The sequence below is a fragment of the Sebastes fasciatus genome, chromosome 23, assembly GCF_043250625.1.
Source record: "Sebastes fasciatus isolate fSebFas1 chromosome 23, fSebFas1.pri, whole genome shotgun sequence".
In the NCBI taxonomy this organism is placed as follows: domain Eukaryota; kingdom Metazoa; phylum Chordata; class Actinopteri; order Perciformes; family Sebastidae; genus Sebastes; species Sebastes fasciatus.
The window spans coordinates 23781312-23853400 of record NC_133817.1 but is presented as its reverse complement, the minus strand read 5'-3'; the positions used below and the strand labels follow the sequence as shown (position 1 = coordinate 23853400).

The window sequence follows — 72089 nt, the reverse complement described above, 5'->3', positions numbered from 1 at the left end:
ACAACATGCGCGTCCAACAACCAACAGTGTCAGCCATCCTTACAGCAGTCCAATACAAAGAAGCAACAAGCTGGATACTCGGTACCCACGGGTGCAGGCAGAGCCCTGAAGACTTCAACATCCATGGCAGATTTCATCTCAGCAGTTGTCACAAAGATGTAACGATAACTCCATATGGCGTTACCATGACAGCGTACTGCAAGGTATTGGAAGCATAATTGTTCTACACCATATCAAGCGTAGCGTTAGTTCAGGCAGGCCATGATGTCAAGCTCTGCTCATACGACGGCTATCAGCTGAAACAGCTGATCTTAAGCCAGCCCAATCAGCTGATGCATCAGCTGATGCATCAGCTGATTCCTCTCAATGCATTCATTGGTAAATTTCATACAGGGCGCCTTATTTAAGCTGCTTCAGCCGGCCTACCGTTGCTACAACCAGATTTTCCACGTACAAGCTTCAACTTACCCTGCTGCTCATCATGTCGATTTCCGTCCATGATGACTGGGCTATGGAGTCACAACAACAGCATCCGAGGCAGAGGAAGCCATCGGCAAAGAGAGCCCGTTCCCTATCCGCCGGAGCTCGCATCTGATAAGTAGACATTCAAGTTCTGCTCCCAGCATTTCCTAATGGCCAGTGTCCAGGCTCCTACAAGTCCTGGTTGAAAACCACATCACGGCTCCAGTCGGGTCTTCTCATGAAGAGCTTTTTGAAATGTTTTTGGAAAGCGTCCATGGCAAAACTCCACCAGCAGATCTCTCAAATCCTGCGCTCCCAGGAAAGCCGCTGAGAAAAGGAAAGAAAGTGCCCGAAACTCCGCTGCAGTCCCAGCTACGGCCGCTGAGCCGCCTTCCAAAAGAGCACGAGATCCAGCGGTCCAAGCCCCGGTCCGAGCCCCAGTCCGAGGCCCGGTCCAAGCCCCGGTCCAAGCCCAGCAGTCCGAGCTCCAGCGGCCCGAGCTACAGCCCCGGCAGCCGGCTCCCTGGAGCAGGAGGACAACCCTGTCATGACAGCTCTATCCAGCATCCAGTCGTCACTCGCCAATATGACTCCAGATCCAAGCCCTGGACTCTGTGTCGGCATCTCCAGCAAGCCGGCTTCTTTCAAAACACGGAAGGGCCGTCACCTCTACGCGCGCCGCAGATCGATGACGTCATTCCATCGAGCTTTGATGACGTCACAGTCCCGCGGAGATTTCTGGGAATTGCAGTCCAAATCTCCACCAGGGTCCATTATTTCCACCTGCTGCTGCAATTTCGCACAATCTGAGAAGCCAAATCCTTGCAGCCATCCTTCATAAAGGGTGCTTTGGTGCTTACACAGTGCTTTGGTGCTTACACTGCTACACGCACCAAATTTTCGATCCTTCGCATGATCTCACTATAGCTGATTAACACTCAGTATTTCACCATATTTTTAAAAAACACTCAAGACTGATGGAGATAGGAAGGAACATCTGTTTTAATCTCTGAGTCTAATCCCGTCTTCAATGATCCACTATCTGAGATGCCGACCTCAAGCCAGCCAATGAGAGTCATTCTTTGTCACAGAGGAGGGGAGGCCTATGTCCCAAGCTTGGTTTGCCTCACACCTTCGCCTCCTCTGCTAATCATGCGGACTGCCACCAGAACGCTGCACTGCACATTCTCTCCGCATAGGAGCAGAAACAACAGCAGCATTAACAGCTCTTGTCTCCACACTCGAGGCTTGGGGCCGATGGTCATCAACCGCTTATGAGCGTTATCTCCGGCTGGAGGCTCAAGACATCCTCGAAGCTCAAAAGCTATGAGTGCTCAGTAACTTGCTGGCTATATATAGTAAATGTTACTTTCTAGCCATATGCCTCAGCCTGCAACCTGTGAAGAATCAAAAGGCTTCACCGTATATGTTTTAGTCTAATTAGCTTTCCATTAAGTCGTACTGCTGGCCCCTCCTGCTGGCTCTTCCATGTAGGCGCATGGAAGGCCAGGGAGGTTTTCTTGGAGTGGTCATTTTTTGGGGCTCCCTGCGCTCCCTGCTTTTAGCTTTCCATGTATGCACATGGAAGGGCAAGGAGGTGTGCTCTCCTTGCCTTATGCTTTCCACGTATGCGCGTGGAACCACGTATGCACGTGGAAGGGTGCATCCTGTGTAGATGCAGGCGAGCTGAAGCTTCATGAAGCATCAAAGCTTTCCAGCATATTGGTTCGGAAAAGGGTTAATATCTGGATGCATCATGTGCACGAAACCACCTGGTGGTCAAAGATTGTAAAACAGGCAGATATGATCTTAACCATGTGATCTGTGATATACTGTATTTTGCGCCAGTAAAGGCTGTTCAGAATGACTATATATTACAAGGTAATCCATTTATATCCATATAATATAATGTCCATTTTCTAGTAAGTATATTTTGAGTTTATAACATACATGTATATTAAACTGTAATTGTTTTATGCATCTTATGTGTGTAAACCAATTCTTGGTCAATAATTGTATTGTATTGTAGTGTAGTATAATATAATATAATATAATAATGGCAGGAGGGGTAATATTAGTGTTCTGTGTCACTTCTGGAAAGTGGCATTGGTTTAACCAGTGTACGGGTTTTCACTGGGTGCTCAGCTAGCTCCTCCTGTGGCTCTTCCATGTAAGCGCATGGAAGGTCAGGGAGGTTTTCCTGGTGTGGTAATTTTTGGGGTCTCACTGCTGCGCTCCTGCCTTTAGCTTTCCATGTATGCACATGGAAGGGCAAGGAGGAGTGCTCTCCTTGCCTCATGCTACCACGTAGGCTCGTGGATCCACGTATGCGCGTGGATGGGCGCAACCTGTGTAGATGCAGATGGCATCACTGTATGTCGTTTGAATCTGCACGGGTTTCACTGGGTGCTCAGCTAGCTCCTCCTGTGGCTCTTCCATGTAAGCGCATGGAAGGCCAGGGAGGTTTTCCTGGTGTGGTCATTTTGGGGTTTTGCTGCTGCGCTCCTGCCTTTAGCTTTCCATGTATGCACATGAAAGGGCAAAGAGGAGTGCTCTCCTTGCCTTATGCTTTCCACGTATGCACGTGGAGGGGCGCAACCTGTGTAGATGCGGAAGGCATCACTGTATGTCGTTTGAATCTGCATGGGTTTTACTGGGTGCTCAGCTAGCTCCTCCTGTGGCTCTTCCATGAACAAAACCAGAGGAATTTCGTTGTTCCCTCTCTTTCTACTCTTCCTGCTCATCTCCTCAACCCAGGCTGACCTGCTTGTGGTGAGCGGCTCTCCAGTCCAGAACTTGCAAAGCAGTTCTGCTTCTGATCTATGGTCTGTTAGGAAACAGACCTAGCAACAAAAGGAACCAAAATGCAGAAGACGCGAGTGCCTGCCTTCTCACAGTTAGCACCAAGCTAACCAATCTGCACAGCAAAGACGACATCTTTGATTTGGAACCACAACTTCAACACATGGAATCACAAACCCTGTTCTTCCATGGTAACGTACTGGGCTTACCGTAGCATTAGCAATCGCACATGGCTGAGCAAGACTGTCCAACTTTGATTTCTAGAAAGTACTTGTATTGATTTGGTTTAATGTTATTCATTGAGTTTGACTGTGGTGATTCATCTGTATTTGATATTCGGGTAGGTGGCTTTGCCACATTTGATGTGTTTAGTTTATGCTTCACATAGACAAGGTCTTGCATGCAAACTAACGATATTTTCTAACCCACTGCATATCTAACACACATTAAGATCACATACATAAACTGTGAATTAGTTAAACATAAACATACAGCTTCAGGTAATCTTAACCCCCACATCATCATCAATTAGAATATTTTATCTTTGGAGATTCTTTAATTAGTTGGATAAAAGTAATGTATAGTAATCCAAAGTGTAAAATAATAAACAATGGTTTTTTTTCTGAAACAATTAAGCAATATAGAGAATTGAGACAAAGATGTCCGCTGTCTTTGTATCTATTAATTATAGCTATAGAAATATTAGCCCAAAAAGTAAGAATGAATAACAAAATAGAAGGTTTGAGAATAAATGGTTTGGAATTAAAAATCTCAATGTATGTGGACGATGTAAACTTTCAAATTCAACCAGATGTTGCATCCTTTACTGTATTAGTTGAAGAGCTGAATAACTTTTCAGTTATTTCCGGACTAAAACCTAACTATGATAAATGTGCTGTGCTGCGAATTGGATCTCTGAAAGGTAAAAATTTTAACATCTATAGTAATCTGCCACTAAAATGGTCAGATGGCCCAATAGATGTCCTTGGTATACATATCCCTAAAGACATGGAGCTTATCACGAAGGAAAACATATGTATATGAATATGAACTTACAGTATCTCTTGACACTGCACTATTACAACGGGTAGTACTTTTATTAATTATTTTTCTATTTCTTATGTTTCTTTTATTGTTTTATAAATGCTGTTGCTGCTGTCTGTATGTCCCTTTTACAATAATGTGTATGTATTCCTTTAACCTTAAATAAAAAAATAAAAATAAAAAAAAGAACTCCCAGCAAGCATGCTGATGCTGTGGGAACCAACGCACGGGCATCGATCACAGGGACGTCCCACACCAACATACATGGACGTACTGAGGAGAGATGCTGGACAGTGCTGGTGAGCTAGCCAGATGTATGGAGGACTGAGATAGCTGGAAGCTCCGCTTGAAAGCCATCCACTACTATTGGTTTTGTATTAGTTATTACAGCTGCTGTTCTATTATTGTGGTTGCTGTGCTCTCTCTCTCTCTCTCTCTCTCTCTCTCCCTCCCCCCCCCAGCCGGTCTCGGCAGATGGCCGCCCGCCCTGAGCCCGGTTCTGCTCCAGGTTTTTTCCCACTAATCGGGGAGTTTTTCCTGGCCACAGCGCGCTTGGTGGATCTTGTTGGGTCTCTTAACTATGGTGTACGGTCTAAGACCTGCTCTATATATAAAGCGTCTTGAGATTGTGATTTGACGCTATATAAAAATAAATTGAATTGTATTGAAAAAGTTAAGTAATACAATAATAACCATTAAGTAACTTTTTACAAATGTCATTTATTAAGGGTTTACATGTTAATGAAGGTACACGATTGAAGCACAGGTGGTTATACCTGCTGGGCATTTCTGCCTGTCGCACCTCCGACGGTGCCATTGGGCCGGCTGCAGGGTCGTCAGCTGGGAGACCCCCTTTGCTGATGTTTCGCTCCATTAATCCCGGAACATCTCGAGGTGGTGGAGCAGTGGCAGGAACGTCTCCCTGCTGCCCCCTGCAGCCAGCCTTAGGACCCTCCTTTTCCCCACGCCTTGTCCTTTCTACAAAGCCAGAGCCAGAAGCTCCCTTGCTCAGCCTCCTCCGCAAGTTCTTTGAGCGTCTTTCTCAGCTTGGAGCCTATGATCCCCAGTGACCTCAGAAGCCGCTGGGTGGATGTTCCAACATAGCCTCTGCACCCGACTTCCACTGGACAGGTGACCCCCCTCCATCCTGCTTGAGTGCACTCAGCTGCCAGCTCTGAGTACTTTTCCTTTTTTCTCTCGAAGGCAGCCTCTATCCCCTCTTCCCATGATGACCGTCCTTGTAGAGGTGGAGCAGAGCACAACATCTGGCCGAAGGGATGTTGGTGTTATTTCATGCGGGAACTTTAACTGCCGGTCAAGGTCAGCTCTCATATTCCACTCGCCTCCAAGAGACAGGAGAGACCGCCCCCTCGCGCTGCTGCTCTGGCCTTCGCTCCCTTGCCGAACAAACTGGATCAGCCGCTGTGAAGTTGCTGGGCTGGCCTTGTTTGCCTCCAGCCTGCGTGCCTCCAGGATTTCGACTAGCTTACGCAGCACCCGGTTGTGGCGCCATCTGTACCGACCCTGCGTTTAGCGCTGCCTTGCATCTAGAGAGGATGTGCCGCAAGCTGGGGTCTTTGGAGTTGCAGAGTTGGCAGGTCTCCTCTGTGCCGTACCAGAGGTGAATATTCCGGGGACTGGGAAGGGTGTCATACGTGGCCCTGATCATGAAACTCAGTCTTGCTTGGGGCATCTTCCACTTGTCTGCCCACGTGACGGTTCAGTTTATCACCGCCTCCCAGGTTGTCCATCTGCCTTGCTGTTGTTGGCTCACTGCTCTGATTTTGTAACCCTCTTCATCCATCTTTGTGACTTCGGAGATCACGTTAGTAAATGGTTGATAAATATGTTAATTAAAATGTATATCATGAAGTTCAAAGCTGAGCCATTTCATTGAGAGAAAACTGTAACTGTTTATAAATGCTTATTTACAACAACGGTACATTCATTAACATTACTTAATTCATTAATAAGCCTTAATTAACAGTTAATTAACAGTAACTAAAGTGTCTAATAAGCATTTAGTAACCAAGGTATTAATCTATACATTATTTACTGTTTGAAAGGACATTATCAGCTTTAGTTAATACACTAGTAAGCATTAACTAACAGTTAAGTAATACAATAATAACCATTAAGTAACTGTTAACAAAGGTCATGTATTAAGGGTTTACATGCTAATGAATGTACTAAGTAACATTAGTAAATGGTTGATAAAGATGATAATTAACAGGTATGTCATGAAGTTCCCAGCTAAGCCATGAAACTGTTTGTTTTTGAAATTGTTTAAGGGTTATGATTGTCCACTTATTGTCGGCTCCCACAAGCGGTGCAGGCGGCGCAGGGAGAGGAAACAAAAGCGCGGATGTCGAGCCGGCCTGCCAACCAGGCTAAAGAAGCAGCCACACAGACCCCCGCTCCCGAGTCTCTTTCTGGCCAACGTCCGATCCATTAGCTCTCTTGGTCTACCTACCAAGAGAGCTAACGCCAGTAACTGTCACGGCTGTCTACATCCCCCCAGATGCTAACGTTAGCTTAGCCCTCAGCCACCTCCACGGTGCCATATCCTGACGGGGTACATATAATAGCTGAGGATTTCAGTCAGGCAAGCTTAAAGTCTGTTCTTCCTAAATTCACTCAATATGTGAAATAACATACTAGACCATGTTTACTGCAACATAAAGCATGCATACAGAGCAGTGCCTCAACCACACATAGGCCAGTCAGACCACCTCTCACTGCACCTCATCCCAGCCTACACCCCCCTCAGGAGGCAATCCAAGCCCATCACAAAGTACATCAACACTTGGCCTGAGGATGCCCTCTCTCAGCTACAGGACTGCTTCATGAGCACTGAGTGGAGTATATTTGAAAACCAGGACTTGGAAGAATACACACAGTCTGTACTCTCCTACATCACGTACTGTGATGGAAATGTCACTGTTAAAAAACGCACCCGGGTTTTTCCAAACCAGAAACCCTGGATGACGAGTGATTTACGGCTCCTCATCAGAGACCGCAACACCGCCTTCAGGTCAGGAGACAGCGCACAGTACAATATGGCCAGAGCAAACCTGAAGAGGGGCATCAAAGCTGCCAAGGGGACGTACAAGAGGACGATAGAGGGACATCTAGCTGACAACAATCCACGGCAGGTGTGGCAGGGAATCCAGGACATCACCAACTACAGGGGCAGCAACACCACAACTGTCAACGCTGATGCGTCGCTAGCAGAGGAACTGAACAGTTTCTTTGCCCGTTTTGAGGCGAGCAGACCAACGGCGCCCCCTCCAGCCTACACCAGTACCTCACTAACTATACAGCAACATCAAGTGGGAGGTGCACTTAGGTCAGTGAACCCGAGGAAGGCGGCTGGACCCGACGGAGTACCAGGGAAAGTACTCAGGGCGTGTGCGGACCAGCTCTCAGAGATCCTCACCAAGATCTTCAACCTCTCCCTGACCAAAGCCACCATCCCAGCCTGCCTGAAATCAGCCAACATCATCCTGGTCCCAAAAACACCAGCCAACAGCAGCCTGAATAACTTCAGGCCCATTGCTCTCAGGTCGGTGGTGATGAAGTGCTTCGAGAGGCTGGTTTCTCAGCACAACAAGGCCTGCCTCCCCCCATTATTCGACTCCCACCAGTTTGCCTACAGACCACTGAGGACGCCATCGCCATCACCCTCCACTCCACGCTGAGCCACCTGGAACACCCTGGACACTATGTAAGACTGCTCTTCATGGACTACAGCTCAGCTTTTAATACTATCATCCCTGACATCCTGATCAATAAACTCCTGGTCTTACACCGCTCGGCGATCGAAAGCGTACTCACATACTGCATCACGGCGTGGTACACCGGGAGCTCGGCTGCAGACAGGAGGGCTCTGCAGAGGGTCATAGACATAGCCCAGAGGATTATTGGCTGCCCTCTGCCCTCCCTGGAGGAGATCTCCAGCTCCCGCTGCCTCAGTAGGTCCACAACCATTCTCAGGGACTCCTCCCACCCAGCTCATCACCTGTTTGACCTGCTGCCCTCTGGCAGGGGCTACAGGTCAATGAAAGCCCTTTCTCTTTCCCTGGGCCATAAGGACACTGAACAAACAATAAACCTGTGCAATATTAATACACTGAATGTGAAATACATACATACAGTATATCCTTTCATGCAATATACACCTCAAGTGCAACTACCTTCATTTACATTTCATTTATTACATCTACCCTATCTATTTTACAAGTGCAAGTACCTCTGTTTACATTACATTTTTTTATTTTTTACCTAATTTATTCCTCTAGTGTAATACCTCTGTTTATATTTATTTATTACATCTACTTTTCCTGTTTTCTTTGCTTTATAACTGTGTTTTACCTGTTATATGTTTTATCTGCCTCCTTTAGTCTTGTCAAGTATTTGTTTTAAAGCACTGACCAGAAGCGGCAACTGTGAATCTCGTTGTATTTAATATGATGACAATAAAGCTTTCTATTATATTCTATTCTATTTTATTCTATTCTATGCTCCAATTTATGACAAATGTTTAGCACAGGTTGAGATCAGTGGACACACTCCATGGTCTTCATGTAGAGGTTTGCTTGTTCCTTTCTCTTCATGTAGACGTTCCTTAACATAAAGTCTAACCTTTAAATTATTGTGCATGTTATATAAGCATTACTTAACCATATATGTGAAAACATGGGTCCCTTATCATAACAGGGTGCAGTCCAATGATCCCCATTTTGCCCTTAAAGTTTGGATCATTTATAAAATCATTAAAGCTGCACACCACTCCAAAAGCACCTCCACTAGAGAGGCACCTCATACCATCAATAAAATGATGGTGGACCTATCCTCCTTCATTAAACCTGCCAACCCGTCCTCCACCACGCAGCTCTTAATTGAGGGAAATTCAAAGAATTGGGCTTATATCATGCTCCTGATATTAAAGCTGAAGTCGGCGAGATTGGAGCAAATATTAAAAAAGTTATTTTTTATATAACGGTCGCTATATCCTGACAGTAGTGCATGAGACAGGTAACCTGGAAAAAAAAGAATGTGTCTCTGTGTCCTCCGGTGCTCCTAACGGCACCTGCAAGATTTCACAGACCGCAGGAAAACAAGCAGTAAGAGCTGATCTGAGGTCTGCTGTCCATCTGCCGTCTATGAGAGCCGGCTGTCAATCACTCACCAGCTCCGACCAAACGGTCAAACTAGGCAGCGCTGATCAAATATGAATCAATATTCTGTTATGTTAATGTCGATTTCTCTCCTCACATGCTCTCAGAATCATCTTGTAGTGCACGGTTTAGCTGTAAAATGAGAAAGTTTGTGACCCGGCAGCCATGTTGAGATCTGTTGAAGGAATGCCAAGTTCTGGTCACATGACCGGAGCACAGCCAATAGGAACGCTCTCTCAATGAAATGACCTGTGATTGGTCAAAGTCTCCCGTCACAGGCTAGATGTTTTAAAGCCTGAAAACAGAGCCATGAGGAGGAACAGAAGTCTAGTTTTCTCTCAGAACACTTGAATTATAATATGCTGAAAGGTCATTATGGGATTTTTGCCCAATGAAGCCACAAATATACTGCCTCCTGCAGGTTTAAGAGAACATTATCAGAAGGGACCATTTGAGGGGGCATCAATCTGGGCCAAAAGGAACCTGGGACGCAGACTGCTCTCAGACACAGTGGAGCACGCTGAGGCCTTGATTGTGGCAAAAGTCTCTGACCTGAGACCACAGCCATCAGCCACAGACACCAGTACCACTGGCACAGCAACCACAGGGGGGCCACCTGCACCAGTTCCTGCAGGCCCGCAGACCATTGTGGCCCAGGTCTACGCTACCCAGGCCTGCCCCCTGCCTCCTCCACAACCAGAGGTGGCGGTAACACAGCCGGCCATTACAGCCCCCACAACCACTGAGGAGGCCACTGCAGTTGACTGGTTACCACATTGGAGAGGGATGAAGACCCTCCCACTCCACTTCTACCTTCACCTTCACCTCCACATCTGCCACCACAACAACCCCCCAGACCTCAAAGACTGATGAGGACCACCAATAGGAGACCAGATGACACTCCCTCTGCTGCTGCTCCTCCTCCACCTCAACCCGCTCCTCCACCTACTAATGGTAGGTGTCTTCAGGAGGGGATGAAATAGTGGACTTCACATAGGACAATGTAGACACAGCGTCAAGACTAGCCAGAAGGGGGTCTCAAAGATCAATTACTCCCACCCTACTGACTGACCGGTGGCCCACCGTGATGACTGACCGTTTGACCCCAATCAGATCCACGGGCATACAGAGGGCTGTCCAGACCCGACTCCCCCTGTCCCAAACAGCCAGAACCCCTGTGCCACCACCCACACCAACTGAGTGCAGACCCACCAGGCACCTTAACACAAGCCATAAACTGCAGAACTGGAACCTCACCATGCTGAAAAAATGGCTCCTTATCGGTGACTCTAATGTGGCCAGGTTCCCACCGTGTGATGTGGCAGACCTTCAGATAGATGCCTACCCATGTGCCACCTTGAGGCACGCTGAGGCCATTTTCAACAATGCCATGGTCACTACCACTGTGAAAAAGGTCATCCTGTCGTTTGGCATCAACAACAGGAGTCAAAAGGCCAAACAGACTGCTGCCAAACAGCTACAGAGGGCACTGAGAGCGGCCACTGGCAAATTCCCTCAGGCTTTGGTCGTCGTCCCTGAGATCAACTTCTCTCCCTATCTGCCACTGTTGGAACGAAGCAACCTCAAGGCCCTAAACACACAGATCACAGGTCACTGTGAGTATCTGCCAGCACTACCACACACTCAGTTTCACACGACCAATGACAACATCCACTGGTCTGCCCACACAGCATACAGTATGCTGAAACACTGGCAGCAGTGCTTAAACTGACACTCCCCGTGAACCTGCACACTCATGAGGGGAGTAAAAATGTTATTAATCTGGCAAAAACCTTTAAACTAACTCAATCACAGTTTACTCTCCTTGACAGAGGTCTAAACTTTATACTCACAGAGGGAAGCAACAAAAACATTTATGAACAGAGTAGATATGATATTCTACAATATCATAGACGGCTAAAACTGGCCACTTATTTAAAAAATAAACCTCAATCTGAACCTACACCCTTCACCTCAAAATCAGACTGGACCTCTGCTAACAGCTCACTACCCACCCACATCACTGAAGTTATTAAAGCTGACCTGCAGTACCTTGACACTGATTTTCAGGTTCAGCGTGTAGCACCTAACCTGACTACAGAGGAAGTCAGAGCTCTCAGAGAGCTCAGCCAGCAGAAACAGGTTATCATTAAACCAGCTGATAAGGGTAGTGTAGTTGTTTTAATGGACAGGGAACAGTATTTATGGGAAGGGTACAGACAACTTAATGATATGAATTATTACTCCAAATTAACCAAACCTATTTACATGGACACAATCCCCATAGTCCAGAAAAGTATACAGGCATTACAGGACAAAAAGTGAATTAATGCTAAACAAAAAATCTACTTATAGGTGACTCTGTTCCTAGACCTAGACTATTTTATATGCTCCCTAAAATACAAAAGGATCCTGACAAGTGGAGCAAACCATTCATCATCCCACCAGGGCGACCTGTTGTCTCTGACTGCAGACTTATCGTGAGACTTATCGCACTGCTGAATATATAGACTTCTTCCTTAATCCTCTGTCGACATCACACTCCAGCTATATTAAGGACACTTGTGATTTTGTCAACAAAGTTAAACAACTCAATGTCCCTGAGAACTCCATTCTGTTCACCGTGGACATTCACAGCTTATACACTAATATTGAGACTAAAGAGGGCTTACAAGCCGTAAAAAATATCTTTCAAAAAACATCCCGACAAAAGGAGACCTGACAAGGAATTATTACAATTATTGGAAATTAATTTGACTAAGAACGACTTTGAATTTAATGTGGAATTCTTTCTACAGATAAAGGGAACTGCCATGGGTAAAGAATTTCCCCCAGCCTACGCCAACATCTTCATGGCGGAGTGGGAATCCACAGCATTAGCCTCATGTTCCAAACAACCATTATACTATTACAGGTTTTTGGAGAATATCTGGGGTGTGTGGACTCATTCGAGAGACGATTTTGATGTATTCCTAGCCACTCTGAACAATCATAATCCCTCTATTAAACTAAAATCTTCTGTGAGCATGACTTCTGTGGACGTCCTAGACACCACCACCTTCAAAGGTGAAAAATTCCCACACACTTAACATTGAAGTGTTCTTCACAGAGACAGACACACATGCTCTGCTCTATAAGACCAGTCACCATCCAAAGCACACGTTTGCAGGCCTGGTGAAGTCGCAACTACTTAGATTCTACAGAATCTGCACACAGAAGAGGGATTTTAAACTGGCCACAAAAGCTGTTCTCAGCTTTGACCACTAGAGGGTACTCCAGGTCTTTTTCAGAAAGGTCTTTAAAACCTTCAGACAGACTAAACTCAGTCTGATCACCTCTCAGCTCTCACTTGTTACCACCTTCAAATCAAATCAAATCAATTTATTTTTGTATAGCGTCAAATCACAACAGAAGTTATCTCAAGACGCTTTATATGTAGAGCAGGTCTATGACCGTACACCATAGTTTTGAGACCCAACATAATCCACCAAGCGCACTGTGGCCAGGAAAAACTCCCCGATTACTGGGAAGAAACCTGGAGTAGAACCGGGCGCAGGGCGGGCGGCCATCTGCCGAGACCGGCTGGGGGGATAGATAGATAGAGTGAGAGAGAGAGAGAGAGAGATAGAGAGAGAGAGATATAGAAGCAGCCACAATAGCAGTCTAGCAGCTGTAATAACTAATACAAGTAGGGCTGATAACACAAAACCAATAGTGGTGGATGGAAAGAGTGATAATACAACTATCGGAAAGCCAGCACTGTCCAGTACGTCCATGTGTATTGGTGTGGGACGTCCCTGCGATCGATGCCCGTGCATTGGTTCCTGCAGCATCAGCATGCTTGCTGGGAGCTCTTGATGTCTTTGGCAGTGATTGAGAAGTGTTATTCTCCAGGCTGCCACATTGTCATTAGGTGTTGGAAATCCCTCGTTAGCATTGGTAGCACCTTGTCTCCCTCTTCTGTTAAACTAGTAAGTGGTTAGGAATAACTTCCAAAACTTCATCACAGAACCTGAAGTACTGCAGGATACAATACAATTGCAGCCTTCAGAAAAAACAAAAATTTAGAGGTCATGTTCATGTATTTAAACATGAAGATTGGGTATATAACCGGCATAATAAAAACATTTACAAAACTAGAACAAAGGTCATCATAATTCCAGGAACTGTATTTATTTGATTACGTGCCAGAAATGTAGATTATATTATGTGGGGGAAACCGGCAACTCTATTTTGATCAGATTTACTCAACACAATACTAATATCCAGAATAAGATAAAAACACACCCCTCTGGTCCAGCATTTCTTGACACATGGATGGGCATCAGTCCAATTCACAGTGATTCACAGCAACCCCAGTTGGTGTGTATCACAAAGAAAACAATTAGAGAAAATATGGATTAGGAAACTACATCCTGGGGGTCTTAATGAGAGATAGGGGCTTCACGGGGAGGATCAGTTGATTGACAGTGCACTAATTCTGTCGCTGTTTCTCAGCGACAGAATTCAAACTCTCTCTTTCCCTAATCCCTAACCCTAACCCTAACCACACATGTTATCATCATACATTTTATCCCTTCATTTTATTATTTTATTTCTTTAAATACTCTTGACAGACAAAACCATTGTCTGTAATATAAATATCTATTTTACTAAGTATAATGTCAATAAACACAATAGTAGCACACTTTGAATCTGATACACTATTCACTACACTGTTTGAATAAACTTAAGGAGAATTTGAATCAAGTAGTATTTATTTGCAGTTGTAAAAAGTAATTCAATATGCAGTAGGCTAGTACTTGAGTGTATTACTGTAATTAATATATAATTAATACATTACTATGCTTTTCATACATTTTTAAAAAGCTTTCTATAACAACTCTGACATGAAGTGGTACCTACATTAAAACTAAATGTATACTGTACAACTTAAGCAATAATTAATGATAATTTGATTATACTTTGTTCATACAATACAAACACAATGCTCAAACGTAGGCTCATATCGATGTAAATATAAATGTAAAATAAGTCCATTGTGATAAATGATTCAAAAGTAAACAATGGCCTTTAAAAGAAAGGTTTAGATGGAGCTGAAGATGAGAGAAGAGGCCAGCCAGCTGTTGATGGAGGCTCGAGTCCGCTGATGCCAGCTGGGACCGGAGAGGTGAGGCCACGCTGCTGCTGAGAAGACAGGGACAAAGAAAGGGTTGAAAGGCTCAGTGATATCTGAGAGACATAATCATGTAACAGAAACACACCAGTGACATCATGGCTTATAAAGCATTCAGACTTTATATGACAGACACTAGGGTAATGATCATTTTGCATTGATCAGGCCAGTTGTCTCTCAGCCATGGGACCATACCGTGTACTGATCACCTGACAGCGGGAAATGGAGGCTATTGAATTGATTGATAATTCCAGTTGTAGTGTGAATAAACAGTCATTGTGAAATCCATCCATACATATCCTATATCATATCCATGCAGGTTAACAGCATCTACTGCTGTTATTCATTTATTCCTCACAAACAAAATCTCTCTGAACCTGAACTAAATGATGAGCCCAGGTAGGCTGCATGTCCACTGACCTGCTGTCAGTGACTTCACCTGCTGTTTCCAGACCAGTGAAGAATCAGTGTGTGACGGCATGTGCTACGTAGCCTATAGATGGGAGGATGTCATTTTGGGCTGTATTCGAAACCGCTTACTACATACTACTGAGGAACGCAGTATGCAGTATACAGTACATACTGCATACTGTGTTCCTCAGTAGTATGCAGTATGTGACGGTTAAAGTGATGTATTTAGCAGTATGCTAGACCAGGCTTTAGCCTTTAAACCAGCTCTTAAAGCACTGGACAAAAAAAACGAACTTGTACCACTATTGCAATATTATCTAACAATACAACTTTGATTTAGTTGTTTCTGTTCTGCGAGTTTACTTTATAAGATACTGCAGGTTTAAACTATTTATTCTAACAGCTCATAGTGAAGTGAGACAAACAGGATCATCAACGAGGGGAGACGGGAAATATAAAACATTGATCCACAAAATTTACGTTACTCAAACTGCTTTTTTTAGTTCCAGCAACTAAACAGAAGACTGATCTCCCTCCAGATATTAGAGGATTGTTAAAAAGAGTCATGTTGTCTCAGCAGGAATCTCTGCCTCGTCAGAGACTGCTCTTTCCCTCTCCTCTTCCCTCTCCTCTTCCCTCTCCTCTTCTCTCTCCTCTTCCCTCTCCTCTTCCCTCTCCTCTTCTCTCTCCTCTTCCCTCTCCTCTTCCCTCTCTTCTTCTCTCTCCTCTTCCCTCTCCTCTTCCCTCTCCTCTTGTCTCTCCTCTTCCCTCTCCTCTTCTCTCTCCTCTTCCCTCTCCTCTTCCCTCTCTTCTTCCCTCTCTTCTTCTCTCTCCTCTTCCCTATCCTCTTCTCTCTCCTCTTCCCTCTCCTCTTCCCTCTCCTCTTCTCTCTCCTCTTCCCTGCTGCTCTGTGGCCGGCTGTCCAGCGAGCTATGCCCACGGGCGAAGGTGGAGCTTTTCAACTCCATAAAGTCAGATAATCACAGGTCCCTGTTAATTTATAATGGACATTTATGTTGTGATATTTAAACAAACTATCCGTCAACAAGGAAATAACAGCCCCTCATCTACAGACCGGTCTCTAGAGAGCTCCAGCCAGCTCATAGCGGTCTGTGAGTGTGACTACTCGGCTGGAGAGGTAGCGACCCCGGCAGGCGCTAGCTAGCTGTCACTGCAGTTTGTGGAGCTTTTAAACTCCGACAACGGTAGAACAAATGTTCGATTCGCCATCTAATATTGTAAAACTGTCCATATGAGCAATACACTCATGTGCCGGTGCCGACTGTTGTGTGTCCATTGGGCCCCCCACAGAAGTCAGATAACGTTACCACCGCTAACACTAAGCTAGCTAACTGTAGGTAACGGCAGTAAAGGCTCAGCACAGCACAGCACAGCACGTAGATGATTAACCCGATCCAGAATCACGACCGTTGGCTTGATAAAGGTATTCCGAGAGGGTAGACTCTTCTTCTTTAGCTTTAGACTATAGTTCCGTCAGCTCATGTGAGAGAATGTCGCCACCTTCTGGTACGAATTGGACAAAATTACGTAACCACACAGGAGGGAAGTTGCAAATGTCACGTGGCCCATAAATGCACAGGAAGTGATCTGCAAATGCGCAAATATCATTCCACGTGTACAAATGGATCCACAAATTTGTATATATCACTTTACATGTAAAACTATAAAATTTTTATGTGGAATTAAAATACGTATTTACAGAGTAAGTTATGTGTATTTGCAAATTGTCCTGTATTTTTGTGGATGTGACTTTACACAACACAAATACAAAAATACATTTGTGGGTAGTGAAATATTTGTAGATCATGGTATATATTTGTGAATTGTCTTCTGTGGATTACAACTATTATCTACAGATCTGCTGTGGTACAAATTGGACAAAATTCCGTAAGCAAACAGCAGGAAAGTTACAAATGTCATGTGGCCCATAAATCCACAGGAAGCGATATGCAAATGCTCAAATACCATTCCACGTGTAGAAATGGACGCACATATGCCTATATATCACTTTACATGTAAACCTTAAAATACATATTTACAGAGTAAGTTATGCGTATTTGCAAATCGCCCTTTATTTTTGTGGATGTGACTTTACACAACTCAAATACAACAATATATGTTTTCGGATAGTGAAATATTTGAAAATCATGGTACACATTTGTGGATTGTCTTCTGTGCATTACAACTAATAAAGTCCAATACAAACTTCCATATCTACTGTATCTATCTATCTATCTATCTATCTATCTATCTATCTATCTATCTATCTATCTATCTATCTATCTATCTTAACCCTGACGTTAACCTATAGGAAGGAGAACCTTGAAGTCAAAAGTCAGAACTTCAAAATCATGTATTTAATGAAACTATACAATAAGACACAAAAACAATAGAGTGTGGGTAATATAAGAATGGAGAGTTGCGGATGACGCCGGCCAGCGCCTTGAGATTATTCTACAATAGAATAAAATAGAATAGAGTAATAATAACATGAACGACATTTATCATTACTGGCCACCAGTTTACCAGTCTAGTTTAGTCGATTAGCCTATATTTAATTTAAACATTTGCACAATGATATGTTTGTGTCTGCTTCACTGTAAATTAGTTAGTTTGCAGTCAGTCAGTCAGTCAGTTAATTAATTTAGTTAGTCAGTTAGTTAATTAGTTAGTTAATAAAGTTATTTCGGATTTAGAGATTGTTTAGATGGTAAGTGCTTTTTTTTCTCCTGAAAATGAAACTAAGTTTCCATGTTGAGAGGAAGAAGGGGAGGAACCTGAAGAACACTGGATATTATTCTATATATATAATCTACTGATCTTTGTTTTAATTAAACATATATTTTACAAAACAATAGAAGTAAAATCTGTAACAACGTAATAAACACATCCCATAATGCCTTCTTTTCAAATCTGAAATTACAATAAGAAATGAAAGCAGGCTACAGACCAGATATTTAATGTTTTACTGCACTAGATGTCGTAGAAGACATCGGCATACTTTATTAGTATGTCTTTATTCTGTTGTGCAGACTGTAGCTTAAAGAGACAGGATTACAGTTCCTGTCCTTATGTGTCTCAATGATTGGTGTTAATAAACAGATTTAATATAAACTAGTTTAGACTTTTATTTTTAAATATCATTATATATTAGTATGTATTTATTCTGTAATGCATGTGTCTTAATGTTTGGTGTTATTAAACATATCTAATATAAACTAGTTTAGACTTTTATTTTTAAATATTATTATATATTAGTATGTATTTATTCTGTAGTGAAGACTGTAGCTTAAAGAGACAGGTTTATAGTTTCTGTCTTTATGTGTCTTCATGTTTGGTGTTAATAAACATATTTAATATAAACTAGTTTAGACTTTTATTTCTAAATATTATTATTTATTAGTATTGTGACGACCCCTCCCCACCACTAGCTGTGTGTTGGCTCGCTGGTCTCTTGTTTCTTGCAAGCTTTGGTGGAGGCGGGGTCATCATGAGAAGATGAGTTACATCTGGGCCCGGTGTAGCGCTATATATAGCGCAATATATTTTTCCGGGCAGTAAATGTAAGAATACTGAATAGCCTTCTTTTATGAAAGCCTTTAATACAAGGACCGGATAAACCGAGAAGTACCACCTGAGGTTTAATGTCAAGGTGGACATTAAAAACCAAGTTAAGTTTACCAATAATTTGATCCCATACTCCTCAATATGGATACATGACCACATACAGTGCCTAGAACGTCCCACCTCCACTTGAAATTTTGAGCACATTTCTGTCAAACTTGGATTCATCCTGTGCCTAAGGGGGTCTGTAAACAATGCAATATCTTACATTGAGTCTCTCTGCATATTGCATAAGGGAAATTCCTTCTCTAATTGCCATATTTCTACCCATGTTGTTTCATTTATTGTGAGATTGAAGTAATCACTAACTATTTTGATAATCGATAAATCTTTAAAGGAATTTTTCAAGCAAAAATCTCAAATATGAAGATTTCCTGCATTTCTCTGTTTTATAACATATTAAACTGAATATTTGGGGGTTTTGAACTGACAAAACAAGAAATTTTAAGACCACCTCGAACTTTTAGAAACTGGGATGGACATTTTTCACTATTTTCTGACATTTTACAGACCAAACGATTATAGATTTATCGAGAAAATAATCGGCAGATTAATCGATAATAAAAATAATCATTAGTTGTAGCCTCAAAGCAGCAGTAGGCAGTATATTGCATATACTTTCAGCATATTGTAATTCAAGTGTTCTGAGAGATAACTAGACTTCTGCTCCTCCTCATGGCTCTGTTTTCAGACTTTAGAACATCTAGCCGTGATGGGAGACTTTGACCAATTGCAGGTCATTTCAGAGAGAGAGCGTTCCTATTGGCTGTGCTCTGGCTATGTGACCAGTACTTGGTGTTCCTTCAACAGATCTCATCATGGCGGCGGCGTCAAAAATATTCTCATTTTATAGCTAAACCATGTACTACAAGATGATTGTGAGAACATGTGAGGAGAGAAATAGGCATTAACGTAACAGAATATTGATTCATATTTGATCAGCGCTGACTAGTTTGACCGTTTGGTCGGAGTTCGTGAGTTATTGACAGCCAGCTCTCATAGACGGCAGCTGGACAGCAGACCTCAGATCAGCTCTTACTGCTTGTTTTCCTCCGGTCTTGCAGATGCCGTTAGGAGCACTGGAGGACACCGGAAGAATCCAGAGGACACAGAGGAATATGATTTTTTTCAGGTTACCTGTTTCATGTACTGTCAGGGTATAGCAACCATTTTATAAATATAACTTTTTATTAATCATATTAGCTCCAATCTCACCTACTTCAGCTTTAATAGAAACCCAGAGCAAACGGCAGGTATTGTAATACACACTGAATCCCACTAGATGGAGCCATTACACGTAGAACAGGTTTGACCTAGTGATGATAACCCAACGACTGTGCACTACCAAAGGATTTTTTACAGTGTTTACTAGGAAATGCTTCAAACCATATTTTAGTGCTCTTCTGTGAAACAGTAACAATAAATAGGTCTTATGCCGATACAGTAGCTCTCTCACTGATCTTCTCTCCAGGTCTTGGTCATATCTTTGACTTCAACATTTTCATTGAGGAAGCTCAAAGGAGTCACAAGCTGGGCTAAATGCCAGATACAAACAAGTTGCTAGCATATTGTTTGCTTCTTTAGTTGCACCTGCTTGTTTGTGTGTGATTGATTGAAGTCAGGCATGTGTTGGGTGTGTCTCTGTGGTTAGGCACAACAATCGGAACAGCTGTTTTCTAACTCACTACTGTTAGAAGGTATAACTGGATACTAACATGTTTTTTGGTTTTGTTTGTTTTTGACGGTGAATCCTACCTTGTGCACTTACAGTGTGAAAAGATTAAATCTGTTTTTAAGGCCGTGAATTTCAAGAATCACTTTTGTTTGGACTGTAATTGAGCTTGTTGGCTCAGCTCACCTGTGCCTGAACTCTTTTATGGTCTTGCTTTTGACGTTGCACAACACTGCATTTAAAAGAAGTGCAGCGTCTGACAGTAAAACACAAGTGAAGCTGTTGCTCTCGCGCTGGTACTGCAGGGTCGCTGTCGACACATGCCACACAGACTTTTAGTATGCCTCTCTGTTAACCAGTAATTAACCTCCATCAAGACTGTCAAATAACCTGAGCTTACTTTGTCAATGTTTGGAAGTCAAATGGTAATTTCTTGTCATTCGGCATTAGCATTAGAGTGGTGGGAAGTTCACATATTGCCTCAAGACGTTCCTTTTAGTTGTTTTGTGGTGACTCCTCTCCGTAACAGCATATGCTGCCCCCGGCAGTACACATAGTTCCTATGAATGTAAGAAAAGGAGAAGGACGTGCTGTTCATGCTTGACGTGCTTCAGTGCTGCCTGTTACTCAGTATTAGAGAGAAATAGAAGTGTAATATGAAGAATGGAAAAGAAAGAGGTGATGCGCAGTATAAAAAGATATATAAAACTTTAACAATTGATGTTTCTATATTTTAAAGACACTGGGTGATTAATTTAAAGCACCTATAATGTATATTTTTTAATAATAACAATGGGTCAAATGAGTGTATTATGTGAAAGAGTTTGGGTTTACACTTACTGCTCTCATTTTGTCGTTCTTTGCTAAAACCAGATGCTGTTTTTAGCAAAAGAAATCTCTGAAAACCCACAATACACTACCTGTTCTACATCAAACAGCAGACAGACACAGTTAGCAACTAGCTGGTTAACATAGCGGAGCATTTACCTGCTAAAGAGCCAGATATTTCCCTCAGGAGTTAGTTGAAAGCTAAAAAGGAGAGTAAATATTGGACTTCGCCAAGGTGGCAACATACATGTTTCTAATCTGGATTTGTAAATAAGGAACTGTTTGCTAACAACTTTGTCATATTGAATTAAACTGTTATAATATGTCAGCGTTGTGCTCACCGCTGGCTCCCAAGTAGCCAGAAAATCAGCAAATGCAATTGCAAGTTAAAGACTTTATTAATCTTTTTTTAAAAAGATGTACAAACTCCTCAAAATGTACAGTTTAAGATTGTCCTTCCAGCTGCTTTGCCCATAAAGGAAGTTTTTTTATTGTGAGGGAGTTAAATACCTCAGGTGTGAAGCATTTTTGTTCCACAGAAACATGACCCGCTCATGAACTTTTAAGCAACCAAAGCTCTTTCCCAATTTTTCCTTCTGATTCTCAAAACCGGCAATTATGTTTCTGCACTTGTACCGTGTCCTGTGGCTTTCAAAAAGGTTGCACAGGCGTGAACACAACATAAAGAACATCATGCTCGTATCGTCGTCACCATCTTTGACATGAACCAGACTGAACAGTAGGATTGATGTTTTCTGTTTTCTTTCAGGGTAAAAATGCATCATCACCATGGTGTCTGAAATGAAAGTTTAAAGTATGAACTGAAGCAATCGTGAAATTTTGCCCATTTCCAGTAAATGCTGATACAGACTTTCTGTTACTGTTGGTCTGTTGGTGTGTCTGGTGGGTGTGGTGGTGGCAGGGATAGTACCATTGCCACTTTACAGTTACGTTACAGTTCAATGCGCAAGTCAAATAGAACATTTTAAAGTGTGTCATTAGTGCCAATTATAAATGATATGAAGAAGGTACAGGGATGTGCAGTGTGTGAATGAAACTAAAACCTTATTGGAAATGTTGATTAGAAGAATGAAGAGGAAAAGCCCCAATGTTTGTGTCTCACCACCCTGAAGCCCCGCCTCCACTCATTTAAATACCTTTTCAGCAGCGTGTGTCTGGCACTGTGTGCTTGGCTCTGCCCCAGTACACCACACTCTGGGTATCCTCACACTCAGGAGGACCTCCTCACCATCCAGCTACCTGTCACACCAAGCTAAGCCTCATCTGACCCTGACACTCAGCACCAAGCGGGAAAGGAGAGAAGAAGACGAATATCAAGAAGAAGAAGAAGAAGAAGAAGAAGAAGAAACATATTACAGCACCCAGAGAAGCAGAGAAGAAGAAGAAGTCTGTGTGTTAGTGCTGGCGAGTGAAAATGGTCCTGTGGATTGCCCTGCTGATGTCTCACTATTGTTTGGGTATGAATGGAGCTGCATCAGAAAGCACAGGACTGGAGAGGATAGAGACATGTGGCACCAGGTGTTCTCAGGTAAAACTGCATCCTCAGGAACATTAACAACAAACTGTCAGACACTGACAGATTGTCTGTGAGCTGCTAAATATAGCTGTGTCCTGGTATTACCTCCTAGTGTTTCTGCTGATGCGGCTGCTAATACTACACTATAGTATTATGGCTGCTTATTGTCTTGTTTCAAGCAGGGGAAAGAAAGACACCCATGTCTATCATCATTTCTGTGCTACTACTAGTACGTCTACCACTACTACCTGTAAAACTACTATTAATAACTCTTCTACACAGTTTCAGGTAACAGGGCATTTGAGGTATTCCCGACACACACAACTTCCTGTGTGACTCACCTATTCACTCACTGAAACATTTTTATTAGGATACATCATGCAAAGGTGAGCATGCATATTGTTCTGCAAGCATGCATGTTGAGGGAGCTGTTGTCTAGTCCTTGAAGGGTACAGTAGTTTTTTGTATCCCATACAGTATTACTCAATATATCATTTACTCAAGCCTCAGGAGGAAACCAAAAGAGCTGCATGTAAATGTAATTGTGTGGAGAGTGGATAGACAACACTTGCCTGTTTACTTCTGTCTCAGTGACCTTAACACACTTACATACTCTGATACTACTTCCTCCATGTTGCAAGCGCACAATAAAGTCACTATTCTTTCTCTTTTTGCGAGTTTCTACAGGTATATGCACTAAAAAAAACATAAATTAAAGGTCCCATATCGTGCTCATTTTCAGGTTCATAATTGTATTTTGTGTTTCTACTAGAACATGTTTACATGCTGTAATGTTAAAAAAAACATGCATTTTCCTCATTCTGTCTGCATGAATATGCCTGTATTTACCCTCTGTCTGAATTGCTCTGTATTAGTGCATTTCAACGGAATTGCGTTGATAGGCAACAGCTTGTGTCTCTGTTAACTTCCTGTCAGCTGATGTCATTCACATACACTGCTACTGGAAATATGGTGTCTTCAAATAGGGTGGTGTTCAACGGAATTGCGTTGCTAGGCAACAGCTTGTGTTCCTGTTAACTTCCTGTCAGCTGATGTCATTCACATACTATGCTACCGGAAATATGGTGCCTTCAAATGGGGTGGTGTTTACCGTGTTTACGAGATGAGTCCATATGAACGCCCCCCTCTTGTGGTATTCACGACACCCTAAGTGGAAAGTTTCTGAAAGCTCCATGGAAGTCCGGCCACGGAAGTAAATTTTTCGGTGCATAATAAGTTAATATATTGTAATTTTAGTCGTATATTGTTTTTTTGGTAATTTTATAATATGTTTGAGGAAAGTGTTGATATTCCCAACGGCATCATCTTTCTCCTCTGTCGTTATGCCTTTGCATTTCCTGCATTATGTTACCTACTTGCTATCTTGCTAAATTGTTAGCCTCTGTGGCTTCTAGACGCTGACGATAACGTTAATATTGCCGTTGCTTAGCAGCGATGTTCTCACGACTTAACCACTTAAACGCCGAGCATATTGTGTACACGACTTCCCATGTTGTAAACACAAGCTCACCAGTTTCATTTGAAGGCACCAATAAACTGGGACACATTTCGAACATTTACGTTAAAAATGTGAAATGTTGCACAGTTGTGACATCACAAAGTTACAGAAATTCTGGCGGCTCGTTTAAAGGCACAGTTTCTGAATATGGGCTGCATGTGTTTCTCCATGGATTGAGATACAGAATTTATATAGCACTTAAACCTGCTTTATAATTAAAAAAAAACTCACTTTTTACAATATGTGATCTTTAAGGTCTTCTTGTAGCAGCTAATAACACCCAAATATCCCGATATTTTCTTCCAGATGTGACTCCAATGTGAGTTGTGCTGATATGGATTTTTACCTTATTTAGCAAAACCTAGGAGCATTCAGTGATAATTGACACGTCATGAAAGCATACTGTAACACCGTCAGTCATCACTGGGTGCAGGAATAGTGTGGATGTCTGGAAGAGTTTCAACATATTTCCTGGCTGATGCGTAAACATTGAACAAGGATGTATTTTACAAAGTTTTGGAAGTGAGCCTAGACAAATTATACCTTGGTGATGTTGCATGTTTTGCACCACTGTGCAATTTAACTTCATATAAAGTTAGCACAGACTCTTGTTGCAACTGCCAGATAAAAGCACAACAAGACAAGTGGAGTAACTGATTAATAGATAGATTTACCCTTTGTTATGGTGTTTGGACCATAACAAAGTGCAACAAAAAGGAGCAATGAGGATGTAAAAAGCTCCTTATTGTCCGGTAATTCCCTGTTCTGGAGCGCTGCTACCTTTGTTCTCTTTGTTAAGAATTATGTTATTAATGGAGCATCTACTCAAGAGGATTAACAGAAAAGAGTTATAGGGTGTCTCACTCTCTCTTTTTCTCTCTCTCTTTGCAGGGTCTTCACTGCAGGACCAAGCCAGACAGTGAGTCACGCACAGCTGCTACATCACATCTGCAATCATGGTGTTGCCAAAGAAACTGCATTCAAGGCAGGGCTGAAAAAGTATATAAAACCACATTAAAGACACTAAAATATCCTATTGAAACACAAATCATTTTTGGGCATCTGAAGTGCCCCACCTACCATGAGGTGTGAGAAACGTTAAATGCATAATTATGCTATGAAAATGAATATCTGATATGTTATTCTAACCTTTCCATGCAAAACACACCTGACAGGCGTGTGGGCGTCAAATGAAACCATTGAATGCACTCGTTGTGGTGTTAAAACTGAGCGGTTTCCATCCAGAGCGTGTGGATTTGAAGAAGTACTAAAGAGGAATCACGATGCTGTGCATGGCAGACAATGATGGAGGAAATGTTGGTGTGTTTTGTTCTTTTCAATGAGGAATATAGAGGAAGAAATAACACATTCATTTGACATGGCAACCTCTTTCCGTGGAAGCACACACCCAGTGTGATAACTTGCAGTGAATTGGGTGGGTGACCGCAGAAACACAGAGCCGGAACATAATCAAATTGTTGCCAATTTTTGGTATAAATTTTTCTATCCTCTCCAGTCCAATTTTTGGTATGACTATGTGACTGTTCTGTGACAAGACAACATGATTGCATCTGTGTTTTTGTCTTAATTATGTGTCAGTATGTGTCCTGAAAGATGAGATATTACATGTATTGTTTTCTCCGGCCCTGTCCTGTGTAGATTGGTTTCCACCTGCGTGTCAGAACCCCGCTGAAGGTCTCAACTCCTCCTCAGTCTTCCACAACATCAGCCTCTCCACAGTCATGAGTTGTGAGAGGAGGCAGAAGTGCTCGCTACACCTCAGAATCAAAACCACATTACAACGTACTGGTATGTCAATGTGACGAATACACAACATTTACTAAATTCTTTTATCAAAAAATGGCATTCGGTTGCCGCTGAGTTGTCCATCTGGTTGACCAGTTTTTCCTACATTGACCATTTTTAACTTTGATGAACAGAACATCAGAACACAGAACAGCACAGAACAGCTCAGAACAGCACATTAGTTAGTCGTTTTTGGAACAACTTATTGTGACATTTTTAAGTGAGTGCATTTAGCAGAGAAATGTATAACGTTAGTGAAGCCAGATTCTAACACCTTGTTATACAGTATTACCTTAAAATATGAACCAGATCCCCCAGATTCTTGAGATTTGTTTGTTTGTAATAAGTGTTTTGTGCCATGTTGTGTCTTCTTAGCTGGCGTGCTAACGTTAGCCACTGATAAGCCAGGGATCACCGGGGTTTTGCCTAGTTAGCTCTTGATGGTCAGTAAATACCTCCAAACCGTAGACTGACTGCTCAAGCCGGTGTCAAGCCTAAGCGTGTAATAGACCACGTGTCAGTGTCACGTTTTGTCTCGCCGAAGCGTGAATATTATACACGTGTGTATGAAGGTGCAGTGCCAGCAGGGGGCAACAAAACAACTCACCTAAGTTTAGGCAACAAAACCACTTAGTTAGGTTTAGGAAAAACATCATAAAATAAGTATGCAAACTCTGTAAAATACATACAGATCAATGTAACACAAGTACGGAAAACATGTCACTACAAAACATGTGACAAATGTCACTAATGTAACGTACAAAACAAAACACCGGTCTCAAACAGTGGTGTCCTGGTTGAAAGTCCTGTGTTTGTTGGACCCATCCACTTCCCCTCCCACCCACCATAAGCAGTCTTTCTCCTTTTGTATTCTACGTCACTAGCTCTGGTCGTAGCATATTCACTCAGATGTATTTTCATTACAGTCAGTACAGACTACATGGGTTGAAAATGACATGCCTAAAGCAAGAAGCAAGAACTTATTACACGCTTTATTTGTCATTCACACACCTTTTTGTGGTGGAATTAGAGTTGTTTAAAGGTACCTTTGATGGAGCAATACAAAAGTAATGACAGTAATGTAAGTAAAATACTTTTTTTTAACACAGAGCGCAACAATCTTTCTACAAACACAAATGTATGTCATCAGCGTAGCTTAAAAGATGTTAAAGGCATCTAAAACTTGAATTTTGTTTCAAACCAGAAACATCTTACAGTACATTACCCCTTCACACAAGCAGTGATGGAGTGACTGCTGCAGGAATAAGGTCCTAATCAGGAACAGGCCCCTAACCTACACAGTATTCATGCATTGCGTTAGCTATCTGTGGCTGCCTATTGTCCCCATTGTCTTTATTTTCTCTCTTTAACTGACCCTCACGCCGATAGAAGTTGTGACTAAACTTATTGAACTTAATCTTACTGAGGAAGTTTTAAATGCAACTCTTTAGCCAACTTGGGACTAGTTGTGGTTACATGTGGTTATTACTGATGACACATTTAAAAGGGTTGGGGAAAGTGCAGATAACAGTGAAGGAAGTCTCATTCATAAAACTAACTACTTTCCATGATCAAACTTCTGCTTTTGCGTCATGGGTATGTCAGATGACGTTGTCTGTTCCTGATTTCGCACACAAACTTGATCTGATAAGGTGTGGGGTCATAACTCACATGCCGGCAGACACATGAAACATATCTGCAGCACATTATGAAAATAATCTCTTTGGATTTCCTCGCTGCCCGGGCCGAAGCGGGGAAATCCCTTTTGATCCAAGTCCACTCAGCCAATAAAACGTGAAACACTGTTCTTCCTGCTTGACACCTAAAGTAATGCCGACTCAACGTGAATTGCATAAATAGTTTCTGAATCGTTAACTAGCCAGTTACTGTTTGACAACTCTTCAAGCCCTCTGCTGGCTTCTGACTTTGATATATTTTTCTCTCCAGAGTCCATCCATGGCGTGTCCATCTGCACCGTCACTGCAGGGATGATGGCCGACTGCCGAATGATCAGCTTCAGGAGAGAGTCGAGAGAAAGAATATCTGGAAATCAGGTCCTCTTAACAGCACCACAGGCATCATTTTACTTTTTTGGGGATATTTTGTCATAATTTGTGTGATGCAAGAACAACCTTTCTTTGTAAACAAGCAAATGCATACAGGAAATAGGAGTTTAAGGGATGAAATTACACTGCCAAAACAGCAGATTCATGACGATATTTTTCTGCAACATGTGGAAGTTTGGTTGCGTTTCTCAAATTCTTGAGCACACGTGAAAGATGATTTTTCCATTTAAAGACAGAAAAAAATGTCAGATGACAAATCAGTCATGACTTTATAGTTTAAAAGGCAATTACTTTGATTTTTTTTTACATCATATTTAAGCTATCAATTCTAAAAACACAGGCTAGAACAGTTGCGAATTTGACAGTGAAAGTTTCCGCATCACATAATCCAGGTTTTGTAGCTTGATATGGGTCTAAACAGTTTCCACGATGACATTTCCGAACCATGGCAGACGTGTGACCACGTGTTCTTATTTGCCCTTTCCCTGAAGGTGGAAGTTGAGAATGATTGCGCTGACATTTCTGCGAGCCAACACGTGCAAGTAACAGTGAAAACAGTGCCGAGCTACTGCGGCGTAACCTGGACAGGCACCTATGATGCTCCAGGTGAGAACACATGCGTGTTTCCATAAACATGCAAACACGCACTCAAAGGAGCAAACAGGACATTAAGTAGCTGAAGATGGAATGGATTACATAGTAAATACATTAGGTCAATAATTACTCTGAAGTATTTCCTTGTAATTGTTAGGAACAGGTGACTTTGATCCACATTTATGTTAAGATGATGTAAATGATTCATAAAGTAGAAAACTGTAGTAGGTGGATATTATGTAAAAGCTGCACATGCAGGGAATATGTCACATTTGTCTTGCTGTAATCTTTGCTCCATTTCTCCACAGAATGCATCAGTGAAGATTTGCGAAGACACGTCCCAGAATGCATCAGTGAGTACATACTTTGTTTTAACTGAACTAGGCAATGCATCATTATATCTAACATACAGTATTATAAGCCATGGTCTCCAACCCTTTTGTCTGTTTAGCCTATAAAACAAAGCCAAGTCTAGTTACGATCTTTTGTAGGTTTTATATGTCAGTGAGTTAGCCCTAAAAAAAATAATCTGAGAGTTTGTTTCATTTGAATCAATTCTAGAAGCCTGAAGAAGTAAAACTATCCAGTATTTAACAAGAAAAAAAAATTGGAAAAAAGCCAGAAAAATAAACATAATTTTGTTACAGATCTTTTTCTTCATGGTATGACCGAGGGCTGGGCGATATGGCCAACATTTTCTATCACCATATAGGTCATTTCATATCTCAATAACGATATATATCATAATATAGCATGTCTTCTGGTAATTCAATAAATAAATAGTCTATATGAAATAACCACATGGTAAACTCGATTTTTCTAAAATCCTGTGTGATTTAAATACTTGTCAAATAATATTTAATTTGAGTATTTTCTCATTTAATTCAGAACTTTAGTGCAAAATGAACATATCAGTTTGAGGTGAAATTATAGAGAAAAAAAATAAATATTTCCAGCTATACACTGACTATGTTTACATGCATGCATACAAATACAGAATAATCATATTAAGACAATAGTTTTATAATAATAACTGAGTTTGATCAGATTTTTTTAGAAATTTGAGTTAGCATGTGCTTATATCATGATACCTGGATCGCCCAGCCTTAGTATGACCCCTCAGATTGATCTTGCAACCTCTTAAGAGGTACCAACACCTATAGTAGAACACCTAACCTGGAAACCTAATGTAGCCCCTCACATGTACCTGTGGCCGAGATGAAAACCTCTCACTAACATTGACCTCTGTCTCGTTCAGCTGGCAGGCTGTCATATGATGTAAACCCACAGAGGAAGGAGCTGAGCGTCAGTGTGTCAGACATGCTGGAAGATCACGACTACTACCTCCGACTGTGTCATAAGGATTTCATCTGCGTTGGCACAGGGGCCAGTGCACTGGTTAGTGCCTCTGTTTATTGGAAGCTGACGATCTCAATCACTTTTTGTGGGTTAATATTGAATATGAACTTCCATTTTTGTAATACCATTATCGTCACTTAAAGGGACTGTTTGTAACTTCTTACACGTATAAATCTATTGGGTCGGTTTCCCTTGCGCGCTCGCATATGCGCGCTCGCGTGTGGCCGGAGTCTCTGCTCCTCTGCCTGCTTGCCTTCACTCAGACACCGTGCACGTTCTCGCTGTCTCGCTCCACCTCTACACGTGCATGTGCACTCACTACACACTGCAGAAGACTTCGTAGCTCTGAGAATATCTAGTGAGAATATCTAGTGAGTGGACGTTTGTGCAGAAATAACTGCTGCAGCTCCTCCAGACCAACAGAGGTTTCCCGTGTCTTGTGAAGTGACGGGGCTCCACAGAGAGAAACGTTATCGTCTCCGACCAAAATTCCAGTGTCTCTTCTGTTCCCGCCGGCCGCGGTCGGGAGGCTGAAGCAGGAAAAGCCAATACTAGGATCAGCATTGATTCATGGAGAGACCTTCGTCTGGTCAGCTAACATTACTGCCAAGCAGCTGAAATATAGAGTGATATTGTGCTTTTAGCTGACGTGTGTCGCCTCACTGTGTTGAGTGATGCTCCTTCATGTCTATGTAGAGCGAGCACAAGTGCGAGCGCAAGCAACAGGACGCTGACTTTCGTTGACTTAACGGCCACAGGTGTCGCTGTTAACAAGCATTTCTGAAAGTTACAAATAGTCCCTTTAAAATAGGCAGGTTTCTATTAAAATTAAACATCCATACATTCTTCAACAGTACTCTGACCATCCCTAAATGATTTTTGGATGTCAGATTGCCCTTTGTCCCTTAAATCCTTTCACCTGTTAACCAGGGAGTGAGTCAGTCAAATATGCAAAGGTTAAATCAACTCACTCGCTGACTCACTCCCTTCAAAGGTGTTCAAAGGTGAATGCGACTAATGCAATGCTGTCTTCTGATATATAATTAATATTAACAAGTATTCACTACTTCATGGAAGACTTAGAGGGGATGCTCAGTTTGAAACCTCTTGGGAAACTCTCCCAGCTCGCTTTTATCAGACTCTGCCAGTGAAAAATGTGGCTCATCAATCATGTGACTCAGGAATCCTTAAGAAGCTTCAAACACATGCCAAAAGAAAGATGGAAACATGTTATAAAGCTGTGTTTACCTTCCAGATGAAGAAGGGGGAACCCGTAAAGAGCGCCACCCTCCCCTACTCCCGACCTTTGCCCTGCCTCTGCATCGAGGTAAAGTGTCTGCCAACACTCCTCATTTTAGGCACTTATGATGTGTTTCTATTCGTAATCACTTCCAGGAAAAAGGGATTGAACCTTTGCTCATACATTCCTCACAGGGATGGTCAGCCGTGATGGACGCCCCCAGAGTCCAGGTCTGCCCCTTCAAAGACCGTGAGTCACTCGATTGCTTTCAATCACGGAAAGTTCCGTAGTAAACTGAGCGTGTGCTGTAATACTTCAGAACTGATACCATATCATCTGTAAAGATTGTGACTTCCCCCGCGTGCAGGTCTCGAGGAGCTGTGGTTTGGAATTAATTTTGACCCACTTGAGGAGACGCTTTCATGGGAGTCCGCCTGTCCAGTGGCTGCTGTCGTCGCGTTGTGTCAGAAAAGAGAGGACAGCGTCTGCGTGGATCTGCCTCACGCCTCACGGAATGTCAGCAGAGAAAAGGTACACGTCTCCGACATGTTGAAACTGCAGTTGTGTTTACCTTGCAAGGTTTCTGGCTGCTTGTTCTCACAAATCACATAAAGTTGGTGTTTACACGCTAAGCAAAGTATGACATCATTCTGCTGACGTCTTGCTCAATGACTGAGCACACTTTATACGGAGGAAAGAATTCATGACGACAGCAGAGTTTTCTTTGGAAGTAACACTATGTTCATCTTGCACATATGATGTCAAAGAAAAGTGTTTACATATTAAAGTGAACTGTAATATAGCACTTTGCCAGGCATCTAAAGGAGTTCCTTTTAAAATGATTCAAAGTGAGAATAAGTTTATTCGAACATCTTGCTTAAGTTCATATAAATGTTGAGTCAGACCCATATAAAGCTTATCCAAACACTTGCTTGTTGCAAGAACAAAGGGAGAGCCTGCGCACCTGTTAATCCCTAAACAAACCTGAGATTGTTTTCTGATCAGAGATCATCGGATTAAACCTGAGGCGTGTCACTTGAGAAGGGAATTGTCTGTGAATATAAAAATAGCCAGTGACGCAGAGAGTCTCCCGTCTGAAAGATGAACCCAGCTGACCTAAATGTGCTGCTCTTTGTATTTCATTAATAACTATTTCATAAATTTTTGCTTTTCAGATAACATTTTCCAAAGTGGATCCACACCCTCAGCTGTGCATGAAGGTAATGATCACTTTCCCCCTTTGGCTCTTCAGGAGCTTCACTGTAGAGAAACAACAGGACTGACATTAATCATGTTATTGTTGATACAGTACCACTCTTTGATTATGCTGTACTCATGTCTGATTACACTGAGATACTGTTTCCACCAGCTGTGGAATAAACACAGGTGTAATTGATCAAATCAATCATAATTTGTGTCACAGCCATTCCAGTGAGCTAACATACACAATACCAGGGCCTAAATGGAACAGGGCCATAATCAGTATTATTAATACACATGTGTTTACCCTGCAATGACATGTCAACATGGCTGCTGCTATGGAACTGTTGCTAGACTGTAGTAGAGCTGTAGCTCTGTGTTTAAGGAATAGTTTGACATGTTAGGAAATATACTTATTTGCATTCTTGTCTTGAGGTAAATGAGAAAATGTTATAATAAATACCTCTGTTTGGGAATAACACTACTAGCATTTCCTCTGCTATGCCAGTTCATTACTATATATAAGGACACCCCATAGTGTATTAACACGCTTTCCTGTTCTACGGTAACCACAGAAAAGAAGCAGTGAGAGTTAACTGGTAACCTAACCACAGAAGGGAAGTCCTGCTGCTATGGCTACAGTTTCTCGGTTCTGATTCAAAACAGTGGTTAAACAGTTCACTGGAACTATTTGATGTGGGTGTGGTATAATGTGTTAAAAGAACATACGTATGTAACATTTAGGGGGATCTATTGGCAGAAATCAAACCCAGCTTGGGGCCCTTCTGTGTGGAGTTAGCATGTTCTCCCTGTGTTAGCGTAGGGTTTCTCCGGGTTCTCAGGTTTCCTCCCACAGTCCAAAGACATGCAGGTTAGGTTCATTGTTGACTCTAAATGTCCCGTCTAATGTCTAAATCTCCAGCCCCCCCGCAACCCTGAATAGGATAAGCAGTTACAGATAATGGATGGATGGAAGTATGTTTTCTCTAGTGTACAATCATCTGAAAATAAGAATGGTTCTGTTTTCGGTACCTTAGAATGAGCCGTTTATATCTCCATAGGGAGCGGGTCCTCTTCACAGAGCTGGCTGCCATGTTTCTACAGTAGCCCAGAACGGACAAATCAAACACTGGCTCTAGATAGTGGCATTCCCATTTTCACGTTGGCCACCGTAGTTCTGGCTGCTGTTGTGCAACTGTTGTTTTTGTGAAGGCTAGCGTAGTAGATATATCAGCGTCAGTTCAAATAACTTAGCTCTGTGTTTAAGGAATAGTTTCAACATGTTGGGAAATACACCTGTTTGCTTTCTTGCCCAGAGTTAGATGAACAAATTGATACCACTCTCATGTTTGTACATTAAATATGAAGCTTCAGCTAGCAACTGGTTAGCTTAGCTCTGCACAAATACTGGAAACAGGGAAACAGCTAGCCTTTGTCTGTCTAAGGGTAACAGAATCCACCTACCAGCACTTCTAAAGCTCACTAAGTAACATGTCATATCTGGTTGATTTCAAACAAACAAATACCAAAGCCACCCCTCTTTGTGCTAAACTAAGTTAGGACAACATATGTAGGACAAATAGGAAGCTACCGCAAGCACCCACTATAGCTTAAGTTTCTGCCAGTGAGCTAACGGTAAGCTATAGAGTGACAGAGCTACAAAATGGGATAGAAATTGGATAAAAAACAATAAATGACTTTTTGGGAATAACACTAGTAGCATTTCCTCTGCTACGCCAGGTCATTTCTATATAAGGACACCTGATTTTTACTGTGGTAACCACAGTAACACAAAAGAGGAAATGCTGTTTAAACCCTGATCTTTCTAGCAAAGCTCAGCAGTGAGAGTTAACTGGTAACCTAACCACAAAACAGAAGTACTGCTGCTATTGTTATCTACAGTTTCTCCATACTGATTTACCTCAGTGGTTAAACAGTTCACTGGAACTATTTCATGTGGACAAAGTATGTGTTAAAGGAACAGTGAGAGGGACATTTAGAGGGATCTATTGGCAGACATGCAATATAATATTATTAAGTATGTTTTCTTTAGTGTAGAATCACCTGAAAATAAGACTTATTTTGTTTTTGTTGCCTTAGAATGAGCCGTTTATATCTACATACGAAGCGGGTCCTCTTCATGGAGCTGGCCGCCATGTTTCTACAGTAGCCCAGAACAGACAAACCAAACACTGGCTCTAGAGAGGGCCATTCATGCTTTCACGTCAGCCACCATAGTTCTCCTACACACTTGGCTCACAGGAGACGTTTCAGTTGGTTGCAATCTACAACCTCACCGCTAGTTGCCGCCAGATCCTACACACTGCACCTTTAATGCAAATTGTCACATTTACATTATTTTCTAAGGACTAAGTTGTTATGTTTATGAGCTTTATATAACTGTTGGATTAAGAGCACTACAACATATAACTGTACTATGCTCTTTAGTTCACTGCAGGCTCTCAGTCCTGGACCCGGTGCCCCTTTGCTGATACCAGATTCAAAGGTACCATTTTTTGTCATAATCATATCATGAGTAGCCTATTATGTGATTATCGCACGGCTCCGTCAGGCAATAAATCTACCTGACAGTCGTTTTAGAGACACATTTATCATTATATTCATTATCCTATGATAATGACAGACATTATGTAATGGAGTGTTGTAAAACTGCTCATTATAATGATAGCTAATCATTTCCAGCATGGGAGGTGGTTGTGACGAGACGACAGGGTCAGGAAGACGTGAAGATGTTGTCACAGATAACCGCAACGTTTTCTGTGGGGCTGTGTGTGAGGTCTGAAGGGTCCACAATGTGCCAGATCACCGACACAAACACCGTGCATGTGGTAGGTATCACACAGAACATGTTATTCATCTCATTTTCATGCTTCAGCAAACCTTTTAATGCTTGCAATGATTGCACAGCAGCTTCTTGTGGATCTGATTACTCTTTTGTTTTATATTTCCTTTTTATTGCTGGGAAGCAACAAGTCTTCTGTTACACTATTTATAATAACCAAAGTTATAAATTATTATTTAATTACGCCTTCAATCAAAGGGATCTGCCAACATTAGCACCTTAAAATGTGTAGAAACATGTTCTCGGGTAGCCGCTCATTGTGTGTTTGCACTCTGACAGGAAACTGTAATGATCATTAATCAAGCATCTCTCTCCTGAATTACTACTGAACAGGCTGACAGCACATAGAAGAGAAACCATGACAACTTCCATAACATCTGCCCAGTTAAGCTCCTAAGGCTTTTTATTTCTTCTATCTCTTTCTCAGGAGAAACATAAAGCTGTCGACTTAAACCTGGCATGGGAACAATGTGACTCTTGTCTCCAGGTAAGTTTGTGGAGTTTGTGGAGTCCTTTGAGGTAAACGACATCTTCCCTCACATTTAGACCGACAATGACTTTGAACACACATTTTTGTATTTGGATAGGTGAAGAGGCTCGATGTGAAGTTTGGCACCACAGTCATTCACTGTTTTGAGCAATGCAGTAAGTATGCTTTTACTGCTCTTTACTGCTCTAGAGATGGATTCATCCTTCTTTTCTGGTCCCATCCCATCCTGTTTGGTCCCAACTCTTTTTTTCCCTTCCTTTCTCTTTAAATATTCACAACCTGAGGCGCCACATCAAGTGCAAATGGTCTCCACTACTTATTTTTTTAAACGTGGTTTGAAGCAGTAATAGACCATGTGTTTACTGTCACGCAGTCTCTAATAGGCTAATCACAAATGGAAGTGCCTCTGAAGTTTTGCCCTAAGTGGCTTCTTGGCATCATTTAGAAAAGTAAAAGGATTCTCCATAACCAGCATAGTATACTCTCCTTTAATTTAGTGCTCAATGATGGATGAAACCCCTATGTGTAAACACAAGGGCTCTGCAGGAAGGGAAGAAGACCGTCTTTGATGCATTTGAGCTCCAATTTCTTTACGCATAATTGAGAACTCAAAACATTGAGAAACTGTGGGGAGCAGAATGTAAACTGGTTGTATCATCTTTCAAAAGTCTGATAAACACAGATAATTGTTTTGTTATCCTCAAGAGACCTAGCTTTATAGGAATACTTAAACAAAATTGGGAGATTTGTATATTGCTTACTTGCCAGGAGTTAGATGAGAAGACCGATACCATGTTTGTCTGTTGGTACCATAGAAATAGAATAGGAGTAGAACGGATATTCCCTTTCAAATCAACGTAGCAGGATGGTCAAAGCGGCGGTCATTTTTGTGTGCTATTGCCATTGCGACTATTGTAGCGACTGCTAGCAATTAAAAAGCTGCTAAGAGGCTGAAGTAGGCTCTTTACTGTGTGACTCGTTTCAAAAAGTCCAAATGTCCAGATGCGTTTTGACGTTTATTAAATTAAAGGAATTACAAACAATAAGGCTAACTGGAATAACTAATGTATGTAACGTGAAGTGACGGTCAACAGAAAATATCTAAACCTATCTCAACCTCTTTGTCTGACTCCCGCGGTCCAAGTGAACAGGTAAAAGTAGGTGAAACCACACCCATGAAGTGATGATAACCAAAAGAACGTGTGCAGCCTAAACAAATAATAATAATAATAATAATAATAATAATAATAATGATATAATATTAATAAACAGCAAGCTAAATACACACTTTAGCTCCTACAGCGACCGTTGTAGCGGGCTGACTTCAGCTTAAACTAAACCGACTTGTGGCAAGTCGAGGACTCACTGGTGAGGTTTTGCAAAAATAAGCAGAGGAGTAGTAACGTTACAAAGCATAGAGAGCTGGACAACTTAATTCTTCATCCACACACTCTTGTCACAGCGGAGGAAAGCACTTTGCCAGATGAGTGACAACTTTGTTCGGCTCATTTTCCGTAACCAGTGTAGCATTTTGTACTAGTCAAATGACCACGGAAAACAGTTCAATGTCTACTCCTACCCTATTTCAATGGTTGGTATTGTCTCAATCTTCTCTTCTGTTGGTAACTCTTGGCAAGAAAACACAGAAGCATATATCCCAAAATGTCAAACTATTCCTTTAAAAGCCACATATGAAATCCTATCAACCGAGTGCCTTATGTGTAATAGACTATACGCTGTAAATGATCTTCACAGATGAAACATCACCCCTCAGACCCGTCATCTCCGGTCGAGCCTCTTGGGACTTGGCTTGGGTCGTCGTACCTGCTGCCGTTTGCGTCTCTGGCATCATAACAATCACTCTGGTGCTCCACGTACTGTTAACCGGTAGGTAGGAAACTACACTATCAAGCTCATGACTGCAGTATTGTCTTCTTATTTAAGGCTTCAATGTTGTAGACTTACTTGAGGGAACTAACCACAATTTTAAAAACAGTTATAGTCACACACCATGTCAAAAATAATCATACACTTGCTTGCCCTGCATGAAATGCTTGCAAACAAAGTTTATATTTTAATTTGCCACAGTACAAAGTATTATGAAAGTGTTTGCAAAGTTTGCAACAGTAGTTTGATTGATGCATTTTTCAATGGGCTGGATATGGACTGAAAGCAAGACCTCAATGGATGGTTTACAGTAACCTCAAATTGCAAGAGCCATAGATGTATCGGCTAGTGCAACATGCACAACTCATTTGAATGAAAAAACAGCCAGTGAATTTATCATTGCGTTGGTTTATTTCCTCATCTGATTACCCCTGTATTCCATTTTAGTGTATCGGAGGAGGAAACAAAAAATAAATGGAGGCTGTATCTCTGAAAAGCAAACAGGTAAGGTTATCACAATTTTGTTGACAACATAGCACGTGCATTTTCAAATACCTGAAAGCTGAACCCACTCCTTTGTTTTGTCAGCTCCTTCTTCTGACTGTGTAGTCCCTGTATTTGAAAATCAACCTGCTCTCCATGGACGGTTCCTCATACCTGATTCACCGCAGTGTGGGAACACCGAGAAGGCCAACTTAATCTCTGACTGACCAAAGAACGGTGCTCCCGTCAAAAGCATTACTTGTAATGTGCAGCATAAAACTGTAAAGTTGTTACACAAACCAAACGAGTTCTCTGTTAAATACAGCGTACAATGTTGGCACAGATATTTCAAATGTTATGTATGTTACTGTATATTTGCTTGGTATAGTTAGTGGCTGTTGTTTATGTATTCTGTTTGTCTGTTTGGGTGTATTCATTATATTATTATATAATATATAATATATTCATTCAGCTTGCAGCTAAACAGTCAGTTCCCATTCTTATTTAAGTTAATATTTTCAATAAAAAAATGCAAAATATGAAAGTAAACCTGATGTTTTAACAGTTTTTGAAAATTATGTATGTTTCATGATGAACTTCTGTACATAGCTTTAAATCTTATCTAATGTTCCTTGTAGTAGAAGCAAACATTACTCACAGCCCTAAACGTGACACATCACTCACAGCTTTACATAATGTCCAAATGATAGACATTATACAGCAAACAGGAGCAGCGAGTTTAATCACCACCTCTGTGTGTTTGTCTGATTTTGTCCACACCTGTGGAGGCCCACATCGGAAACAGGTGTCCTTTGAACATAACAGTTTCCAAGAAATGAGTTTTCACACCGCTTTGTTTGCGCTCGTGTTCAGACAAGTACTGCTGTTTGCTGCGTTTGCTCATGAGTGTCACTCCACTTCCTTAATCCTTTGCGTATTTTTCTTACATTCACATAATTTGGCTGTATATTAGCACCCATGAACCATTATAGCCTGAAGGAAAACATTTAAAATTAATAAATTTTTATTTATGGAAGCTCGTAAAGCATCACTAGTGATGATGAGCTCATTATATTGAATTAAACTAGTGAACAAAAATTATTAAAGGTGCTGTCATCAATATTTTTATATTGCCAATACATCAAATGACTGAAGGTAAAATGAAAGATGTCGGTCATACTGATAAACCCAAATATAATTATCACCTAATTCAGCGGTTTCCCTCAGCTCTAAAGTGTTTTATGCTATTTCAGCTCATTGTGTTGCTTTTACAAACTCACTCTCATTGCTCTCATTAACCGTGTTTCAAGCAGCAGCTTTTGTCAGCAAACAAATTCTAATAAAACAACTGTACACAAACTGCCCAGTTCCAAACAGCACACGGACAAAGTTAGCGACTACAGTGGCTGAACATAGTGGAGCATTTAGCAACTAAAGAGCCAGATATTTCCCTCAAGAGTTGGGGGAGACCAAAAACAGAGCTAAAAGAGACTGAATATTGGGCTTACATTCATCAGGTGGACAGAAACACAACTCAGTATTAATTGCTCTCCATCTAATTCTCATAAATTCTTGCTAATCTAGTATACATCTGGGCATTTCTCGCATACACAAAGTCCACATACTATACAGTTGGAATGCACTACATACAACATTTTACATCATACTTACATGCTAACTCTTGCGGTTATAAATGCTTGTATGATCTGACCTTAAAGCTTTAATTTGTTCCACCCTAACAAGTGCAATAAAGCTAAGAGTCTGCACAAAGTCTGTACACACACAGCCCTGAGGGTGATCAGCATATAGAAGAATACAAAGAGATATTAAAGTTTGAATTCATTATTTCAGTTCAAACACTTTAGAGCAGGGGTCCCCAACATGTCGCTAGCTCGCGACCAGTAGCCGTTTCTGAGTCGCTCGCTAAAGGTTCAAAGAATATGTAAACAAATTTGATAAGACAAAGTCCCTGTGCAGACTTAAATTTCGATCAATTTTTTCACAAATGTGAATGACAAGTGCGTGTGTCTCATTTGCGGTGTGAGCGTGTCAGTCGGTAGAAGATGTAACGTCGAGCGCCACTTCACCAACGTCCACGGCAACTTTTCACCGGACTTTCCGGCTGGTAGCGGTCTACGAACAGAGAAGGTAAAGGAGCTGAAAACAAGGCTTAAAAGACGATAGTCTCTGTTTACCAAACCGACGAAGAAGAAGGCCAGCGCTGCAGCAGAGGCTTCATTTAAAGTGGCGCACATCCTAACGAAGCTGAAACGCTATTCAAGGACCATAAAAATAAGACAGAAATGATGTCTGCTATCGCCGATGTACAACTTGGTGCTGATACTGTGGCAAGGAGAGTGTCTGGGCTGTCTGTGGATGCTGTGGAGCAGCTAGATCGGGACATGGACAGGGGCAGATGGTTTTCCATCCAGTGTGATGAGTCGGTTGACTCCAGCGATACGGCCCAGCTGGCTGTCTTTAATGTCATGAAATCTAAGTTGAGAACAAGACTGACAGATGAACATTAAAATGAGTCCATAAGAGTGAACCTAAGTGGATCCACTCCAGCAGACACCTCTCTTGTTGACTCCATGCAGTGCCATTCATCTCACTAACTGTTAAAGACTGAATGCATGTAATACATGCATGTGAACTACAGATGATGAAGGGAATGTGAAGGGAAGTGATGTGATGCAGTGATATGTGGACAGATAGTAAAATAAGTAACAACATTGTTTTGTTTTTTATGACATTAATCTGATGTGAATTTAATAGTGTGAGCTTGATGATGATGTCAAAATGTGAGTGTTGGATATCAACATTTTCTAAATGTTCACACAAAAGAAGCTTATTGAGCTGGGGGGTTACTTAAAGGGGTTACCTCCACATTGGTTTCCAGTCCCCCCAAATGCTCTAAGAGCACTGCTGGACCGTCCAAAAGGACATGGGGGTCTGCTAACCCAGCCAGAACCAGAAGGTAAGTGTTGCATCACTTCCCTGTATTGATGAATTACTGTACTCGTCAAAAATGTGGAGATTCAGAAGAATTTACATTTTATTTTACTGCTAATATTAAAGAGATCAACACATCAATTTTTCAGTGAAATCGTGGAAATAGTGATACAAGCACCAAATTTGGCATGATGATTCCCGAGGGGTCACTTAGCAAATATAAACTATCGGCCACTTAAAAATCCAAGATGGCGGCCATTTTTCAAGATGGCCGCCAAATTGACCTGCCGTTAATGGTTTCTCTCATAGAAATTCATCTACTTGGTCGATTTGAGTGAACTTGGTGTCAAATTATGTGTTTTCTAGCATGCTGGATCTAATTTTGATAGTTTTTATAATTTTGAACTGCAATATGGCGGCCATTTTTAAGATGGCTGTCAAATTTACTCGCGGAGAATGTTTTTCTTAAGGAAATGCATGTACTTGGTCAATTTCAACGATTGTGATGTAGAGTTATATGTTTTCTGGTATGCTTGATCTAACTTTTACAGCTAACATCCTCCAATAAGTTTTTTTTTCTTTTTGGCTCTCCGGTGAGTCTTTGCTTTGTGGTGTTTGCATGGCTCAATTGGCTTGTAGGCCTACTGTTGTAGATATCAATAGCTGCTGTTGCCATAGGTGTAGGGGCTTGGTAGTGGTAGAGGTAGTACCTTTGTTTCAGAAGTCAGCCACATCCTCCAGGATGGACTACTGGCATTGGTCCTCACTACTTGCCCAACTCTCACCTATGGCTCCAAGAAGTTGCCAGTGCACGGCAACGGCCACACCCGGGACACGGTGTTGGCTCACGGGCTAAACTAGGTGAGGGTGGTACACAGACAGTCTCTGTGTGATGGAGTATGTCTAGGTCCAAATTTCGAAGTGCATAGAGTCAACGAACTAGCCATCTTTATCCATGAGGTTCCAACCCAACTGCCAGAATTGTCACAACAGCAGAGAACTGTGAAGGAGTGATTGTCGGGCACTACCAGGGCACACTGGTGACAATTGCTGCTGTGTAACCCAGGATGGGGTTCAACGTCAGCTAAGTAGGATTCAGCATTATACTTAGTGTCCCAAATGCTGCTTACTACCAACCCCAGATCAGTTTTAAGCAGCCGCACCTGAATCGACAGGATGTGCCAGCGCGGGAGAGCCGAGCCAAGGATAATGGGGTTTCAGTTATCCAAATGGTGTACAGATTGCATAAAATAATGCATGAACCTAGCTGTATCCCATACAAGAAAGTGCCCCTGATACAGGCTGGTAAAAGGATAAACCTTCGACCCTAAACATGGCTTCAAACCAAAAATCAACTGAAACATTTTGGCAAACTGACTGGGCCAAGTGTTGCCTTTGTCAAATGGACAAGAATGAGGGCCTTACTTCTCCACATATGAATCCCAACAAAAGGGTAGGTGATGGGTACAGCCTCTTGGCGAGGAATATTCCCAGATTCCATGCAGTCAGTCAGCTACCAGTCAAGCACGACCCAGCAAGACTAGACCATGGTAGTGGGATAGAGTAAACCTTGATGAAAAACAAGCACAATACCAAGAAAGTTGCAGACTCTTGTTCAATAACACCAAGTTACAAAGAGCTGAAAAGAGATCAACCCCTTCAATTGTTACAGATGAGAGCAGCTGCAACAAAATACCACAGAGGGTCAGAGATACTCTATCCCCCAAATCCGAATGCTTTCTGTGTGAGGAAGAAGGGAGCAACTTAAGACAAGCAATGACCATGAAACTGAATGAAAGACTAAATGAATGCAAAAACTTTCAGTGATAGAAAGCTCCTTCCCAAACTGAGTGCTGGAGATGTCATTGCCCAGGAAATGAAGTATCATCCTGCTTGGTTGGCTGCTCTGTACAAATGAGTACGAGCCCATCTGAATGCCCAACAGCTGCAGTGCAAAGAAGAGCTGGCCCAGAAGAAGGAAGCATACGCAGTTGATTTCTCTGAACTGGTCATTTACAGCACTGAGACAAAAGCTGCAAGTCAGGATTCAGATCCACCAATTTTCTGACTTGACGACCTATGTATGCTCTACACGAAGAGGCTAGAGCAGCTTGGCATTGAAGCTCCTGATGTTCATGCTACCATCAGTCATAAGGACCAACTGCTTTTACACATTCCTGAGCTAGAGGCTCACCACCAAGGGCGTGATGTCCTCTTGCTCTTTAGGAAGGATGTTGGTTCAATCCTGGCATGAGCTATCAAATATGGAGAAGCAGTCCACCTGGCAAAGGCTGCTCAGATGATACGTCGTGACATGCTTCAGCATAAATCAGAATTCAACAGCATGTTCCATGATGGGTACCTTGAAGATACCGTCCCACCATCCCTGCTTCAGTTTGTATGTATGATTGAACATGGGGCTGATATCAAGTCACAACTCCAGAATGGTGCACCACAATCTAACCTTGCAATATCCTAACTGTTACAGTACAGCTGCTTTGCCAAATACAGGGAAAGATTGCAGGTCCAAAGGCACTCTAAGGACCAGGAGACACCTTTTGCTATGTATGTTGGCCTGTCTGAGTTTACCAAGACCAGAAAGAGGCAACAGATAGATATGTAGGTGTGGGAACCTCATGGATAAAGATGGCTAGTTAGTTGACTCTATGCACTTCGAAATTTGGAGCTAGACATACTCCATCACACAGAGACTCTCTGTGTACTACCCTCACCTAGTTTAGCCCGTGAGCCAACACCGTGTCCCGGGTGTGGCCGTTGCCGTGCACTGGCAACTTCTTGGAGCCATAGATGAGAGTTGGGCAAGTAGTGAGAACCAATGCCAGTAGTCCATCCTGGAGGATGGTTAGATCAAGCATACCAGAAAACATATAACTCTACATCACAATCATTAAAATTGACCAAGTACATGCATATCCTTAAGAAAAACATTCTCTTCGGGTAAATTTGACAGCCATCTTGAAAAATGGCCGCCATATTGAAGTTAAAAATTGTAAAAACTATCAAAATTAGATCCACCATGCTAGAAAACACATAATTTGACACCAAGATCACTCAAATCGACCAAGTAGATGAATTTCTATGAGAGAACCCATTAACGGCATGTCAATTTGGTGGCCATCTTGAAAAATGGCCGCCATCTTGGATTTTCAAGTGGCCGATCGTTTATATTTGCTAAGCATCCCCTCGGGAATCATCATGCCAAATTTGGTGCTTGTATCACTATTTGCATGATTTTTCCACTATCCGCTCCACTATTGGTGCTGCACTGATTACTGAAAATGAGCCAAACAGCGGGCTGGTGGCAGCGGAAGCGCCAGCTCTAAACCGTCCGTCTGCCTGGGGTGAAGCTACCTAGCTAACTAGCTAGCCGGCTGTCTCCGGGAGGCGCTGCGTCCCTTCTCTTCCTGGCGGGTTGCGACCACACACTTTACGGCCCCCCTGATTTTGTTGTCACCATAACAACAATTTGTTTTGTACTAATCAAATTACCACAGCAAAAAGTTGAATGACCCCTCTACTCTTATTTTATTTCTATGTGATCCACACTAAAATTAAAAGTATAAAGTGCCCCCAGCCCTCCAGGTATCCTCAATAACTTTACTCTTCAATAATGTGTTTAAAAATGTATCTTGATTGAAATGATTATTTTGGTGATGTATTTACATATTAAACATATTAATAGGTGTCACAGCTTCCAACCGCATCTTGTGGTCTTCGTTCAGTGAATGGGACTGGCTCAGGTGTAGATGCAGGTTTTAATTCCAATCAGAAACCTCATTACCCGATTTCAGTGATGAGCCCACTTTGAACCAGAGATACTAATGTCCTCCAACAGACAACATTACAAATGATCCAGACAAGATGACAGTTACACTTAAATATACTGTACACTCTAATAATATCACTTTTTCAAGGTGTCATATAAAAAGATAAAGGAGGTGGTCCCTGCTTTGTATTTCTTGCGCTATTAATAATTGCACCTTCGAGTTAAAGAAGCAGAGACACTCTATAGTCCACTTGTTTAAGAGATAAAGTACTCACAGAGAGTACTATTCAGTCTGTGAAAAAAACACAAATACACACACACACACATAGGCTTGAATTAGCAAGATAAATGCAAAGGACACAGGTAGGGTTTTCTAAACTCTCCACCTCCAACTTCACAAGTATGTGCTCCATACTGCCTACTACATGAACGATTACGTACGCCGCTACCAGCAGAGCAGACTGTTCGCAATACGTCTTTGCTGCATCGCATAACTGTATCGAACATGACGTTACCGGTCCGAGCTGCCGTTGAATGAAACTTGTAACTTGTCACAAATGTAAATCAACCTTACCTCTTCTGCTCAGTGTAATATTTTCCAGTATTGTTTTAAGGCAAATTGAAATGATTAAATATATTAATGTTAATAAGTTTTCTACAATATATATCTCTTCCTCCTCCTATATATTTCTCTTAACTTTAATTTAATTTCACACTCCATCATTCGTAAATATTTTATCCAACAGGTTAATTATTTTAACTGTCTGCCTTGCAGTCCACCATCGCACAGTCTGAAGAGCCGCAATGCATTTTGGGGTGGTTGAGTATGTCCAGTAATACTCAGTATTCATTTCTCTCAATGATTACAAATGAATGTTGCTGTGTACCGTATCTGCCAAATATGCAAATAAGCAACTATTAGCATTAAGCTACTGTATGAAACAGACATTTCACTGTTTGCATATTATTTGCATATTATATAATGCAAGTGTTTATGTAAAAAAAAAAAAAAAGATATTCGCATATTTTTTGAAAAGTCATTTCTTTTGCAGGTTTTTGTTCGTAAACCAAATTATTGAACGGACTGAAACTTTGATCTTCTGGTGACACGGTGATAAGTTAGGGGATCACTAAAGTCTTTAGGATTGATCCCCCAGGGACCATGAATATCTCTACGAAATTTCATGCAATGATATTTCAGTCTGGACCAGTGGGCAACTCAGGGTCGGAGAAGTTAAGCCAATGCTGAATTGCCTTAAACTTACATTCTCTCTACCAGCCAGCAGGGGGCGACTCCTCTGGTTGCTAGAAGAAGTCTGATTGTATAGAAGTCTATGAGAAAATGAGCCTTCTTCTCTCTTGATTTATTACCTAATAGTAACCATTGTAAACATGAGTTTATGGTCTCAATCTGTAGATTCAAGTCTTCTTCAATACAGCATGATGTTTATTTAGTAAATTAGATAGACAATAAAGCAGGGGATGCTTTAGGGCGGGGCTACCATGTGATTGACAGGTCACTACCACGGCGTTATTCGTGTTTTTGTCTTAGATCTTTAACCCTTTCACAGTGTGTTTTCACTTCATGAAAGTTAATTATAACCTTTTTGTACTTAGCTCCACCCTCTCGTGTCACTTCTGGTTGCAAATAACCAAGATGGCGATGTCCAAAATGTCAAACTTGAGGCCTTAAAACGGCAGTCCAAAAACCAATGGGTGACGTCACGGTGACTACGTCCACTTCTTATATACAGTCTATGATCCGTACCAAAGTGGTGGACTGACAGATCGAGCCATAATTCGTGATACTTATTTTTGCATGTCACCTTTATTAGATAATCTGAGGTGGTGGGGGGGAGGGGCATTAGTTTTGAGTTGAACCCAGGAAGTATATTTTATTTGGTTTTCGCTCAGCTGTCTTTGTTTCTTTCATTTTATTGACACCCCTCAGTTTTCATTTTATCATGTGTTGGCTCTCACTACATCCAAACTCATAATCCACCAAAAGAAACTAAAAAACTACAAGCAGGCAAGTCTTAATGTCAGGCTCTATGATCAATCACCAGTTTATACATGTCCTGGGCTCCGATAGCACCTGATATCACCACTACTGATCAGGCACCATTTCTTTTTCTAATGTCCTGTTTCATTTGTTTAGCTTTATTACCCTTGACAGCCTGGAATGACTTATTCAGATCCCTTTACTGCACTACACACATCTTCTTCCTGTGTACAGGAATGATTTCTAGTTGGTTTTCATAGGCAAATGAAGTTGCTCAAAACAGGACAGGACACTGTACCAGTAAGAGAACAGAGGCTGCTATGTACAGACACAAGAACAAGTACACAATCCACCATGTGATCAGAATTTCACACAAGGAACTTGTTACTGTAAAACTGTAAATGGGTCAGTGTTTTGGTCCGGGTGTGCTGGCAAACATTTCCTTGTTAGATTGGTTTTTGAATGCACTGTAAGCAGGCATGTAAAACAAGGTGAGTCAATAAAACATGAAGAGAAAATAATTACCCCTGAAATCTGAATCCTTTGATCACAGCACAGGAAGTAGGAAAGTGAAAAGCATTATCTATTCTTATCCTTTACCACAGGACAGAAAACATATCACATGAGAAAGTATGCTCATCTTGCCTTTTCCCAAAACTTGCATATCGCTTCCTCATAGTAGAAAGGAATCCAACCTTATTGCATGAATCATAAACATGTCCACATGTGTTTGGGGAAAATATACATGACCTAATATATCAGTGTGTCACCGTTAATCATAGTCACATTGACGTTCACCTGATTATTGTCAATTCATGATGACCAAGCAAAAAATCCACAGCAGGTATCAGGTAGAGGTTTAACCCACAAAGGATCTTGGACCTGAAACAAGTCTCGGTAAATGTTCCAAAAATAACTACTGCTTACTCACTTGGCAAGTACGCCCAATATTCCCACTTACCACGTGTCATATCAGACGCAGATGTAAACCTTTAAACTGAAGGTGAAAGACTTTGACCTCTTAGATTTTCAGTTCAGATCCAAGCCTGAGTACTGTAGAGCCAACACAACAAAGAGATGGTTTTCACATTTATTAATCCGATTATACATCTTCTCTACATTTTAATTCCCTTGATGAAGGTGTACATGTTGTCCTCTCTACATTGCCAGGAACGGGCTGATCAGACCTCTAGGGGGGCTCAGCCCCTAATGAGAATGTGATGCGTACAGTCAAGGGCAGCAGAGGTTTGGTTTCAACATTGAGGGAGACACATATTAAGCGGGGGGTGTGGGGGTCCTCCCCCAGGGAAATGTGAGCGTCAAACTCATTTCCTGCATTCTGGTGATTTTTATGTCCAAATGTCTGCCTTCTCTGTATCAAGTTATGGTGGAAATGTCTTTATATATGTAAAGGAAAACACTAATTCCGGCGCCAGGGGACAATTCAATTCATTGGATCCACAAGAGTCTCAGCTTTCCAGTCATACCCAAAATATGCAATTCCAAGACTGTTTAGGGACCCCATGCAGAGATATTCAAACACACCATTTTTAGAATAGGCAAAAATAACACATTTATACTGCATTTTTTTTTGCCTCAAACTGCATGTGATTATCATAAAGTGGGCATGTCTGTTAAGGGGAGACTTGTGGGTACCCATAGAACCCATTTACATTCACATATCTGGAGGTCAGAGGTCAAGGGACCCCTTTGGAAATGGCCATGACAGTTTACCCTCGCCAGAATTTCGCCTAACTTTGGAGCGTTATTTAGCGACCTTCCCGACAAGTTAGCATGACATGGCCTGAAGACTACAGCCTCTTAAAGACAGTAATGCCTCAGAGAGTTTGATAATTATTTTTTAGGGGTGCTGAGATGAAATTAAGGTGTGCTTAAGCACCCCTAAAACGAGTCTTAAATCGCCACTGGCCAGGAATAAACTAGTGGAGAAACACAGAATCCTTTTATTTTCTATTGGCTTGAAAGTGGACAAAATGTAATATATTCAGTCTAAAAACTTATGGAATCAGCTTATAGAATAATCACATGTGTAAGTTTTCAAATACAAGAATGAAAGGAAGCAATGCAAGAAAGAAAGACACACCTAAACTGTACAGGAAACTAAACAACAAACGTCAGCAAAGAGAAATATGACGACAAAAAGAATATTACGGGGAAAATCACATTCCAGCGGCATTGTTGCAGGGAGTGAAATCAAAAGGCACCTGATTGCAAGATCTTGGCAGTCTGACTGAGAGACCAGTGGGTGGTTCTGCCCTTATGGTACCCCACCTGTGTGAGATTGTAGATGAAACGTTCAACTGATAAATCAGTCATCTTTCTTTATCAGTTATCAGGAAAGAGTAATGTGGGCTTTTCCTTCAGCTTCAGACCTGACAGAAGCTCCTGCTGATTGTAACATCATGCATCAGGTAACATCAGGTAACAGAATCACTTGGTTGACTTCCAACGCTGATCTCACTCAGTCTGGCACTGGAGGGGAACAGCTCTGGCTTATCACACTAGAAAATTGGTTTACGGTAAGATTGATTACAATCGGAATTTTGACCTCACAAAAAGGGAAACATAGCACAGTGCAGGCAGTCATACTAGGTGTACAAAATAATGTCTGTATTAATATATTAGAGAAATGTCCCTGTTTGATCTATTTTCAAAAATGGAATTATTAACATCACAAAATGATGAGCAAATTTTGAGGACATGTAGTACAAGTCCATTTTGGATAAAAATGATCAAATATTTATTTATATATTTATAATATATTTTATAATTATTTAAAATCAAACTTCACTTTATGATTTCCTAAAAATCACTACACAATATCTAAGAATTATTGTTCATTTAAAGCAATACTAAATGGTGAAAAGGCAGTACACAGTATACTTAGATACTTGGTACACAGTGCCATCTTCAGGCTAGTTTTTCCCAGAAGAAAGCTTTTTTCAAATTAATGACTAAATATGTTTTGTGCGCTCCAATACCTATACTACCATACTGTTTAGAGAGAGAGAGAGAGAGAGAGAGAGAGAGAGAGAGAGAGAGAGAGAGAGAGAGAGAGAGAGAGAGAGAGAGAGAGAGAGAGAGATAGATAGATAGATAGATAGATAGATAGATAGATAGATAGATAGATAGATAGATAGATAGAGAAGCAGCCACAATAGCAGTCTAGCAGCTGTAATAGACTGATAACACAAAACCAATAGTGGTGGATGGAAAGAGTGATAATACAACTATCGGAAAGCCAGCAATGTCCAGCATCTCTCCTCAGTACGTCCATGTGTATTGGTGTGGGACGTCCCTGCGATCGATGCCCGTGCGTTGGTTCCTGCAGCATCAGCATGCTTGCTGGGAGCTCTTGATGTCTTTGGCAGTGATTGAGAAGTGTTATTCTCCAGGCTGCCACATTGTCACTAGGTGTTGGAAATCCCTCGTTAGCATTGGTAGTCCCTCGTACAGACGTAGTTAATTAGGGATGGTAGCAGTTTGTGTCAAGCAGGCACCAACGCGGCAGCAGATGCAGCCACAATACCGGAGACCACCAAGATCCAGGTGAAACCCTGCTCCAAGTGTACCCATGCTCCAGGTATAACCTCGCTCCCGGTGTGATCCCGCTCCAGGTATGACCTCACTCCAGGTGTGACCCCGCTCCATGGTTAGCTGCGAGACAAGGAGGCACAAGGACTCCCGGGAAGGAATGAAGTTAGTAACAACATGGACATGGGACATGAGTATATACAGAAGGAGAGGGGAGCTCAGTGTGTCATAGGAAGTTCCTTATGACAGTGTGTCATAGGAAGTCCCCCGGCAGTCTATGCCTATAGCAGCTTAAGTATAAGCGTTATCAAAGAGGAAAGTCTTCAGCCTACTCTTAAATGTAGAGACGGTGTCTGCCTCCCGGACTGAAACTGGGAGCTGGTTCCAGAGAAGAGGAGCTTGATAGCTGAAGGCTCTTGCTCCCATTCTACTTTTGGAGACTCTAGGAACCTCAAGTAACCCTGCATTCTGTGAGCGCAGTGCTCTAGTGGGGTAGTAGGGTACTATGAGCTCTTTAAGATATGATGGGGCCTGACCGTTTAGCGCTTTGTAGGTGAGGAGGACGATTTTAAAATCTATTCTGGATTTTACAGGCAGCCAGTGCAGAGAAGCTAATACAGGCGTAATATGATCTCTTTTTCTAGTTCTAGTCAGTACACGTGCTGCAGAATTCTGGATCAACTGGAGAGTCTTAAGAGACTTATTGGAGCAGCCTGATAATAAGGAATTGCAGTAATCGAGTCTAGAGGTAACAAATGCATGGACTAATTTTTCTGCATCATTTTGACACAGGATGTGCCTGATCTTCGCAATGTTACGTAGATGAAAGAAGGCAGTCCGTGAGGTTTGTTTTATGTGAGAGTTAAAGGACATATCCTGGTCGAAGACAACTCCCAGATTCCTTACGGTGGTGCTGGAGGCCAGGGCAATGCCATCTAAAGTAACTATATCATTAGATAATTTGTTTCGGAGGTGCTCAGGGCCTAGTACAATAACTTCAGTTTTGTCTGAGTTTAACATCAGGAAATTGCAGGTCATCCAGGTTTTTATGTCCTTAAGGCATGCTTGAAGTTTAGTTAACTGGTTTGTTTCGTCTGGCTTGATTGATAGATATAATTGGGTATCATCTGCATAACAATGAAAGTTTATGGAGTGTTTTCTAATAACATTGCCTAAGGGAAGCATATATAAGGTAAATAGAATTGGTCCAAGTACAGAACCCTGTGGAACTCCGTGACTAACTTTGGCGTACATGGAGGACTCATCGTTGACATGTACAAACTGAGATCGATCTGATAAATAGGACTTAAACCAACTTAGTGCAGTTCCTTTAATGCCAATTAAATGTTCCAGTCTTTGTAATAAGATGTCATGGTCAATGGTGTCGAAAGCAGCACTGAGATCTAGCAAGACAAGTACAGAGACAAGTCCTTTGTCCGATGCCATTAGAAGGTCATTTGTAATTTTCACTAGTGCTGTCTCTGTGCTATGGTGCACTCTAAATCCTGACTGATAATCTTCGAATAAATGATTGTTCTGTAGAAAGTCACACAGCTGACTGGCAACTACTTTCTCGAGTATTTTGGAGGTAAAGGGAAGGTTAGATATAGGTCTATAGTTGGCTAGGACCTCTGGATCAAGAGTGGGCTTTTTAAGAAGAGGTTTAATTACAGCTACTTTAAAGGACTGTGGTACATAGCCTGTTAGTAAAGACACATTGATCATATCCAGTAAAGAGGTGCTAACTAGAGGTACAACTTCTTTAAGCAGTCTAGTTGGAATAGGGTCTAGGAGACAGGTAGATGATTTAGATGAGGAGATCAGTGAGGTTAATTTGTGGAGATCGATAGGAGAAAAGCAGTCTAAATATATATCAGGTTGTACAGCTGTTTCTAAGGTTCCTAAGTTTGAGGATAAATTGGTACCAGTTGACGGTAGGAGGTGATTAATTTTGTCTCTAATAGTTATGATTTTATCATTAAAGAAACTCATGAAGTCACTACTACTGAGGGTTGTAGGAATACATGGCTCAATAGAGCTGTGACTTTCTGTCAGCCTGGCTACAGTGCTGAATAGAAACCTAGGGTTGTTCTTATTTTTCTCTATTAATGATGAGTAATGGGCTGCTCTGGCATCACAGAGAGCCTTCCTATATGTTTTAAGACTATCTTGCCAGACTAAATGAGATTCTTCCTGTTTGGTGGAACGCCATATCCTTTCCAGTTTCCTCGATGCTTGCTTTAATTTGCGTGTTTGAGGGTTATACCATGGAGCTGACTTCCTTTGTTTTACTAACTTCTTTTTTAGAGGGGCAACAGAATCAAGTGTGACTCGCAGTGAGTCTGTAGCACTATCTACAAGATGATCAATTTGGGTAGGGCTAAAATTAACATACGAGTCCTCTGTTATATTGAGACATGGTATTGAATTTAATGCTGATGGAATCACTTCCTTAAATTTAGCTACAACACTATAGGATAGACATCTAGTGTACACACTTTTATCTGATGGTGTATAGTCTAGTAATAAGAATTCAAAAGTGATTAAATAATGGTCTGATAAAAGAGAGTTCTGTGGAAAAACAATTAAATGTTCAATTTCAACGCCATATGACATAACAAGGTCGAGGGTGTGGTTAAAGCGGTGAGTGGGTTTATGCACGTTCTGCGAGAAACCAATTGAATCTAATAAAGAGATAAACGCAGTACTGAGGCTATCATTATCAACGTCCACATGAATATTAAAATCACCTACTATAATGACTTTATCTGTTTTCAGGACTAGGCTTGATAGAAACTCTGAGAATTCAGATAGAAATTCAGAATATGGGCCTGGAGCGCGGTACACTATAACAAATAAAATTGGCTGTAGTGCTTTCCAGGTTGGGTGTGAAAGACTAAGAACAAGGCTTTCAAATGAGTTATAATTTAGTTTAGTTTTAGGGTTTATTAATAGGCTTGAGTCGAAGATGGCTGCAACTCCACCTCCTCGGCCGGTGTCTCGAGGAATGTGAGTATTAATATGACTCGGGGGAGTGGATTCGTTTAGGCTGACATATTCTTCCTGACACAGCCAGGTTTCAGTAAGACAAAATAAATCAATGTGATTATCTGATATTAAATCATTTACTAGTAGAGCTTTAGATGACAGAGATCTAATATTTAAGAGTCCACATTTAATTCTCCTGTTTTGTTGCTTTATTGCAGTGCTAGTGTTAGATTTTATTAGATTATTATGTTTAACTCCTCTTCTGTTTACTTTTGATTTAATTAATTTAGGTGGGGCAGACACAGTCTCAGTTAGGTTTGGGGTTAAGCTATGGGTGGGTAACTGCTCTAATGGAAGCGCAGAGAAGTGTGTAAGACTACCGCTCTGCGTCCTGGAATGACCCCTGGTTTGTCATGGATTTGTTCCACCAACAATCTTGGTCAGATTTCTGGATAAGAGAGCTGCACCATCCAAAGTAGGATGAATGCCGTCTCTCCTAATCAGACCAGGAATTCCCCAGAAAGGGTTCCAATTGTCAATGAAGCCCACATCGTTTGCTGGACACCACCACGACAGCCAGCTGTGGAATGACTTCATGCGGCTATACATGTCGTCACTGGTCAAATTGGGGAGGGGACCAGAGAAAACTACGGAGTCCGACATTGTTTTTGCATATGCACACACCGATTGGACATTAACTTTAGTGACCTCCGATCGACGTAACCGGGTGTCATTACCGCCGACGTGAATAACAATCTTACTGTATTTACGTTTATCCTTAGCCAGCAGTTTCAAAACAGATTCAATGTCGCCCGCTCTGGCCCCCGGGATGCAATTAACTATGGCAGCTGACTTCGCTAACTTCACGTTCCGCAAAATGGAGCTGCCGATAACCAGAGTTGGTTTCTCAGCGGGTGTGTTGCTGAGAGGGGAATATCTGTTAGAAACGTGAAGTGGTTGGTGATTAACCGTGGGCTTCAGTTTACGACTACGCGTCCTTCGGGCAGTCACCCAGCCTCCTGGCTGCTCGGGGGTTGCCGGGGGACGGCTAGCAGAAGCTAAGCTTGGCCGGTCTGCACCGGTTAGGGGCTGGCTAACTACAGAAGAAGCTAAAGCTAAAGTGCAGAACCGGGCTTCTAACTCGCTAACCCTCGCCTCCAATGCAGCGAATGCACTACACCTAATACATGTACCATTAGCTCTAAGGGAGGCAGAGGAATAACTAAACATAAGACACACAGAGCAGGGGAGAGCAGGGGAGAGCAGGAGAAGGAGAGAGAACAGGAGAGCAGGAGAGAGGAGAAGCCATCGCTAACGGCTAAGCTACTGCTAAGCTACTGTTATGCTACGATACGATAGCCCAGCTAGCGTTAGCCGAGCTGAATATGTGTGGTTAAGTCTCTAAAAAGGAGTGAGTTATGAGTGCTTAAGCAGAACTAGTGTAGATATAAATGTAGCGGGTAATTTAGCCGCTGTAGTGAATATGACTATATTGCCCTGGATGTGCTAGAGCAGCTACAGAACACAGCAGCACACAGAAAGACAGGCAACCGGAAATGAGGCAATACGCTTACCGTAAGCACGTCCTGTAATGAATTGATATATGAGCATGACTAAAATTACAATATATCAACTTATTATGCACCGAAAAATGAACTTCCATGGGCTCCGCCATTTCTGACAACATCAATAAACACGTCACAAGTCGTGAACTCGGAGCTTTCAGAAACTTTCCACTTACAAGGTTGTTAATACCACAGGAGGGCGGCGTTTGTCTGGACTCTTCTTGTGAACACGCGAAACACGACCCATTTGAAGGCACCATTTGACCTGTCATAGTAGTAAAAGCACAGGTGTTACTAATAATGGCTCTGTTCTAGTGTTCCAGTGAGAGTGACAGTGAACAAGTATGCAGTGAAAGGCAAAGCTTCCAAAAATAGGCAGTTTCTTTAAAAAGAAAGAGGAAATGGCAAGCGTTGTTCTACTGAGCAAGAGTCTAATTAAGACAGCTGCTAACGCTTGCATCAGCACGCCGTCCAACATCACTGGAGATGGTCAGAACAAGGTACAAAAGGATGTGCTGGAGCCAACTGCTACAATCACATCTGTATCCCATGGGACATGGGACATTTTCCTGAAAAGATGTTGTTCGTAGATGTCTGCATCGCTGCAAACTTGGGGGAAGTCTTTACTGCTTTTCTTAATCATTTGAGTGACTGTAGAATCTGCCCAAAGATCATTTTCCAAACTGAAGCTTATTAAATCTTACCTGAGGAGCTCAATGGGACAGACCCATTTATCTGGACTTGCCGCGCTATTGATCAAGAATGCTTGTGCCTGCCAGTTGGATCTAAAAGGTTTAATAGACGACTTTGCACGACTTTGAGAGTGTGCCTATGATGGAAGTAGATTTAATAATCAACCTACACACTTGTATTTTGTGTTTAAAGCGTATAGCTACAGAGCTCCAGGCTCGGGCCCACCTCCTCCATCGGACCCCTTCCGGTACCGAGCTTGGAGAAGGAAGTGACATTGTGTACACCAAAGACGATCAACAGCATCTGATAGCATCAGTTCATTAGTTTGAATAAGCCACACAACCTCCAACAATAATAACCAATAACACCAAGGTAAACAATACAGCCTTAATATTTCAATAGAACTGTAACTTCTAAAGTTAGGTAACAAGGTCACTTGCGGGTGCAGTAAACGTCTCCATGGTAACAGCGAGCTCCACCAATCAGAGACATCGCTGTTACATTTAGGGTTGTGGGTAGTGCAGTACTTCTTAATGACATCGCAAATAAAACGGGTTTTAATAGAAAAAAGTAAATAAGGCTGATTTGAAACAAGGGAGTTGTGCCTTGTACAGTATACGAGCATATCAAATTGTTTCCCAATCTCGTAGCTCGTGGTAAGTCTACCTGGATGGTTCTGACATTATATAGGCTATATGGCTAGTAATCAAATCCTCCATTCAGAATATGAATAGGATTTTCCCTTGTGGAACCTCCCAGCCCTCAGTCATGGGCTCATTCACATGAATGGAGGAAGGAATACAACTCGACTATTAGTGGATTTTACTACTTTGAGGACCTGGTTTAAATAAGGGCTATATTTAAGTTTTCATACTGGGAAGTTGATTTACCTAAAAAAAAAAAAAATGATCCACTGATTTACAGACATCTCTTTGCCACTGTAAGTCTATGTGAAAAAGTCAATATTTTGGGTACAATGGCATCACGGGACAGACGCAGAAGTAATTCCACCATTTGGCGCTCTTCCCTGGTCGTGGTCTAGAGGGTAACCCACAATTTTGGGAACAATGGCGTGTTGGTTAAGATTAGGCATGGACCTTGAATAGTTAAAGTTATTACCTCGAATGGTTAAGTTTATGATAGGTCGTCGGGCAGCGAGTCGCAATTTGCGGTTACCTTCCAGACAGGATCCTCTTCCTGGAGGCACAACAGAGAGACTCTGAGGCACTAACGCAGCCGGGTTAGTCAACAAAGCACGGAGAAGCTCAGACTACAACACGCACAGAGGGTGAGCGACTTCATCCTCTGCTCAGGTAGACATAGCTCCTGTATATCTTTGCATAAATAGCAAATACTGCTAATAGTTTGCTGCTATATTAATGACTAGCTAGCGTTAGCAAACTCATAAGGTTAGTAACGTTAGCCTACAAATTAATGTTCTGCTTAACGTTACATTACCTAACTTTATAAGTTACAGTTTTATTGAAATATGAAGGTAGTATTGTTTACCTTGGCATTTATTGATGGAGGTTGTGTGGCATGGACGTGATACAATGGACGCAGATGCAGTGGTGGAAGAAGGAACGTTAGCCTGCTCAGATCTTTACCTGAGTAAAAGTAGAAATATCACAGTATATATATCACAAAAGAATGTTACTTTATTACAAGTAAAAGTCCTGAATTCAAAATGTTACTAACGTCGCATTTTGCAGAAGTATTATCAGCAAAATGTACTTAAGTAAAGTAAAGTAAAAGTAGCCTACTCAGTATGCAGTGTCTCCTTTCAGTGTTATATTAATATAGAATATTATATTATTTAGTTTTACACTAACGAATACAGGTAAGAGCATTTTAATGTTTTAGTTCATCCATGTGGAGCTAATTTGAGATACTTTGTATACTACTGGGTAGATTATAGTACTACTACTGCATCATATCATAAGAATATCATGTTTTTTGTATGTAAAATTAAGTGTCAAATAAATGTAGTGGAGTAAAAAGTACAATATTTACCTCTGAAATTAGTATAAAGTTGCATAAAATGGAAATAGTCACATATTACAAGTATGTTAAATCTTAAGTGCAGTACTTGTGTAAATGTACTAATTACATTCCATCACTGAATGGAGGTGATTAAATATTACTGTGTGTTAAATATACACTGAGTAGGCTATTTTATTTATTAATGATAAGCGTGATAAAACAATACACTGCACAATATAATACAGTGGCATGTAAACGTTATTTATTGATTAGACACAAATGATTTTCCACCATGAGTCCTGGCGATGGATTGGTCCCAGACCAATAGAATAGACATCTTTATTGTCTTTGGCTTCACAGACATGCATACATTTAAAATCTTCCTTTGCCATGAGTTATATTACATGAGATAAAGAAAAACAAAAATGAAGAAAGTAATAGCCTAAGTGAGCCAAACAGTTGGGATGAAAGTGCTAAACATATTAATGGTTGATACATACCTTAAATAGACATCATGAAAAACAGCAGCTGTCACTAATATCTAATAAAATCATTTGTTAAGTCAAATGACAGAGGTTGGAATAAAAGATCTCTTTTAAAGATGTTTCTCGTTGCTGTGGGTACCATGTATCGTCGTCCTCATTAAACAGAGGACGTAAAAGCTTCTGAACTGTTAATGCTTTGTGTAATGTATAGCTCCACCAGCTATCTCTGGGGGTTCCCTAGAATCTTGCTGGCAGTGTTAACTATTTTTGTGAACTTGCTCTTACTTCTAGCCTCCAAAATTTCCATACCAGCATGTGATGTTGTTGGAGATAATACTCTCCACCAACCATTCTCAGGACGTCTTTACTCATGTCAAAGCTATTTCATTTCCTTAAAAGAAACAGGCTTTGCATTGCCTTCTTAAAAATGTTGTCTGAGTGTTCATTGAAATTTAGGTTGGTGTCTAAAATCATTCCTAAATATTTAAGCTACCTACTGTCTCTACAGCTTGACCCTCAATTGTAAGATTGCAGATCAAACTCATGGGGAAATAAAGCAAACAAAGACATTGTGAGGAGAAGGAGGAAGAGAATTCCGCTCAAGTTCAGTTCAGCCATATTTCTCAATCAAGACCTACAGCAGCGCCATGTTTCTCCTCAACAAATGCCAAGTAGGTTAATAACGACACGTATGTGGTAACGTTACAGCAGCATGTCTCCTCTGCTCTCTCCGCCCGCAGCTGGAGAGAGCAGAGGAGACACCGGCACCCGGTCGGTAACGAGAGGGTAACATAACTCTCTGAAGAGCTCCGTCGCTTCACAAGACACGGAAAAGCTCTGTTGGTCTGGAGGAACTGCAGAATTTATTTCTGCACAAACGTCCCCTGTGCATTCACTAGATATTCTCAGAGCTAAACTCTTCTGCAGTGTGTAGTGAGCGCGCGTTCACGTCTAGAGGTGGAGCGAGACAGCGAGGACGCGCGCGCATTCTGAGTGAAGGAGAGCATGCAGCGGAGACGAGGCTCCAGCCACACGCGAGCGCGCATATGCGAACGTGCATGTGTGACGACCCGCTACATTTATGCGCGTACAAAGTTACAAATAGTCCCTTTAATATTGATGTTGCTGCGTCTGCCATCTGTGTGTGTGTGCGTGCATATGGTTTATGTGGCCGCCGTGCCAGGCTATGTTAAAGTGTAATTTGAAACGTTACTGGACACGTTGATTGATGCTTGATTAATGATGCTGTTGCATCTGTGTGTGTGAGAATATGTGGTCGCTGTGCCAGGCAATGAGATGCTGTTAATGTTGGACTTGTTGGTGCCTGTAACATAATGTTACCTCTGATGATGTGTAGGCCTGAGGCTTGGATGATTAAACTGTGGTGCATTCAGGCAAGTATAGTTATAATGGCCTATTTTGGTTGTGTATTTCAGAACCTATTGTAGCCTATGATTGGTCTTGGATGGGCTAGAACCACCTGATCTTCTCTGTCACTACTCACACTGTGATTTGGTTTTGGTGGTCTAAATGCGTATGCACAGACATGAATAATGTTGTCTATTTGCAGAAGCGCCACCATGATAATGTTTTCATCTGTTTCATGGTGCGCCATCACTCCTGTTTTCATCTGTTTTCTTTCATTCTTTCCCTGTCAAGGTAGGTCAATGACACCAAAGCATTTCATATTTGTCGTGGTGCGCCGTCACCAATAATGTTTTCATATTTGTTATGGTGACGTGTGACCAATAATGTTTTCTTGTTTGTCATGGTGCGCCGTCACCAATAATGTTTTCATGTTCATCATGGTGCGCCGTCACCAATAATGTTTTCATCTGTGTCATGGTGCGCCGTCACCCATAATATTTTCATATTTGTCATGGTGCACCGTCACCAATAATGTTTTCATGTTTGTTATGGTGCGCCGTAACCCATAATGTTTTCATATTTGTCATGGTGAGCCGTTACCAATAATGTTTTCATATTTGTCATCGGGCGCTATCACTAATAATGTTTTCATGTTTGTCATGGTGCGCCTGTCACCAATAATGTTTTCATGTTTGTCATGGTGCGCCTGTCACCAATAATGTTTTCATGTTTGTCATGGTGCGCCGTCACCAATAATGTTTTCATATTTGTCATCGGGCGCTATCACTAATAATGTTTTCATGTTTGTCATGGTGCGCCTGTCACCAATAATGTTTTCATGTTTGTCATGGTGCGCCTGTCACCAATAATGTTTTCATGTTTGTCATGGTGCGCCGTCACCAATAATGTTTTCATATTTGTCATGGTGTGCCGTCACCAATAATGTTTTCATCTGTGTCATGGTGCGCCTGTCACCAATAATGTTTTCATATTTGTCATGGTGCGCCGTCACCAATACTGTTTTCATATTTGTCATCGTGCGTCGTCAACAATAATGTTTTAATATTTGTCGTGGTGCGCTGTCACCAATAATTTTTTAATATTTGTTGTGGTGCGCCTTCACCAATAATGTTTTCATGTTTGTCATGGTGCGCCGTCACCAATAATGGTTTCATCTGTGTAAAGGTGCGCCTGTCACCAATAATGTTTTCATATTTGTCATGGTGCGCCGTCACCAATAATGTTTTTAAATTCATGTTTGTCATGTAGGGCTGTCCCGAATACCATCTTTTGGGCTTCGAAGCTTCGGTGAGAAATATTCAAAGCTATTCGAAGCTTTGCGGTGCTGTGCGTTGCTGTGCGTTGCGTTGCTGTGCGTTGCGTTGCTGTGCGTTGCGCACAGACATGCACCTCTACACACAACACACAGCGATATATTATGAGAATAACTAATAATTATTATTTTTGAGTATAAATAATTAATAATGTTGTGGCTTTATTCCTTATTTCATGGGCTATTTGGGGATTTATACTTATATCTTATATATATAAAAATTTTTAAAAAATTTAAAAACGAGGCATTCAAATTTGGAGGTTGAAATACCATGGCAACGGTCAAATCTTCAAAGCATTGGGCTCGAACCTATTGTCGTGGTGCGTCGTCACCAGTAAATCTCATCTGTGTCGTGTCCTTTAATGTTTTCATATTTGTGAAGGTGCTCCGTCACTCATGTTCATTTGCTACTGACATTTCACTTATTATGTTATGTGTGACTGTGATTGACCGGTCTGCTTTGACAATCTTGAATCGGGTCTCTGTGCCGCCTCGTTACGCCACTGTGTGGGATCACAGTTTAGTGGCTTAAAAAAAAAAAAAAAGATAAATTATACAACAATTATAACAAGTTATAAATTCCAGTTGATTTTTTTGTAATATGAAGCAGAGATTATGTGTCTCAAACTGATCGATCACTCATTAATGGCAACACTCGACAATAACTGGAGGAAATGTTACTACACTGTTGTGGCATTCAGTCAGGAAGGCAGAGTAGCATAAACATGAAAACTTTGTTTTACTGCAGCAAAACATGTTAAGAAATATGTTGAAGACTTTTTCTTTTTTACTGTGAAAGACAAAGATATAATATGCTGTAGATTGTATTATTATTAATAATAATAATAATAATAATAATAATAATAATAATAATAATAATAATTCACTATCATGTGCTGCCTGTGAGTTTTTTCAGAGGTCTGACTAACAATTTAATTTTATTACTGCATACTTTTTATTATCCTGTAAGGCCATCATTCCCCTACATGTTGTTCTACAGTGGCCACAAGATGGCAGTGTTCACCAAGACTTGACTTGAAGCAGCTCCACATAACACAGTTTCTGTATAGTGCAAATCAAAGACTAACGAGAAAGTTCAGACAGTTGAATGAATACAACAGCCACTATAAAGTATTGTCATACAGGTGGCTGAGAGGCTTCAAATATCAGCAATTAAGTGACGTAGAGCTCCTACTGAATATGTACGCCTAAAGTGCACATAAGCAAGGCATTAAACCTTAAAGAACAATAAAGAGGCTAAAAGTCAACCAAACAATGATGCTGAAGATCCAATCTGTGACATATCAGTCTGTGTTGTTTAATGCTTCTTAGGACTGAACGATTTTGAAAAATATCTAATTCCAATTATTTAGACTGATACTGCAATTGTGGTATAATTTAAATATTAGAGGGAATGATGATTTTTACATCATTATTCTAATTTTTGCGGAATCTGTACCAAACAAAGATGTTTTCTTAAGTCTTTAGAATATGATGTGTAGAACAGGACATCTCTGCAGCACCACAATATTTAATTTAAAATGCTACTTTGACACACATTTCACTTTTGACAAATATGGCGCCTCCTGCGATTTGAAAATTGCAGTAGTCCATTTCGATCTCGATAAAATTTGAAATAATTGTGCAGTCTTATTGCTTCTTTAGTTAACCTTTATCTTATGTACCCTTTTTCTTTTATCTTTCTTGGTCTGGTTTTACTTCAAGTAGTGGTTTCCTATATTTCCCAGAATGCCTTTGGATAACATCTAGGGGATTAAATACATTCAGTTGTAGGTTTATGGACAGAAAATGTGGAATAGCCTACTGATTCCTGAGAGGAATCCCCTATTAGGAAGAATTCATATTCCAAATGCATTATGTGTTGTAGCTGCATTGCAGATTGTTTCAAATGAAACTCTGTTGTGATTTGCTGGAATTATCTGAACATGATGTCATGCTGTCTAAGCATGGCTGGTTATCCACAGGGATAAAAATGCCAGGTACAGCGCCAACAGCTGTCTCTGGTGGACTTTTCCTTCAAAACAAGAAATGGCGTGAGAACAAAAAAATGGAAGCCTTTATCAGTATTGGCACATGCTAGTCTGATGCTAGAGGCCTTCAGGTAAACAATACCATGCTTCTTTCTTTGTCTCTAGCTGTCTGTCCATCTCTGTCTCTAAGCCCATGTGGTGAAAGAATGACAAACACGGAGGCCAGAGACAACAGACAGGGATGAGCTAATCCTTGTTGTGTATAATTCCAGACATTCCGATGGGGTGTTGTTCCCGGGCGGGCTAATCGGTGAGCGCCGACGCAGCGCTCGCGCCGGGGCTTTGCGCTAAACAAACAAACACGGGCCTTTAGAGCCGCGGAAAGTGGAAAGCTGATGTCAAATAGGCAAGTGTTCACATACAGAGGCACTTACGCCCTCAGGTATGCATGGAAACACACATATCCGGAAACAAATACGCATAGGAGGAGAGCCGGGTAACTAGGACAAAGGTGAAAGGTTCAAGGGTGGAAAAAAAGAGAGAATGGGTGGAGGGATGGTAAGATGAGGGGAAATCGCTCTCACTGTGGCATTTAAATTGATGTAAAGTGTGTGTCTTCAAAAAAATACATACAGTACGTTCATAAACATTTACTACTTGTATTGAACTGGCTTAAGACAACCTTACTATCTGGTAAACCTGTTCTTCCATTTGTTGCATTTTCAAGTGACACATGAATTACAATTAGGTGAAGAGTTCAGGAGGATGTGTGCAAAAAAATAAGGGATAAATAGAGGAAGAAGTTAAGAGGTACCGTGGGTCCAAGTGGTGACAGATGACGAGGTAAAGAACCTCCTGTAGATGAAAAGATGAAAGACGGGGATTGTCAGACAGAGCAGACGTGGATCCTAGAGAGAAGACGACAAGCTCGTCAAAGGAGGAGAGACAGGAGGGCTGTCGAAGAAAGGTGCAGTGCGCGTCGGTAGGTCCTGTTGACGAGAATAGGAAAAGCTCTCTCGCACACAGAGGCCTCTTTGTTCCTTTGTGAGTCATTCTAGAAAGGGCACAGCTGTAAACAGTCGAGATCAGTCCATTAGGCCCCGAGGTGCCAGAGCTCCAGTGTTGACTATGTATCCGGAAAGAAAACGGCAAGCTTGAGTCATCAATAAACAGAACAGTCAGATGAGTGTGTAAGTGTGTGTGGTGTGTAATAGGAGGCAGAGAGGAGGAGTGCAGGGTTTAGGGGGATAATGGCGCAGAGTAGCACGGGGCAATGATCTCATGCCTCTCCCAGCTGGCAAACAAGGCTTTTTCCATGGCCTCCTATCTCTCTGTCACCCCTCTGCTGTCTCTCCAAATCCCTCCCTTTCTCTCTCACACTAGCTTCCTCTCTCTCTCTCTCTCTCTCTCTCTCTCTCTCTCTCTCTCTCTCTCTCTCTCTCTCTCTCTCTCTCTCTCTCTCTCTCTCTCTCTCTCTCTGCTCTGTGTTTACACTGGAGAGAAATATTTTGTGGCGGTGGTGGCGATTCTTTCCATCTCTTGACTCTCTGTAAATGCCTCAATTCAAAGTGAGTGAATATCTAGTGAATATCTATCCCCTCCGCACATAATCAAACCTAACCTTTAGATTTACTTCCCGCTTTTTAATTAGCTGTCACCTCGCTCATCTTCAACCGGACTTGGGCCAAATCATCAGGGATCGCATCATGAATGCCAGGTCACTGGTATCGCAGCAATAAAAGCCGAAAGAAGCCCTGAGCTTCTAGTGACCTCAGGAGTCACTGGCCTTTGTCAGCTACGTTGACCTCTGACCTGTCGTGACCCTGGCACACGCCAGGCCTGCTCCCGGCTACCGCCCCTACTATATGTTGTTTTTGTTACCACGTTAAAGCCATGTGAGTACACACCAACAATCAGCCCTTACCAACCCCCGACACACACACACACACACACACACACACACACACACACACACACACACACACACACACACACACACACAAGAGTCCATCTGTTGGTAGGCAACCTGTGACCCATGACATTTCAATAGTAGAGGTCAAGCCATGAGCTAGTTGACCAGCTGTGGTGATTCCACACTCCTGTGTGTGTGTGTGTGTGTGTGTGTGTGTGTGTGTGTGTTGTGTGTGAGACATGGACAGGTGGGCAAGAGTACCAATACAGTTCTATAAAGACAACAAAACAATGGCAAAGGCAGCAGCGGGGACACAATGAGCTCACTCAGCACAAACATTGTTGCAGAAAGAGAGGGCAAAATGCAGGGTCAAAATATGGCTGACACAGGGACTCAAAAGTTTGTTCCAAATGTGAAAAAAGTTTGTCATCCTGTTCTTGTTTAGCTGTCATGACAAACATCTTAAAGGAATGGTTTGATAGTAGGGTTGGGCACTTGGACTAATATATCAGCTATCTGCGATTGCCTGAGTACATCGCCGTTTGTCTTTTTTTGGACGTTTGTCATTTTATTTTGCTAATTAAATGGCCTGCTAAGCGGGCAGAGAGAGAGGCTATATATGTACAGACAATCAGACTAGGCCCGGGAGGTGCATTATTATCATACTGTCAGTGATGAGTGTGTGTTTTTCTTCGGATTCTCTGCACAGAGCTGACACCCGCCCGTCCGCTCACTCTCATCCCTGGTTCTGAAGCTCAGTGTTGGTAGTACAGAGGTTCCCGGGACCGCCGGTAGACAATAGCCTTATATTTATATGTTAATAAAATGTACCTGAATTCACGAATATGTAGGATATAACTACAGACATTCCTGTAATCTTACGTTGCAACGTCTGCTGTATAGGCCATATGTTTACCACGTCTTTATTTGCATATAGAGCGGGGAGTGAGATTCTGTGGGAATACATCAGCATTCGTGGGTTGTTGGGCTGACGATTGCCGGTTGGAAAATTTTAACATATCGCCCAACCCTATTTGACAGTTTGGGAAACTGACTTTCACTTGCTAGTAGTCGATTAGCTTAGCTTAGCACAAAGACTGGAAGCAGGGGGAAAGTGCTAGCCTGGCTTTGTGAAGGCAACACAATCTGGCATATAACCAGCGGAGGCTCCAGTTTTTGTACGGATTAAACAAATTACATATAATCTATTAACGTCTCAATGCTAAACTATGCTAACCAGCTGCTGGTTGTAGCTTCATATTTATCATTCAGACATGAGAGCGGTATCAATCTTCCCATCTAACTCTTGTTAGAGAAATTATCTAATAAACAGTCTCTGGTCATTCAGTTAAGAAGCAAATACCATTTATTAAGCAAATGCATTTGGGTTCATACAGCAGACAAGTCAGTGTACAAAGACCAAGAGCTACCTCACTACATCATTCTTTATAATCTTGGTTTAGCCTTCCCCCCCTTGTAGCCCACACCTTCCACCCTGCTTCTGAGTGAAAGCATTGTCTATTGTTAAAAAGAGTTACTTGTGATTAGCTAGTTTTAGCAGAGTGCAGAGGCGAGGATGATAAGTAATGTATCTAAACTAGTACAGTCTGTGCTTTCCCAGAGTATTCAGATTTATCTGAGTACACAAATTCTACACAAGGGTCATGGTATTTTCTCTCACATTCCCTCCTTTTATCATGAATAACTAAAATGATAACTGAAAACACGAAAATACATGATGAATTGCATTAAGATAGTAATATTAAATGAAAACATTAAACATATATGATATATATAATATTAAAACATTATAGCTGAAAACATTTAAAATACATGACAAATCACATTAAGAAAGTTTGTACAGCACATGCATCATGGTCATCAGTGATAATACACCTTGTAAGGGTTTAAATTAACACGTCATTGTGATACAGTGGTTAAGGATCAGTAATGTATTGTTTTTGTGGAGGACTATAAGGAGAGTGAGCAAGAGGAGGGAGAACATGGTGCCCCTCAGACCACAGAAACCAGTGTATCTGAAAGGGTGCCATGGTCGTCCCCTCTCCATGTTATGTGTATGTGTTGGAGGGTGCAAGTGTGATGCGCGTGTCTTTCCCTTGTTGGTGACGCACAGACTCGTCTGCACGCCACTTGCTGTCTTCTTGATGTCTTTTTGCTATTGAAGTGTAGTATTGAGAGCAGTGTACCTGCGTACGCCCCTAATCTATAAGTTGTGGGCGCTCATGAGCTAGCTGCGAGCTAATTATTCACAACTAGTCACGACACTCTCGGTGATTCTCTCAGCTTTCTCCTCAGGTTGTCAGCTTACTGTGTGATGTCCTCCTCTCCTGGCCAGTTGGATGGAGCCTTTTTGCAGTGTGTGGCGTGTATACACGTCTCTCTCTCAGCCACTCGAACTGCTGTAGGTGATGTCAGAAGAACCTGGAATGGACCCAGGAAACAAGGGTTTTTCCAGGATTTTCTCCAGAAGTCTTTCACCAGCACCCAGTCTCCTGGTTCAATAGAATGTAGCTTTCCTCCTTCGGTCGTTTGAAGGGCACTTTTTACTGAGTGGTAGATTTGAGAAAGTTGTTTTGTTAGTTTTACACAATATTCATACATTTCATCATATACTGGGGCCCCCAGGCTCGGAGGAGCCTTAGTCATGTGTCCTGTTGGAAATGGTCGTGCATGGATGATCTCACAAGGTGACAAGCCTTTAGGGCCTTTTCTTGCCCTCATCTGCATTACAGCGATGGGCAACGCTCTGGTCCAGTGTTTGAGGCCAGTTTCAGCCATGATTTTACACAGTTTTAGCTTCAGATTACCGTTCGTACGTTCCACAATTCCCGCCGATTGTGGGTGGTAGGAACAGTGTCTACGGACATTAATACCTAGCCACTTTCCTAGGTTGTCCATGACCTCATTTCTGAAATGAGTGCCATTGTCACTGAAAAGTTTTTCAGGTATACCCCATCTTGGTATGATGTGGTTTACCAGTACCTTCACCACTGCCATAGCGTCTGCTTTGTTGGTTGGATAGGCCTCCACCCATCTGGACCATGCATCCACGACCACCAGACAGTATTTCTTTCCCTCAGAGGGAGTTAGTTCGATGAAATCCATCATCAGTTGCTGGAACGGGCCATCAGCCTCTGGAGTAGAAAGAGAAGTTTGTTTAATGGTGCCCCCAGCATTGTATTTTGAACAGATCATACACTGGTCACAGACATTTTTTGAGTATAATTTAAATCCATATAGAGGCCAGTATTGTTCAGCCATATGTACCATCCCTCCTTTTGACACATGGTCAACACCATGCGTCAACTTTGCTACATATGGGAACAAAGCTTTTGGCAAACATGGTTTACCCGTGGGGCCGTACCACACTTTGTCTTTGCAGTAGGTATCTTTCTTTTTCCACTGTCGTTTCTCTGCATCAGAAACAGAATCTTGCATGTGAGTTAGATCATCAAAGGAGACAGGTTCCATTATGACATTCAGACCAGCAGGTGTGTGTGTGTGTGGGAGCGCAGCAGCCGTCTTGGCAGCTGAGTCTGCTAGGGCATTCCCTTTTGATACAGTATCAGTCCCTCTTGTGTGTGCAGCGCATTTGCAAATGGCAAGTTTAGATGGAAGTTGGATCGCTGATAAGAGACTCAGAATGAGATCTTTGTGGTGGATGGGTTTTCCTGTTCAGGTTACAATCCCTCTATTGGCCCAGTTCCTCGCAAAACAATGGCATGTTGAGAATGCATATTGACTGTCTGTATATACAGTTAAATTTTTATCTGTTGCTAATTTACATGCTTCAGTTAGAGCAATCAGCTCTGCAGCTTGAGCAGAGAGATGATCAGGCAGTCTTTTCATAAGAACAATTTTGTGTGTGTCAGTCACTGCACAGCCTACATGATTCACTTGAGTTTTTGGATCTTTGTAGCGGGAGCCATCTACAAAGTAGATGAAATCGCTCCTGTCAAGGGGTGTGTCTTTCAGATCTGGACGGGCGCTGGTTACAGCATGCGTCACTTCTAGGCAGTCATGGTGTGGTTCCCCATCATCTGAAGTGGGGAGAAGAGTGGCAGGGTTTAGTACAGTGCAACGTTCTATTTTAACATTTGGGTGTGAAAGTAGAACTGTCATGCAATGCAGTTGTCTGGCAGGAGAGAGAAATGCTGTTTTTTCCTCTAACAATAATATTGAGACCTCATGGGGTACCAACAAAGTTAGTGGTTGGTACAAGACTAGTGGTCGTGATGTCTGTAACGCCACAGCTGCTGCTACTACGGATTGGAGACACAGTGGCATTCCGCGGGTCACTGGGTCTAATTTAGAGGAGAAATACGCGACAGGTCTCCTTTTACCCCCGAAATCCTGTAGCAGTACAGATGACATATAATCATCTTTAGCACACACAGTTTGAATAAATGGTTTTGTTGGGTCAGGCAGTCCTAAGGTTGGTGTCGAGGCTAGTTGAGTTTTTAAGTTCACTAGTGCCTGGTCAGCCTCTGCAGTCCAAGTAACCTTGTCATGAGCTCTTAGGTTATTGCCATGTGTGATGGCTAATAAAGGCGCCGTTATTGTGGCATAGTTCGGAATCCACTGTCTGCAGTAGCCGACCACGCCCATTAGTGACATAAGTTGTTTCTTTGTCTGTGGTTTTGGTAATTCACAAATTGCCTTGATGCGGTCTGTAGTTAAAGTTTTACCTTCCTTAGAGATGTGAAACCCGAGAAACTTCACCTGTGGTTTCCATAGTTGCAGCTTAGGTTTAGACACTTTATGTCCCTGTGTAGAGAGAAAGCGTAACAAAGCAAGACTATCAGTTTTGCAAGTGGTTTCATCAGGAGAACAGACCAAAATATCATCCACATAAAGGACCAGAGTGCTTCCCCCTGGAGGTTTTCTTTCATTGCAGCTGAAAACACAGCTGGGCTTTTGGCGTAACCCTGCGCACATCGGGTAAATGTCCATTTTTTACCTTCAAAAGTGAAAGCAAACCAAAATTGACTATCCTTGTGTACAGGGATAGAGAAAAATGCATTAGCCAGATCAATTACAGAAAAATTAGTGGCTGTTGATGGAACCTGAGTCAATATTGTAGACGGGTCTGGTACTACAGGTGTGCGTGGCTGGATTGCAGCATTAACAGCCTGTAAGTCCTGGACCATCCGCCAGCCGCTGGAAGGCGGTGTCTTTTTCACTGGGTAAATAGGAGTGTTACATGGTGAGTCAGGACATGGTATAATTATTCCTTTCTCTTTTAGAGCTTTAAACACCGGTGTTATGCCTTCTATAGCTTCTGGTTTTAAAGGATATTGTCTCTGATAAGGCCTATATGTTGATTTAGGTGTTATTATTAAAGGTGCAGCACCAGTCATTAAACCAACATCAGTTTTGTCACAGGCCCATAAGTGGGAGGGGATGTCTTTTAAAGCATCATCCTCCTCTGTTGAAAACAATCATGTTTCACTTACCATGCTCCCCGTCATATGCACAGATTTACTGGTCGCAGTGCACCAGTTAACCTTCTTACCATATACTTGCCCTTGCTTTGAGTAACTGACACCTGGCGTACCGGGTACTGGTCCCCAATCGTAGAGTTCTGCACAGATGGTTGTGAATGGACCACATTGTTGCCAAGAGGCGCCTTTAGGTTTGGCTAGGGAAACATGTGGATAAACATTTAGTTTAAACAGCTTTTGTTCTTCTGGTCTCAATACAACCAATCCAGTGCAAAAACCTTTTCCCCAAAAAATTTTTGAAATCCTGACATGTGCATGTGAAGTCTTAAAAAATCTTTCAGCGTAGGATGTAGCTGGACCTGGCGCGTGCCTGTAGTACATGGTGCAGTGCATATTTTCCTCCTTCTGTTTGTCAGAAGTGGGGGGTGTGTTAGCTGCAGCTAATGCTGAGAGATCTTTAGTGATAGAAGCAGGCCCCTGTGTGCTTAGGTCAAGTGTGTAATAATAGTTAGGAGCGCCTGGAGTACAAAGACACAGTCTCCTTCTCTAACTATTTCAATGCCATCAGGGGAGGCTTTCACAGAAATGCCCAGTGCACACATCAAATCTCAGCCCATTAAATTCACTGGACAACATGTGGAGAGCAAAAACCTCTCTTTTACTTCTCTCCCAGTCACTTCATCAGTTACAGCTACAGCCTTGCTCAAAGGTTCCGGAGTTTTAACTCCATTTGCAGCTTGTGTGAGAATGTAGTCACTTGTCGCAGTAAAAGCACCCTCTAGTGGACCACTTATGTTGACTACTGACCTAGAGGCACCAGAGTCTACAACCCTGTTTACCTTAAAGGGTCCTATAGATAGTTCAACAGTGGGTAATTGGCTGGGATGCATTACTGCCATTAACAACGCATAGTTTACTTCAGGCTCTACTTCAGTGTCATGTGATGTTATGTTTATGTCTGTGGTGCAGTTACCCTCCCTTGGATGTCCGGCCTCCCCTAGTCATGCTTGGTCCTGCTGGTTTCCGTCTTTCCGGCCTTTTCGGTCTGGGCAATTTCTTGCCCAATGTCCTGTTTTTCCACAGACATAGCAAATGTCTCTGTCGTTGTAATATCCACCTCGGCCTCTTCCCCTTCCCCGGCCTCTGCCACGTCCTCTGCCACCATCCCCCTGATACATCAAGGGTTCTCCGATGTTTTTCTTCTTTTTGTTCTCCTCATCCCTCCTGGCATTGTCCTCTTCTCTGTCTTTCAATGTCCTTTCAGCGTGCACCGCATGTTCTTTTACTACAACGAACCTGCAGTTGTCCCATGTGATATAGATGGTTTTCACTTCAATCATGGGCATGACCTGGTAGGTCACGTTAGAAGGGACAGGTTCAGGTGGAGGGAGGCACACTGACTTGTGCACCACTTCGGGAGTGAGGACGGCTTCCTTCAGGTTCGATACAGTAGGGCTGTTGATCAGTTCAGTGGCAAAAGGGTTAGTTGGTTTCCTGGGAGGGGAAAGCTGAGGGTAGTGGACCTGGGTGTGGACGTCCAAGGCTTCGGCTGCCGGTCCATAAGCTTGCCCCGATCGGGTATGACTGGGGCTTAAGAAAGCCGGTGCCGCAGCTCCCTGGGTCTCATTTCCATCTCCGTTGGTCCCAGCAAGGTCTCCGTAGGGCGGTGGAGGTGCCTTCGGTCGGTAGTTGTCACCAGAGCCAGCAGGAGGTGCATAAAGGGGTGGCCTTCGTCCTCGGGGGGTC

General features: G+C 41.9%; 1 protein-coding gene and 2 long non-coding RNA genes across 3 annotated transcripts in view; 2 read left to right on the top strand and 1 right to left on the bottom strand.

Annotated features, from left to right (window-relative positions):
- Window positions 1–22394: 22394 nt before the first annotated feature.
- il17rel (interleukin 17 receptor E-like) lies at window positions 22395–38813 on the top strand. Its single transcript, XM_074625652.1, has 18 exons — window positions 22395–22769; window positions 25168–25195; window positions 25936–26085; window positions 28030–28136; window positions 28640–28754; window positions 29051–29095; window positions 30001–30140; window positions 31357–31428; window positions 31536–31590; window positions 31709–31872; window positions 32517–32561; window positions 34990–35047; window positions 35245–35390; window positions 35832–35891; window positions 35992–36049; window positions 37650–37781; window positions 38229–38285; window positions 38370–38813. Exons 1-18 carry the CDS (start codon window positions 22656–22658, stop codon window positions 38489–38491), a joined length of 1668 nt encoding a protein of 555 aa, XP_074481753.1. The 5' UTR covers window positions 22395–22655; the 3' UTR covers window positions 38492–38813.
- A 27413-nt stretch (window positions 38814–66226) lies between these two features.
- LOC141762017 (uncharacterized) overlaps window positions 66227–72089 on the bottom strand; it is a 7094-nt gene continuing 1231 nt past the window's right edge. Inside the window, exons 3-4 of the long non-coding RNA XR_012592693.1 lie at window positions 69588–72089; window positions 66227–67445 (exon numbers count right to left, since the gene is read on the bottom strand). The exon at window positions 69588–72089 is cut by the window's right edge and continues 25 nt beyond it. This is a non-coding gene — a long non-coding RNA (uncharacterized LOC141762017). The remainder of the gene's footprint in view (window positions 67446–69587) is intronic.
- LOC141762018 (uncharacterized) lies at window positions 67443–70735 on the top strand. The gene is made up of 2 exons (XR_012592694.1): window positions 67443–67877; window positions 68343–70735. It is a non-coding gene; the product is annotated as an uncharacterized LOC141762018 (long non-coding RNA).

Coding starts and splice junctions, on each gene's coding strand:
- il17rel (XM_074625652.1), top strand. CDS start 22,656: ATGGTCCTGTGGATTGCCCTGCTGATGTCTCACTATTGTTTGGGTATG. Junction 31,873..32,516: donor GGAATGTCAGCAGAGAAAAG/GTACACGTCTCC, acceptor TTTGCTTTTCAG/ATAACATTTTCCAAAGTGGA. Junction 37,782..38,228: donor GCTCCACGTACTGTTAACCG/GTAGGTAGGAAA, acceptor ATTCCATTTTAG/TGTATCGGAGGAGGAAACAA.